Raw genomic sequence first — 61,870 nt, 5'->3', positions numbered from 1 at the left:
TCGTGCCCTCTTCACGACTGTCTTGGTGTGTTTTGACCATAATAGTTTGTTGGTGATGTGGACACCAGGGAACTACAGCCCCGTCGATGTGAATGGGGGAGATTGAGATTGCATCATCTTCGGATCTGTTGAGGTGGTATGGAAATTGGAGTGGGTCTAGGGTTTCCGGGATGATGGTGTTGATGTGAGCCATGACCAGCCTTTCAAAGAACTGCATGGCTACTGACGTAAGTGCTACGGGACAGTAGTCATTTAGGCAGGTTACCTTCGCTTTCTTGGGTACAGGGACTATGGTGGTCTGCTTGAAACATGTAGGTATTACAGACTCGGTCAGGGAGAGGTTGAAGATGTCAGTGAAGACACTTGCCAGTTGCTCCGCACATGCTCTGAGTACACACCCTGCTAATCCGTCTGGCCCTACGGCCTTGTGAATGTTGACCTGTTTAAAGGTCTTGCTCAAATCGGCTACGGAGAGAGTGATCACACAGTTGTCCGGAACAGATGGTGCTCTCATGCATACTTCAGTGTTGCTTCCCTCGAAGCGAGCATAAAAGGCATTTAGCCCGTCTGGTAGGCTAATGTCACTGGGCAGCTTGCAGCTGTGTTTCCCTTTGTAGTCTGTAATAGTTTGCAAGTCCTGCCACATCAGACGAGCGTCAGAGCCGGTGTAGTAGGATTCAATCTTAGTCCCTGTATTGACGCTTTACCTGTTTGATGGTTAGTCTGGATTAGTGTCCTGCCTGCTCCTTGAAAGTGGCAGCTCTAGCCTTTAGCTCGGTGCGGATGTTGCCTGAAATTCATGGCTTTTGGTTGGGATATGTACGTACGGTCACTGTGGGGATGATGTCATTGATGGACTTATTGATGAAGCCGGTGACTGAGGTGGTATACTCCTCAATGCCATTGGATGAATCCCAGAACATATTCCAGTCTGTGCTAACAAAACAGTCCTGTAGCGTATCTGCTGACTTCACTAGGTCTGTCTGTTTGGTCTTATTTGTGTTTGGTCTTCTGTTCATAGGCCTACCTCTTTGATTAAGGGCTGAATGATAAATTAGTTGAGTAGTTGAATCAGATGTTGTTGGGATGGACGAGGATTGAGGGTTCATGTTATAAAACTACTGATGCAGAGGAAATTATACAGGGTTGCACTGCCCCCGTGTGGCTCAACATAAACAAGACAACCATTTCACTTCCCAAACAGCAGGTGGCGATAAAACAACATACACACTTCCTATTAACCCAACTACCAACAAACGAAGAGTAAAATCACAACATCAGCTGAGAGAGACTAGACATTATCCTGCAGTATTTTATGACTTTAAAATGACCAAACTGCAGCTGTTGAATGCTTACCTGACAGAACGTTTAACGGTAGTGGTGCGGGAGATTCTGGACGTAGTCGGGGACACAGTGGCCGAGTACCGAGAAGAGACGGCTAGGACGAAGAGAGAGAATGAAAGCGCGAAGAGAGAAAATGAAAGCCTTCGGCGACAGCTCCGGGACATCTTACTCTTGGCGGAGACAGACTGGCGTAAGAACATTTTGTCGGATTTGTTGGATTATGCTAACTTAATGATCATGCAGAAATGAGTTGGCAAACTGTCAACGAACTAACTACATTGGGTGACGTCTGTCTGTTGACGATTGACAGCAACGTTACGTTGGCTCGTGAGAAGTGCCCGAATTCCGAATATCCCTCGCAGCAAACATTAACAACTAATAGTAGTACATGATTAATTACAATGTCATACATATTTACTCAATTTCTTACTTATTTAGTGACAGCACTTTGTCTTTGCACCCTCTTTCTAAGCAGGTTCCACCAGCCTTTCTCTCTCTGGGCAACAGCAGCTTTGTGAGCAAGAGTGGAGCTCCAGACAGGAACAGGACCCAGAGCCCCAGCAGCAGAGCCAGGTCAACAGACGAGGGCTACAGACACAGAGCCAGGTAGCGTTGGGTAAGGATGGGGGTCTCACAGGACCAAACCAGGGACACACTGAAACGGTCCGAGCAGAAGAGAAGTCCAGTCCAGGACAGGCAATCCCAAAGACAGAGCACAACTCAGACCCAGAAGCCAAGGGTTTTGGAAACACCTCGTCCTTGGCACCATCTCCGTTCTCCTCCAATGCCCACTGTGCCACAACAACTGGAGCAGCCAACGCTGAAGTGCCAGTCCTTAGGACAGAGAGAAAGAGGTCCTCTCCCATCGACCCAATCCAGGGACGGATCAAAATGGAACCCAAGGAATGCGACGTCACATTGAACCTCACCAACCATGAACCTCAATCCAGTTCAGGCTACACAGGTCTTCCTATAACACTACTACCCCACAACCATGAACTCTCAGGCGACGCTGGCTTCAAAGACCTTCCAGATATGGACATCTCAGAGCTCCATAACACACCCGTACATGACCAGCAAACATATGAAACAGAGCCTGGGTCCAAGGACCAGGTGTTGCCATACAACGAGAGTAACAACTTCACCCCCACCGACCACCAGGAGGGGCGCCCACACCGCTGCACCCGATGTGGGGAGAGTTTCAGCCAGGCGGCCAGCCTCCACCTCCACCTTCAGTATAAGAAGCCCTACGCCTGTGACTGGTGCTGTAAGTCCTTTGCCCAGTCGGCTGACCTGCGGCGCCACCACCGTATCCACACGGGGGAGAGGCCCCACCGCTGCTCCTGGTGCTCCAAAAGCTTTACCCAGAGAGGCAACCTGAGACGGCACCTGAGGTTGGAATACATTATTATATTGTATTATTATGCAGTGAGCTCCAAAAGTATTGGGACAGTGACATATTTTGTTATTTTTGGCTCTGTACTGCAGCACTTTGGATTTGAAGTAATACAATGACTATTACATTCAACTGCAGACTGACAGCTTAAATTTAAGTGTATTGTCATTCATATTGGGTGAACTATTTAGAAATTACTGCACTTTTTGTACATTGTCCCCATTTTAAGGGACCAAAAGTATTGGGACAAATTCACTTATGTGTATTAAAGTAGTCAAAAGTTTAGTATTTGGTCCCATATTCCTTGCACGCAATGATTACATCAAGCTTGTTGGATGCATTTGCTGTTTTCATTTTTGTTTCAGATTATTTTGTGCCCAATAGAATTGAATGGTAAATAATGCATTGTGTCATTTTGGAGTCAATACATTTTTTGGTCAACAAGAATAGAATATGTTTCTAAACAGCCATCTATCTTCACATAAAAGCGAAATACTGACTCTGTGGCTGGGGCCTGGGTATTGGGCAGGTATGGCAGTATGGGCTATATAGGTTGTTGGCCTATGACAACTTGTCCTCCATTTTTTTATTTTATTTTACCTTTATTTAACTAGGCAAGTCAGTTAAGAACAAATTCTTATTTTCAATGACGGCCTAGGGACAGTGGGTTAACTGCCTTGTTCAGGGGCAGAACGACAGATATGTACCTTGTCAGCTCGGGGATTCGATCCAACGCTCTAACCACTAGGCTACGCTACCTGGTTTACCCCTATCACCAGGGCCGGCTCCAGGCATAAGCACCGCAGTTGTGGTCTCAACTTACTAATTAAGAGTTAGAATAGTAGAATACACAAGGTGCAAGTTCAACATTTGGTTATGCATCAGCAATTTTTCTCTTGTTTTGTCATCACTGACAGTCACTCAATTAGCCATGTCAGATAACTCTTTTTAGAATGGTATGTTAGTCTGGCAAGCTATCTAAACTTGTAATCATGGCCAACTACCGACCGTGCACGCAGGGCACATCCCCAGGGGCCCTGAACTCCAGGTGGCCCCCATTGATTTTGTTAGTCACTCTCACTCAGATATCATTAACATTGCATAAGTCATGGGAAATTGTGTAGAATTGCAGGAAATTTACTTTAAAACTGAAAACGATTATGTCCATCACATGGCAAAAGGGGTAGAATTTAAGAAAATTTGCTGTAAAACTGGAAACATTTTTGTCTTTGTCCCATGGCAAAAGGAGTATAATTAATGTGGATGCTACCATGATTACGAATAGTCCTGAATGAATCGTGAATGATGATGAGTGAGAAAGTTGTTGTTGGATGCATTTGCTGTTTGTTTTGGTTGTGTTTCAGATTATTTTGTGCCGACTAGAAATGAATGGTAATGTATTGTCGTTTTGGAGTCACTTTTAATATAAATAAGAATATAATATGTTTCTAAACACTTCTACATTAATGTGGATGCTACCATGATTACAGATAGTCCTGAATGAATCTTGAATAATGAGAAAGTTAGACGCACAAATATCATACCCCCCCAAAATGCTAACCTCCCCTGTTATTGTGATGGTGAGAGGTTAGCATGTCTTGGGGGTATGATATTTGTGCGTCTAACTTTATTATTCACGATTAATTCAGGACTATCTGTAATCATGGTAACATCCACATTAATGTAGAAGTGTTTAGAAACATATTATATTCTTATTTACATTAAAATGCATCCAACAAGTTTGTAGAGTCACAAACTTGCTATAATCATTCCGTGCTAGGGCTATTGGACCAAATACTAAACTTTTGACTACTTTAACACACATATAAGTGAATTTGTCCCAATACTTTTGGTCCCCTAAAATAGGTGGACTATGTACAAAAAGTGCTGTAATTTCTTAACGGTTCACCCGATATGGATGAAAATACCCTCTAATTAAAAGCTGACAGTCACTTTAACCTCAGTCATGGTATCGTTTCAAATCCCAAGTGCTGGAGTACAGAGCCAAAACAACAAAAAATGTGTCACTGTCCTAATAGTTTTGTAGCTCACTGTATATTGTAGCGAATTTAGGCGGTAGTCCTGACCAGTGACTGTCAATCCAACACCTTCGCTGTTACGCCCAAAGATCCAAACCTCTTGACAAGGTTGCTAGGTGTTGGGTTAAAGTCTCTCCACTCCATTTATATATTATTATTATTATTATTATATACACTACCATTGAAAAGTTTGGGGTCACTTGAAAATATACATGAAATGAGTTGCAAAATGAATAGGAAATATAGTCAAGATGTTGACAAGGTTATAAATAATGATTTTTCATTGAAATAAAAATGGTGTCCTTCAAATTTCGCTTTCGTCAAAGAATCCTCCATTTGCAGCAATTACAGCCTTGCAGACCTTTGGCATTCTAAACTCAGCAAAAAAAAGAAAGATAATTCATAAAAATCCAAATAACTTAACAGATCTTCATTGTAAAGGGTTTAACCTCTATGGGCTAGGTGGGACGCTTGCGCCTACTCAACAGCCAGTGTAATCCCGTGGCGCGATATTCAAATACCTTAGAAATGCTATTACTTCAATTTCTCAAACATATGACTATTTTACACCATTTTAAAGACAAGACTCTTGTTAATCTAACCACACTGTCCGATTTCAAAAAGGCTTTACAACGAAAGCAAAACATTAGATTGTGTCAGCAGAGTACCCAGCCAGAAATAATCAGACACCCATTTTTCAAGCTAGCATATAATGTCACATAAACCCAAACCACAGCTAAATGCAGCACTAACCTTTGATGATCTTCATCAGATGACACCCCTAGGACATTATGTTATACAATACATGCATGTTTTGTTCAATCAAGTTCATATTTATATCAAAAACCAGCTTTTTACATTAGCATGTGACTAGCATTCCCACCGAACACTTCCGGTGAATTTACTAAATTACTCACGATAAACGTTCACAAAAAACATAACAATTATTTTAAGAATTATAGATACAGAACTCCTCTATGCACTCGCTATGTCCGATTTTAAAATAGCTTTTCGGTGAAAGCACTTTTTGCAATATTCTGAGTAGATGGCCTGGCATCACAGGGCTAGCTATTTAGACACCCAGCAAGTTTAGCACTAACCAAAGTCAGATTTACTATAAGAAAAATGTTATTAGCTTTGCTGTTCTTCGTCAGAATGCACTCCCAGGACTTCTACTTCAATAACAAATGTTGGTTTGGTCCCAAATAATCCATAGTTATATCCAAATAGCGGCGTTTTGTTCGTGCGTTCAAGACACTATCCGAATGGTAAAGAAGGGTGACGAGCACGACGCATTTCGTGACAAAACATTTCTAAATATTCCATTACCGTACTTCGAAGCATGTCAACCGCTGTTTAAAATCAATTTTTATGCCATTTTTCTCATAAAAAAGCGATAATATTCCGACCGGGAGTGGTGGTTTTCGTTCAAAGAGAGAGAAAATAAAAATATCTCGTGCCCTCGTGCACGAGCCCCAGTCTGATGGTCCTCTGACAGGCCATCCAAACGCGCTAATGTGTTTCAGCCAGGGGCTGCCTCGATATCATTCAGCTTTTTCCCGGGTTCTGAGAGCCTATGGGAGCCGTAGGAAGTGTCACGTTACAGCAAAGATCCTCAGTCTTCAATAAAAAGAGCCAAGATGAACAAGAACTTGTCAGACAGGCCACTTCCTGTAAGGAATCTTCTCAGGTTTTTGCCTGCCATATGAGTTCTGTTATACTCACAGACACCATTCAAACAGTTTTAGAAACTTTAGGGTGTTTTCTATCTATCCAAAGCCAATAATTATATGCATATTCTAGTTGCTGGGCAGGAGTAGTAACCAGATTAAATCGGGTACGTTTTTTATCCGGCCGTGTAAATACTGCCCCCTATCCCCAACAGGTTAAACACTGTTTCCCATGCTTGTTCAATGAACCATAAAAAAAAATTTATGAACATGCACCTGTGGAATGGTCGTTAAGACACTAACAGCTTACAGACGGTAGGCAATTAGGGTCACAGTTATGAAAACTTAGGACACTAAATAGGCCTTTCTACTGACTTTAAAAAACACCAAAAGAAAGATGCCCAGGGTCCCTGCTCATCTGTGTGAACGTGCGTTAGGCATGCTGCAAGGAGGCATGAGGACTGCAGATGTGGCCAGGGCAATAAATTGCAATGTCCATACTGTGATACTCCTAAGACAGCACTACAGGGAGACAGGACGGACAGCTGATTGTCCTCGCAGTGGCAGACCACGTGTAACAACACCTGCACAGGATCGGTACATCCGAACATCACACCTGCGGGACAGGTGCAGGATGGCAACACCAACTGCCCGAGTTACACCACGAACGAACAATCCCTTCATCAGTGCTCAGAATGTCCGCAACAGGCTGAGAGAGGCTGGACTGAGGGCTTGTAAGCCTGTTGTAAGGCAGGTCCTCATCAGACATCAGCGGCAACAACGTCACCAATGGGCACAAACCCACCGTCGCTGGACCAGACAGGACTGGCATAAAGTGCTCTTCACTGACGAGTCGCGGTTTTGTCTCAGCAGGGGTGATGGTCGGATTTGCATTTATCGTTGAAGGAATGAGTGTTACACCGAGGCCTGTTCTCTGGAGAGGGATCGATTTGGAGGTGGAGGGTCCGTCGTGGTCTGGGGCGGTGTGTCACAGCATCATCGGACTGAGCTTGTCATTGCAGGCAATCTCAACGCTGTGCGTTACAGGGAAGACATCCTCCTCCCTCATGTGGTACCCTTCCTGCAGGCTCATCCTGACATGACCCTCCAGCATGACAATGCCACCAGCCATACTGCTCATTCTGTGAGTGATTTCCTGCAAGACAGGAATGTCAGTGTTCTGCCATGGCCAGCGAAGAGCCTGGATCTCAATCCCATTGAGCACGTCTGGGACCTGTTGGATCGGAGGGTGAGGGCTAGGGCCATTTCCCCCCAGAAATGTCCGGGAACTTGGTGGAAGAGTGAAGTAACAAATCTGGTGCAGTCTGGTGCCAAATCTGGTGCAGTCCATGAGGAGGAGATGCACTGCAGTACTTAATGCAGATGGTGGCCACACCAGATACTGACTGTTACTTTTGATTTTGACCCCTCCTTTGTTTAGGGACACATTATTCCATTTCTGTTAGGCACATGTCTGTGGAACTTGTTCAGTTTGTCTGTTGTTCAATCTTATGTTCATACAAATATTTACACATGTTAAGTTTGCTGAAAATAAACACAGTTGTCAGTGAGAGGACGTTTCTTTTTTTTGCTGAGTTTAGTTGTCAATTTTGAGGTAATCTGAAGAGATTTCACCCCATGCTTCCTGAAGCACCTCCCACAAGTTGGATTGGCTTGATGGACAATTCTCAGCTCAATAGGGTTGAGATCCGGTGACTGTGCTGGCCACTCCATTATAGACAGAATACCAGCTGACTGCTTCTTCCCTAAATAGTTATTTCATAGCTTGGAGCGGTGCTTTGGATCATTGTCCTGTTGTAGGAGGAAAATGTCTCCAATCAAGCGCCGTCCACAGGGTTTTTATTTATTTTAATTTTATTTAACCTTTGTTTAACTAGGCAAGTCAGTTATGAACAAATTCTTATTTACAATGACGGTCTACCAATAGGCCTCCTGTGGGAATGGGGCCTGGGATACATAAAAAAATAAAATAATATATATATATATATATATATACACAATAATTATAGGACAAAACACACATCACAACAAGAGAGACAACACTACATAAAGAGAGACCTAAGACAACAACATAGCAAGGCAGCAACACATGGCAACACAACAAAACAACAACATGGAAGCAGCACAAAACATGGTACAAACATTATTGGGCACAGACAACAGCACAAAGGGCAAGAGGAGAGAGACAACAATACATCACACAAAGCAGCCACAACTGTCAGTAAGAGTGTCCATGATTGAGTCTTTGACTTAAGAGATTGAGATAACTGTCCAGTTTGAGTGTTTGTTGCAGCTCGTTCCAGTCGCTAGCTGCAGCGAACTGAAAAGAGGAGCGACCCAGGGATGTGTGTGCTTTGGGGACCTTTAACAGAATGTGACTGGCAGAACAGGTGTTGTATGTGGAAGATGAGGGCTGCAGTAGATATCTCAGATAGGGGCGAGTGAGGCCTAAGCGGGTTTTATAAATAAGCATCAACCAGTGGCTCTTGCGACAGGTATACAGAGATGACCAGTTTACAGGAGTATAGAGTGCAGTGATGTGTCCTATAAGGAGCATTGGTGGCAAATCTGATGGCCGAATGGTAAAGAACATCTAGCTGCTCGAGAGCACCCTTACCTGCCAATCTATAAATTATGTCTCCGTAATCTAGCATGGGTAGGTGGTCATCCGAATCAGGGTTAGTTTGGCAGCTGGGGTGAAAAGAGGATTGATTACGATAGAGGAAACCAAGTCTAGATTTAACTTTAGCCTGCAGCTTTGATATGTGCTGAGAGAAGGACAGTGCACCGTCTAGCCATACTCCCGAGTACTTGTATGAGGTGACTACCTCAAGCTCTAAACCGTTAGAGGTAGCAATAACACTTGTGGGACGAGGGACATTCTTCTTACCAAACCACATGACCTTTGTTTTGGAGGTGTTCAGAACAAGGTTAAGGGTAGAGAAAGCTTGTTGGACACTAAGAAAGCTTTGTAAAGCATTTAACATAAAATCCGGGGAGGGGCCAGCTGTATATAAGACTATCATCTGCATATAAATGGATGTGAGTGCTTTCTACTGCCTGAGCTATGTTCTTGATGTAAATTTGAGAAGAGCGTGGGGCCTAGGATCGAGCCTTGCAGTACTCCCTTGGTGACAGGCAGTGGGTGAGACAGGTTTTCTGACTTCATACACTGCACTCTCTGAGAGTGGTAGTTAGCAAACCAACCCAAAGACCCCTCAGAGACACCAATACTACTTAGTCGGTATTTGATTGCATACCTGAGAGAATACTATAGACATCAAGAAAGCCAGTCAGTTGATTATTGACAAGTTTTTCCAGCACTTTTGATGAACAGGGCAAATAGAAATAGGCCTATAACAGTTAGGATCAGCTTGATCTCCCCTTTAAATAAAGGACGAACCGTGGCTGCCTTCCAAGCAATGGGAACCTCTTCAGAAATGAGAGACAGGCTTGGCGATGATAGTGGCAGCAACCTTAAAGAAGAAATCGTCTTAACCATCTGACCCAGATATTTTTGGGGGGTCAAGTTTAAGGAGCTCCTTTAGCACCTCAGACTCAGTGACTGCCTGCAGGAAGAAACTTTGTAACAGGACAGGGGAAAAAGAGGCAGAAGCATCGGGGATAGTCGCGTTAGAAGGGGTGGGAGTTGAGGAAATGTTGGACGGGCAAGGAGGCATGGCCGAGTCAAATAGGAATCCTGACTTAATGAAGTGGTGATTAAAGAGCTCAGCCATGTGCTTCTTGTCAGTAACAACCACATCATCAACATTAAGGGACATGGGCAGCTGTGAGGAGGAGCTTTTGTTCTCCAGGTCTTTAACCATTTAAAGTAACTAACTTTGGCCTTCCGGATAGCCTGAGTGCACTTATTTCTCATTTGCCTGAACGATAGCCAGTCAGCCTGAGTATGCATGTGCTGAGCCTTTCGCTGAATGCAATTCTTGAGGTGGAGTAACTCTGCAAGATCACTGTCGAACCAGGGGCTGAACCTTTTTTAAATTCTCATTTTCTTTGGGGGCGTGTTAACAATATCACAGAAAATATCAAAAAAGAATGTCCAAGCGTCTTCGACAGAGGGGATCAAGCTGATTCTATACCATTTGACAGAGGCCAGTTCATGAAGGAAGGCTTTCTCATAAAAGTTTCTTAGCAAGGGTCTATGACAAATCAGGACAGGTCGTTTCACTGAGCAGCCATTACGAACACAGGCTGTAAAACAGCGATCACTAAGGTCATTACAGAAAACACCAGACTGATACCTATCAAGATTCTTTGTGAGGATAACATTGAGGAGAGTTTCTGGCCATTTTGAGCCTGTAATCAAACCCACAAATGCTGATGCTCCAGATACTCAACTAGTCTAAAGAAGGCCAGTTTTATTGCTTCTTTAATCAGAACAACAGTTTTCAGCTGTGCTAACATAATTGCAAAAGGGTTTTCTAATGATCAATTAGCCTTTTAAAATGATGAACTTGGATTAGCTAACACAACGTGCCATTGGAACACAGGAGTGATGGTTGCTGATAATGGGCCTCTACGCCTATGTAAATAAGCTGCTGTTTCCAGCTACAATAGTCATTTACAACATTAACAATGTCTACACTGTATTTCTAACCAATTTGATGTTAATTTAATTGACAAAAAATGTGCTTTTCTTTCAAAAACAAGGACATTTCTAAGTGATCCCAAACTTTTGAGCGGTAGTGTAGATATATTTATTTTATTTATTCTTATTATATATTATAGGATCCACACCGGTGAGAGACCCTACAGCTGCCCCTACTGCCACAGGACTTTCAGCGACGGAGACACCATGAAAAAGCACAAACGGACTCACTCTGGGGAGAAACCCTATCGCTGTGTCCAGTGTCCCAAGAGCTTCACTGTGGCCAGCGGCCTGCGGGTACACCTGAACACACACCTGACAGATGCAGGGCAGCTCATCACATGAGGTTAATGCGCTAGCTAATCAGCTACTGCTGAATCAGCTACACCTTTTCAAACACCGGAGGACATGAAGGGATTGTGAAATGTTGAAGTGTTTTAGCCGTAGGAATATTTCCTAAATATATTTATTGGGATTAATAAAAACAGTGCAGTAGAAAATGAATGGATAATGTAATTTTAGCTGATGTTTCCAGCTTGATTGAAGAGTGTGTGTTTGTGGAAATGAATTAAATTAGTACATCATTTAAATATTAAAATCACATGTCTGATTCTGTATTTATTTTGTATTGACGTTGAACCATCTTTCAGGTTGTTTATTTCCAAAAGGAAGATGCCAGATGCTTGACTCACATCACCTTCACTCAAGATATGTATTAATATACTCGGTAATAAGCGTGCAAATCTAACAGTAGATTTTAAGTACGCAATCCCTTTAAAAAGCTTGCCTCCCCTTTTTCATGAATTACGGTAGCGTTTTTATCACATGACCATGGAGAGTTAAAGAACCAGGAAGTGAATGCTTTCCCCGAGGTGTTTACAAAACAGTCTAGCTTGGGTCTTTACTAGGAGGCTTTCCTTGGATTTTAACAAATATTTGGGGAGGCTAATTTAAAAAAAAATGGCAAAACTTCAGCTTTTGAATGCTTACCTCACCGAGCGGTTAATGGTGGCTGTAGATGAGATACTGGAGGTTGTTGGGGGGACAGTGTCAGAATTCGAGGAGGAGACTGCCCGGACGAAGAGAGAGAATGAACTCCTAAAACGAAGGCTACGAGAAGTTGGACTCGACACGGGAACGGAGTGTTCAGCAGGTGATGATGCAAATGGCTCTTTGTCTATTGTCTGAAAAATCGGACCTCTCCTCATCTCCTTTATTTGCACTCATCTGAGAAAAAAAAGACCTCTGCTGCCCATACTGTTTTCACCTGTCAATTCTTTCACTGAGTGTATATAAAGGGGAGGCGATGCAGGTTTTTCTAGAAGATTATGATATGGGGCATTTGGACAGTCTCAAGCCTTGTAGATCACCACATTACACAAACAAGCTCATCCTACAGAATGCTTGAGATCTCGTGTCTGGGTCGTTGCTTCTGTAGTTGTTTAAACTTAATCAATCTGATTTGTTTCTCTTTTCTGTCTATTTGTCGGTATGTCCGTCAGTCCATCCAGTCTCGACCAGGCCTGTTTCTCTCTCTGTCTCTGGGCAGCACCAGTGGAGCGCCGACCAGGGTCCAGACGCTGAGTCTACACACACCCAGAACCACATGGAAATGAGCCAGGATGAGATGCCTGCCACACATAGCCAGCTACCCACAGACTGCACCGAGTGGAAGAGTCTGTGTAACTCTCCATGTACCCTGTCCTCACAACAAACCGATACATCGGCTACCACCCCAGTAGTAGCTCCATTGACTTCAGCGTCTGTGAAAAGGGACTTGGACGAAGAAGACGACCAGCATCTCCTTCCCTCTGCAAATCCCTTCAGCAGCACATCATGCCCCGTGGACAGAGTGGTTTTACACTATAACTCTGAGGGCATCAAAACAGAGCCTAGTGATACCAGCCCTACTGACTTGGGGTCAGTTTCTGCTCAGATGGGGTATGGTGAACTAAACACCAGTTCGGACCCTGGACCAGCCACTGTTGAAACCAATTACACTGTCTCAGACCTGAGCGCTGACCTGGAGTCAGTGGTTGCAGAGAGCAGCCGGTATGGTGCCTCCACTGCCTCGGGCGTCCCCACTGACCTGGTATCAGCTAGTGCTGCCATGATCTCAGACGGCTTTTTCCGTCAGATTGGCAGCGATGGTTGTGTAACAACAGGGCCAGAACAAGACTTTGGGGACGCCACCACCACCAGTACCGTAGGTCCCTTGACCTCCCAGTTCTACCAGGGTCAAACCAGACGTCAACAACAAACAAATAGATCAACAAATAGGTGTCATCAACAAATAAACAGGTCCACAAACAACAGGGGTCAACAACAAACAAACAACAGGGGGGATCAGAGGTCCCACCCGTGCCCTCAGTGTGGTAAGATATTCAGTCACGTGTCACGCCTCAAGATCCACCTCCGCATTCACACAGGGGAGAAGCCGTACGTTTGCGCACTGTGTGGCAAGCGATTCAACAACGATGGCACACTGAGGAACCACCGGCGTGTTCACACGGAGCTGCGTCTGTATGGCTGCCCTGTCTGCGGCATGAGCTTCAAGGACGCCTACACGTGTAGGAAGCACCAGCGTGTTCATAATGGAATGCGGCTTGCCGGAGGCTGGGCCCACACCTGCAGCTTGTGTGGCAAGGCTTTCAGTGAGGCGGCTAAGCTGACCAAACACATCAGGACTCATGTGTCAGTCATTGGATGAGGGCAGTATGACCTATAAAGGCTTTTTATAGCATACATAAAGGATTTATAAGCACTATATAAATGCTTCACATATAATCTATAAGCGTATGTTATACACTATAAAGGGTGACATAACAATTCCCACTGTTGGGTTTATTGCCAAATGTAAGTTAATAGACCATTTCTAGATTATGACTTACACTTATGATTTGTAAAGCCTTTAAGTAGTGCTATATAAAGCCTTTATTATACTTTGCAACGGAGCTCCCAAGTGGCGCGTCCTGCTCAGGCACTTCACCCGAAGTGCAGAGGGGTGTCACTACAGCCAGCCGTGACCGGGAGTTCCAAGGGCGGTGCACAATTGGCCTAGCACTGTCCGGGTTAGGGGAGGGTAGGTTTGGCAGGGAATTCCTTGTCTTAACTTGCTCCAGCGTCGTCTTATGGCGGATTGGGCACCTGCATGCTGACTAGGGTCGTCAATCGAACGGTGTCCCGTCCAACACGTTGGTCCGGCTGACTTCCGGGTGTGTATAAGAAGCAGTGTGTTTGTCCAATCCTCACTTCTCCCGACCCCTTTGGGGAGTTGCCGCAATGAAACACAATTGGATACCTCAAAAATGCTTTCATTTCTAAACGGTAAACATATGTATGATAATCTCAAATCCAAAATGCTGGAGTATAGAGACAAATGTTTTTTTTTAGCTTCACTGTCCAAATACATATGGAGGGGAGTGTATGACCATGGCTGCACCAGCTTCAACGGGACATGCCTTTGTGTGCTCTGTCTGGCAGATAGCTTGCATCCCTCATCTGATTATACGGTCATCAGCGAACCCACAAGCAGTAGTTGAAGTCATCATCAGATGGGATGGACTACCTTAAACAAGCAGCAAGTGTGCGTGTAGACTTTTTTAAATTTGTATGTTTTATTTTACTGTATGCGCGTAGTGCATGTTTTTTTGTGCACCAGCCCATCCAAAGGACAGTGGGGCTCAGTCTGTTACAGGGACGTTATTGACTTTTGCTGTGTTGTAGTATTGATCCACTTCCTGCTTGTGACTCTAGGGGTGGAGCCTGCTGACCGTAGAGACTGCAGAGGATGAACCATGGGTTGAAGACATTGGTGTCAAACACAATTCCTAGAGAGCCGCAGTCAGTCTGCTTGTTTTCTGTCTTAAAAAAAAAAAAATTGACGGTCTGATCTAGACCTGCATGAAAAGCCGGGGTCATGTTCACTTGAAACTATTTGAACTTGTCCAATAACAGTCATTGATTCATTAAGTAAAAGGAAGGAACCAAAACCCACAGACACTGCAGTGCAGAATCTAAGGACTGGAGTTTTACTCATGTGGTTTAGGAGTCCAAAAACACATTCCTTACCCCAGGTGACTATACAGGAACATTTAAGGAAAAGGAGCACCCCGTGTCTGCACTGATCTGAGAATTTTATTTTTGGAAAACACAAACCAGCTTAGGATGCCTTCATTAGAGTCTCACCATGGTCTCTGATAGCAAGTCCTCAGACTTCAAGACTTATTGTGGCGCTGATAGTTCAGAGCCTAATGTACAGTAAATGGGATTATTTTTAAATGTGTGTTGTTGTATTCATGTTTCCAGTTGCCTTTTAATTTAAAAGTTTGTCACATAGCAAACAGCAGCGTCTTATTGATTGTTGCTTGACACTTGTTCTGGGGCAGTTGAAAATGAGTTAATGCTATCCGGAATCCTTGGGACGTCCCTAACTTTACCCTTACCTAATCGTAACCATTGTAAATTTCAACTTCAATGAGTTAACATTAGAGTTGGGATATCTGAAGGATGCAGGATAGCAAGAACTGTTGAACATGGTCAGAGGGTTTGCTAAATGACTAAAATGTGAAATGGAACCACCAGGGGGTAGGAGTGAGATATTGAACTTTTCAGTAGCATTGAGTGAGTACTGGATTTCCCTCAGCCAACCCATTTCCCAAAATAGAAACCAAGTCAGACTTATACAGTAGTGCGTTCCAAATGTATTTTCATATTGTACACAGAACACCTGATGTAAATGTAAGAACAAAAATTGTTGAAAGCAAACAAGATAATCGAATACAGCCATTGAAACGTCATTAAAAACTAACATTCACACATTCAGTCGTGCATTAAGAGACAAATATAAGAAACATGACATAAAATAACAATACAGGGAAAACACCTCAATAATAAATAAGGTAATAATAATCATTTTTTTATCAAATACTTTTTGGAGGCAGGGGATAATTATATAAGGGAGGGGACAACTTTTTAAAGTCAATTCTGTGTTGCATCATGCAACAACATGGAAGAATTTCTGTATTCATAATATTATCAGGGTATGTCATGTTTGGGATGCAGTGAATGGGTTCGTCCCAAATGGCCCCCTATTCCCTATGTAGTACACTACTTTTGACCAAGGCCTATAGGGCTTTGGTCAAAAGTAGTGCATTATGTAGGGAATAGGGTTCCATTTGGGTTAAAATGCCAACAATACAAACAGGATATCTAATGTTAGATATTTGTGTGCCGGTATTCGTGTAGCATAGGCATATTATTACCAACATAGATATCAATTTGTTATTAAAATAACCATGAAAGATATGGAATTCAATCAAATCAGCTGAACAAGAGAAGTAAAAGGGCCCGTAGACTAAAACGTGCAGATGAAATCATAAAAAATTGGAAGTATAATGTTGAGTTGTGAATGTCAACATTTAGTGACAAGAGGCCGTAAGGCAACATGAACTGCATTCCCCATCCCACTGACCAACATCTCCATCCATCTCAGCGTTTCACAAACTCGGTCCTCGGGATCCCAAGGGGTAGAAGTAAATAGTCTGGTGGCCATTTGATTAATTGTTCAGCAGTCAGCAGTCTTATGGCTTGGGGGTAGAAGCTGTTAAGGAGCCTTTTGGTTCTAGACTTGGCGCTCCGGTAACGCTTGCCGTGTGGTAGCAGAGAAAACGGTCTATGTGGTGCAGCTTCTAGCCAAGGTTAGAAGGTGGTTATAGGAGGAGGATGAAGGGACACGGTTTTGATATGAGAGCTAGTCCTGGTAGCCTCGTCACGAACCAGGCTTCAGGAGGCGTGACAACGACGTGATTTTAGAGGTATGGCAACGCGAGACTAATGTCCTGGTAATAGCCTAAATGAGTACAGTAGGCTACTTGTTATGAATAGTGAGTACAGGACTTGTATGAAGGAGGACGTTAAGACTCATAGCACAACTCAACCAGACCCACAGATACCTCACACACAGTGTTAATGAATTAACCTTCATCACTATGAAAGGTCAATTACTACATACATCTGACGCATCATGAATGTAGAAAGACCCCCCCCCCCAGACAGAGAGAGGAGAGGAGAAAATCAATAGTATAAGCCTGGCTCCCTTCCCCTCGTCTCTGTCCTCTGAACAAATGCATGCCCACTCTCACCCACCCACTGTTTGGCTCACACCCCTGTCTTTATGTTCCTCTCCATCATTCTGTCTCTCTCTCGCTCACACGCTCACACACACACATACACACACACACACACACGCTCACACACACACACACACACGTCCTCATTATGATGGATTCTCCCTTGATAGCAGTCGGAACATTGAATTTACCACTAATCAGACTCTACCTCCTCTCTCTCTCTCCCCCCTCTCCCTACCCATCTAATTATCTCAATATGCTTGTTCCATCCTAATAAAATTGATGCCTTTGCGCGTCGTGTTTCTAAAGTAAAACCCCATCCTATTTTCTGTAAATCCTTGAAGCTAGCTAATGCAATGTTTAGAAAATTCTGAGGTAACCGAAATTCTATTGACAGGGAGTCAGGGACAGAGCAAGTGCAAATTCATCCACATTGCTGTGAAAACCAAGGCCCTTACCTTGTGACAAAGCCAACAAGTCTAGTCTGTTGATGGTCTTTTGTGACTAAGTTGCTAAAAGAGTGGCACTAGCATTAAGGTTGTGGGTTCAATTCCCACAGGGATCACATACAAAAACTGTATGGACTCACTATTGCTAAGTAGCATATACAGAGCATACCAAACATCCACAGGGATGCTGACCCATATCGACTCCAATGCTTCCCACAGATGTGTCAAGTTGGCTGAATGTCCTTTGGGTGGTAGACCATTCTTAAATATACATGGGAAACAATTGAGTGCGAAAAACCCAGCAGCGTTGCAGTTCTTGACACAAACCGGTGTGCCTGGCACCTACTACAATACTCCATTCAAAGGCATTTCACATGTTTTGGAACACTTCACACATGAAATTTCACATGTGAAATCATGTGAGAACATGTGTAAGTTAAATTTCACATGTAATCATTCGCAAACATGTTTTTGGAACACTTCACTTGAGATCATGATTTCACATGTGCTGACATGTCACATGTATGGTTTCATATTTGTATCCCCATGTTTCACATTTATTTCACAAGATCATGTTTTCACGTGCTCATATGTTGTCAAATACATAGTTTCATGTTATCACATGTTCCTTTACATGTTGTCACATATCACATTAACTTCACATAAGATCACGTGTGAAACACGTGATCACCTGAAATTCATGTGGTTTTTCCATTAGGGTGAGGACTACTTGTTTTACCGGTCATCAGGACGTCACATAATGGTCCCAGACCGTCCCAAACCATCCAAATGTAAAGTCATGAAATTGTGATTTTAAGTAAGTGGTACGCTAATCAGCTAAAAGACACCACCACCTGGGATCTGAACTCACAACCTTTGGATTTGGGGTACGATGATGTTTCTGCTGCGCCACAAAGTCTGTAGCAGTCCCCTACACATTCATTACCTATAATATATCTTTGCACTAAGCAAAATAATGCCACCTGCACTACTATTTTATACTGAACAAAAATATAAATGTGTTGTCCCATTTTTCATGAGCTGAAATAAAAGATCCCAGGAATGTTCCATATGCAACCCCAAATAGAAATTGTGCGCAAATTTGTTTACATCCCTGTTAGTGAGCATTTCTCCTTTGCCAAGATGATCCGTGGCATATCAAGAAGCTGATTAAACAGCATGATAATTATACAGGTGCAACTTGTGCTGTGGACAATAAAAGCCCACACTAAAATGTGCAGTTTTGTCACACAACACAATGCCACAGATGTCTCAAGTTTCAACTGGCATGCTGACTGCAGGAATGTCCGCCAGAGCTGTTGCCAGAGATTGGATGTTAATTTCTCTGCCATAAATCAACTCCAACGTCATTTTAGAGAATTTGGCAGTACGTCCAACCGGCCTCACAACCGCAGGCCACTTGTAACCCACCAGCCCAGGACCACATCGGGCTTCTTCACCTGCGGGATCGTCTGAGACCAGCCACCAGGACAGCTGATGAAGCTGAGGAGTATTTCTGTCTGTAATAAAGCCCTTTTTGGGGGAAAAACTGGCTGGGCCTGGCTCCTCAGTGGGTGGGCCTGGCTCCCAAGTGGGTGGGCCTCTGCCTTCCCAGGCCCACCCATGGCTGTGCCCCTGCCTTCCCAGGCCCACCCATGGCTGTGCCCCTGCCCAGTCATGTGAAATCCATAGATTAGGTCCTAATGAATTCCTTACATTAACTGTAACTCAGTAAAATCGTTAAAATTGTTGCATGTTGCGTTTATATTTTTCTTCAGTTTAGTTATCAGTTCATCTGACTATTTTCTCATCATTTATTTAATTTACTTATTTCAGCAATTTTAGGGTTTTCTGTATAGTTGTCTAATGTTAGTGGGGTATATTATTCTGTTTCAATGTTACTCCTGAATAACTATGATACATATAATAGTTTTTCTTGAGTGTATTTTTAACAAAGCTGAGATGTACTTTGAAGTCCAAAGCGTAGGTATACAGCTGAAAGCAGTTATTGACAGACGTAAATTCGTAGCAGAAACATCGGAATGCTGTGAACCAAGAGGTTGTGAGTTTTAATCCCATGCTGAATAATAGTTACTGTATCAATAAACATACACAACAGTGGAGGCTCCACAGAGGAGGAAGGGGAGGACCATCCTCAGTGAAATTTCATAAAAATAAAAATAGTGGAACATTAAAAAAGATAGCGCTTTTAGATAAAGCTATATTAAATATATTCATGTCACCAAATAATTGATTAAATAACATTTTTTTTTTGCAATGAAGGTCTACAGTAACTTCAACAGCACTGACTGGGGTAGCACCATGGTACAGCCGGAGGACAGCTAGCTTCCGTCCTCCTCTGGCTACATTGACTTCAATACAAAACCTAGGAGGCTCGTAGGCCTCACCCCCTTCCATAGACATACATGGTAATTATGACTACTTCCAGAGGACGTCCTCCAACCAATCAAAGTATTTGCAGTATGAAATTACATGTTGTCCATCCAATCATATAATTAGGAGCAGAGAATGAACCTATTGAGTTGTATTGGGATTGTGCCACAGAGTGTTATGAGGATTCTATGTGTTGAGAAGCTTGGTGACATTGTTGGATAGAGATTAAGAGTGAAAAGTGATAGTTAAGCATTTTTGGGATATTGTTCAATTCAAATTAGTTTTTTCAAATTACAGGAGACTGAGGTATATTATAAATTGTTTTCTTGGTTTTAGAACTTTATTTTTGTGTCCAGTTAGTTCAATTTATTAAAATTTGCCTAGCTATCTACTGTACCAGCTTTTCTGCGCCAGAATGGTAGAATAGCCAACGCTGCCGAAAATGTTGTGGACATTTTGTTGAAGAAACCCTTTCATGCCTCATACCCTCATTCAATCACTGCTGTGATCCCTTTCCAACACAGTGTAAGTAGCCCTCTCATTCCCATTTCCCATAATATGGTAATATAAATGTCTTTATTAAATGCTTTAGGTTAAAATAATTAGTCTTTGACGATTTTTTAAACACACTTTGTTGTCTCCGTCTCAAGTCTACCTCCAGAGCTGGTGAACGGAATGAGCAGCAGTACCGGGGGGATCCGTGACAGTCCCAAATGTATAATTTGTACATTTCCTTGTCAAAAATGTCGTTATTTGTTACATTTCACTGTGTAAAACCTAGCCGTACTACTTATTTCTCTGTGATTGAGGCAGATATACAGTATAGCATTTAGCAAAAAATATATATTATTTGTCTCGGAAATGAAACCATCAAGAAATAGATTTTAAACAAATACATGTCTGCCATTGAACAACCCCATTCCATGATTATATAATGGAAAAACACACCAATGTCTTTCATAATTTATTTAAACAATAAAAGCTAATTTACCAACATTCCTGGAATTGGATATATAGCGTTTTACATTTTAGTCACTTAGCAGACGCTCTTATCAAGAGCGACTTACAGTAGTGAATGCCATTCATCCACTGCCATCACCTCACATTTCAGCATGATAATGCACGGCATCATGTCGCAAGGATCTGTACACGATTGCTGGAAGCTGAACATTTTCTTTCATGTCCTGCATACTCACCATCGTGATTGGGATGCTTGTTATGCACGCCTCTCGGAAGAGGGAACGCAACACCCTGCTACAACTCAACTCTCCGTGATGTGAAAGAGGTATGGACTGTAGGTGTGAGTAAGGATGACAAAGGCAGAGATTTACCGTTTACAGGGAATTTATTTTGGGGAAAAGGGGCTGGATGGAACCAAAGCAAAGAAAGTAAATATCAAAGCCCCCTCTCCTACCTTACCTGCCTACCCACTACTTACCTAACTAGCACCACCTGGTGCACTAACCAAAATACAGGGGATGGTCCGCCCAGGTCTTTCCTAGTGTGCATAGACCGTAAACTACTATGGGTTATGTATGCCCGCGGGCCTCTTGCCTAAGCACTCCCTAGGTGCCTTCCTCTTCCCCCCTGGGAACAAATGAAACAGAATAACACAAACAATTTCAATAATCGAAACACTGCGTCCTATTGACACACAACAGACTTAACCAATCAGCTACTACACAATACTTAACAAAACTCTGAACAACACAGAATTTAACAATCAGCTCCCCAGAAACAATCAACACAGGACACTCATGTCTGTTAGCAACAACCAACATAATAACCCTCAGCCTCCTCTCTCTCAGCCCTCAGCCTCCTCTCTCTCAGCCCTCAGCCTCCTCTCTCTCAGCCCTCATCTCTTCCCTTCTCCTCTCTGAGCAACAGAACACTGGCTTATATAGCTTCAGAAGGAGTTGGTAATTGGAGACAGCTGCGTCCTGACGAGGGGGTGGAGTCAGCTCTCCAATTAGCAATAGGGGCTGACCAATCAGCTGCTTGGGGGAATTTCAGGAACCCATTTCCTGAAATACATACATGAAAATACACAAACCACAACACAGAAACTGGGGAACGTAACAATGCTCTGGATCACCGTGTACAACAGCGTGTTCCTGTTCCTGCCAATATCCAGAAACTTCGCACAGCCATTGAAGAGGAGTGGGACAAAATTCCACTGACCACAATCAACAGCTTCAACCTGTCTCTTCTCTCTGGGGAGGTTCCCATTGCTTGGAAGGCAGCCACAGTGCGTCCTTTATTTAAAGGGGGAGATCAAGCTGATCCTAACCATTATAGGCCAATTTCTCTTTTGCCCTGTTTATCAAAAGTATTGGGAAAACTTGATAATAATCAACTGACTGGCTTTCTGATGTCTATAGTATTCTCTCTGGTATGCAATCTGGTTTTCGCTCAGTTTATGGATGTGTCACTGCAAACTTAAAGGTCCTCAATGTTGTCACCATTGCCCTTGATTCTAAGCAATGTTGTGCTGTAATTTGTATTGACTTGGCCAAAGCTTTTGATATGGTAGACCATTCCATTCTTGTGGGTCAGCTAAGGAGTATTGGTGTCTCTGAGGGGTCTTTGGCCTTGTTTGCTAACTACCTCTCTCAAAGAGAGTAGTTACCTCTCAGAGTGCAGTGTATAAAGTCAGAACATCTGCCTATACACTGCTCAAAAAATCTGAGATCTGAATGAATGAAATAATCTTATTAAATACTTTTTTCTTTACATAGTTGAATGTGCTGACAACAAAATCACACAAAAATAATCAATGGAAATCCAATGTATCAACCCATGGAGGTCTGGATTTGGAGTCACACTCAAAATTAAAGTGGAAAACCACACTACAGGCTGATCGAACTTTGATGTAATGTCCTTAAAACAAGTCAAAATGAGGCTCAGTAGTGTGTGTGGCCTCCACGTGCCTGTATGACCTCCCTACAACGCCTGGGCATGCTCCTGATGAGGTGGCGGATGGTCTCCTGAGGGATCTCCTCCCAGACCTGGACTAAAGCATCCGCCAACTCCTGGACAGTCTGTGGTGCAACGTGGCGTTGGTGGATGGAGCGAGACATGATGTCCCAGATGTGCTCAATTGGATTCAGGTCTGGGGAACGGGCGGGCCAGTCCATAGCATCAATGCCTTCCTCTTGCAGGAACTGCTGACACACTCCAGCCACATGAGGTCTAGCTCCTGTGCATTAGGAGGAACCCAGGGCCAACCGCACCAGCATATGGTCTCACAAGGGATCTGAGGATCTCATCTCGGTACCTAATGGCAGTCAGGCTACCTCTAGCGAGCACATGGAGGGCTGTGCGGCCCCCCAAAGAAATGCCACCCCACACCATGACTGACCCACCGCCAAACCGGTCATGCTGGAGGATGTTGCAGGCAGCAGAACGTTCTCCACGGTGTCTCCAGACTCTGTCACGTCTGTCACATGTGCTCAGTGTGAACCTGCTTTCATCTGTGAAGAGCACAGGGCGCCAGTGGCGAATTTGCCAATCTTGGTGTTCTCTGGCAAATGCCAAACGTCCTGCACGGTGTTGGGCTGTAAGCACAACCCCCACCTGTGGACGTCGGGCCCTCATACCACCCTCATGGAGTCTGTTTCTGACCGTTTGAGCAGACACATGCACATTTGTGGCCTGCTGGAGGTCATTTTGCAGGGCTCTGGCAGTGCTCCTCCTGCTCCTCCTTGCACAAATGCGGAGGTAGCGGTCCTGCTGCTGGGTTGTTGCCCTCCTACGGCCTCCTCCACGTCTCCTGATGTACTGGCCTGTCTCCTGGTAGCGCCTCCATGCTCTGGACACTACGCTGACAGACACAGCAAACCTTCTTGCCACAGCTCGCATTGATGTGCCATCCTGGATGAGCTGCACTACCTGACCCACTTGTGTGGGTTGTAGACTTCGTCTCATGCTACCACTAGAGTGAAAGCACCGCCAGCATTCAAAAGTGACCAAAACATCAGCCAGGAAGCATAGGAACTGAGGTCTGTGGTCTCCACCTGCAGAACCACTCCTTTATTGGGGGTGTCTTGCTAATTGCCTATAATTTACACCTGTTGTCTATTCCATTTGCACAACCGCATGTGAAATGTATTGTCAATCAGTGTTGCTTCCTAAGTGGACAGTTTGATTTCACAGAAGTGTGATTGACTTGGAGTTACATTGTGTTGTTTAAGTGTTCCCTTTATTTTTTTGAGCAGTGTATATGTGTTGTTGTATGTTGTCGAACTGCTTTGCTTTATCTTGGTCAGGTCGCAATTGTAAATGAGAACTTGTTCTCAACTTGCCTACCTGGTTAAATAAAGGTTAAATAAATCAAATAAAATACATTTAAAAATATATATATTTTAATCCCAGCCCCCATCCCCGCAGGAGGCCTTTCGGTAAATTGTAAATAAGAATTTGTTCTTAACTGACTTGCCTAGTTAAATAAACGTTAAAGAAATAAAATACAATTCCACTTTCATTCCTTCATGTTAAAAGTAATTTGATAAAAGCACTGCTTGGCACATTTTATTATGTCATTAATTCAAGTATTGTCCCGGGTCGTGTTTGCCACAGTCCATGTGACGGTAGCCACACATCAGAATTTCGTTGCATGCACATGAATCAACCTCAATATTATAATAACGCAACATTCATGCCAGGATTAGCCAAAAGATAATTTGCACCCGTAGTCCCAGGGCAGCTAAGGACAATTACACAACCACTATACAAATAGTCACTAAAACAATACCAAATACAATACCAATACATTACATTCAACAATATATAATTCTAACAACAACAACAACACTATCATCAACTGTCGTCTTACACATGAGGAACCACAGATACCTCGTGTACAGGTTTGAATAGATTTGAGCCATGTTTTCAAATTTCTTTTTAAGTACAGTAATCAGTGCAGTTTCTCAAGTCCATGTGCATTGCATTCCAGTATATTGTAGCTCTAACAGAGAATACAGATTTTACTGTGTCGAAAAGGGACAACTCAATCCCCTCTAATTACTGCCCTTTCAACCATATATTAGCCACATACTACAGTATCTATCATACTGCAGACTGGCTTCCTCCTCTAGAAATGCCATTTTCATGTCATTTGCATAGCGTCCGTCTCTTGTTATTGCTCTCTACCTCCATGCCCCTTTTCTTCAACTAAACTACTTCTAACTCTCTCTGGTCGGTTGACTATGGCTTCCCTTCTCGCCGGGACCACAACCACATCTACCTCCACCCATGTTGCCTACCGCATGAATATACCACGCACCCGGGGGCCACCATGACATCATTCCCTTTCTGCCTCCACTGCCGCATATTTATTCCACCACCACCACCAACTCGGCGTCCAAGCCTCAGATCAGGCCCCCAAACCAGCTCCGGCTTCTCTCCCAGCATCCAGAGATTAGGACTTGGCATCCCTGCAGCTACAGCTCCCCCCAGCAGGCCAGACTTTCTCTTTCCCCCTCTCATTCTAATACCTAAACATAGGAGCATGTCCCTCTCCCCTGCTCTCTCTCATTACCCCTGTCTCCTCCACGCCGGGAGTTCACTCCTTGCATTCAATGTCTGCTCTGCCCCCCCCCCCCCCAGCTCCCTTGCCTCTTGCTAGTACTTTTCTCTCTGGCCCCACTGGAACCGTGACCGCTGCTTTGGCAGTGGCTCACCCACTCTCTCTGCCAGCGATGGGCTCTCTCAGCATACTGCTTCCTCTACACTGAGAGAAAGGTGAGCCACTGTTGTAGTAACGATCAAGGAGCCAGCCGGATCTGAGGTGCGGAGAGAGTTCGAGACACTGGCAGACTGGGTGTAGTGATACACCATCCAAAGTGTAATTCATAATTTCACCATGCTCAAAAGGATATTCAATGTGTCTTTTTTTGTTTACCCATCTACCAATAGGTGCTCTTCTTTTACGAGGCATTGGAAAACCACCCTGGTCTTTGTGGCCTCATTTGCATATCCTCCTGTGTTGCTGAGCTTAGGTAACAGGGAGCATCGGTTGCTGCCGGTAATCCTACCATGACTGACCGCCTTTCTGTGGGCCCACAGTCTATGTGTGCGTTCCAAATGGCACCCTATTTGCTTTATAGTGCACTACTTTTGACCAGGTTCCATAGGGCTCTGGTCAAAAGTAGTGCACTATATGGGGAATAAGGTGCCATTTGGGATGCAGACTCTATGTCATGTGATAGAATGTGTACCGTGATAAAACTGCACACCCACATAGAGGTTAATGTTGGTTCCCCTATAGTTCCTCATGGGGAACGATTCCCTTAAATGATCATTGGTGGAAGACTGTTGTTGTTGAGGAAAACCCTCAGGTAAAAAACAATGGTCCATTCTACACTGAGTGTACAAAACATCAAGAATACCTTCCTAATATTGAGTTGTGTCAAGTTGGCTGGATGTCCTTTGGGTGGTGGACCATTCTTGATACACACAGGAAACTGTTCAGTGTGAAAACAAACCGGTGCGCCTGGCACCTACTACCATGCCCCGTTCAAAGGCACTTAAATCTTTTGTCTTGCCCATTCATCCTCTGAATGGCACACATACAAAATCCATGTCTCAATTGTCTCAAGGCTTAAAAATTATTCTTTAAACTGTGTCCTTTCCTTCATCTACACTGAAATGAATTTAACAAGTGACATCAATACAGGATCATAGACTGACCAGGTGAAAGCTATGTCATGGAAAGAGCAGGTGTTCTTGATGTTTTCTACCCTCTGTCGTGTCTTTGGCATCATTAAAGTGAAGACTTATTTTATCAAATCAATTCTCTGTCATTATTATTACGTGATTAAGCTAATCATGTAAATGGAATTAACTAGGAAGTCGGGGCACCAAGAAAAATCTTCAGATTACAAAGTTATAATTTTCCTAATATAACTCTTCAGATATTTTAATATCTGATCAATTAGTCTTCTAATTAATGAATTATTCTTTACCACATGTTAGTCTCATTCCAAACGTCGTAAATTGTTGGTTATCTGCACGAACCCAGCCTTTACTATGAATCATCCATACACTAATTGTCTTAATCATTTATTTACTAACTAACTAAATAATCACAGAAATGCATAAACAAACAACAGTTATGGTTACAAGGAAATGACAGGGGAGGTTTCCTAGTGGGCTATGCCGATATGACGGCATGGTGGACAAAGGGAAGTGGGTGTGGACTGGGGACAGGCGGGAAAGAACAGAGGGATCACTACACACAGTACTACTATAATTATATTCATTGAAATGCTAAACCTTTGCACATGAACGCTCACTCATTTGGGAATAATTGCAATCAATATATATATATTTACGCCCAGTGTGTCGTTGTGATCTCTGTTGGAATCATCAGTCCTTCTGTTGGAGGACCATTCCCACCTTCTCACAAGTGGACATTTTGTATAAAATTCCCATTTTGGGGATTTAGGAGTTCGCCATGTGAAATCCTTTGTTCTCTCTATGTGTCTCTCTTTCTGCATGGAGAGAGAGTCTCAGCCAGGAGACTGAGATAACAGAACCTGGGTGTAGGAGAGAGAGAGGGGGGGGGGGTATGCCACGATCTATACCCAGAAAGGGCCACGTCATGACACCTCTGTGTATATATTGTCACTTTCTCTTATCACCATCACTATACATTTAAGATTTGTTACTGTTATTGTTGATGTTATATTTCGTTTCGCTTTAGCAATAGTGGCTTTATGAGAGAGAGAGAGAGAGAGAGAGAGAGAGAGAGAGAGAGAGAGAGAGGGAGAGAGAGAGACGTGGTGGATTCGCATTAATGAATCTTAGCCATTCCCCCTAAAAAAAGCACTATCAATTTCTATATAATGTTGATATTCCATATTAATTCATGCATGCACAGAGAGTGAGAGATGGAGGAAGAGAAAAGGAGTAAAGGAAAGAAAGAGAGAGCTGGAGAGAAGGAGAGCGGGAGGTGAGTGCTATGCTGAGGAATAAACAAAGTGCAAACCATTGTATTTAACCACAGTAAAATGAGTGGAAACATGAACAAGTACAAACAGACCCCCTATAACCTCCGCAAGACAATCAAAGAGGCAAAAAGACAGTACAGGGACAAAGTGGAGTCGCAATTCAATGACTCAGACAAAAGATGCGTGTGGCAGGGACTTATCAAGGATCATAAAGAAGAAACCAGCCACGTCGTGGACACAGATGCCTCACTGCCAGACAAGCTAAACATCTTCTTCACCAGCTTTGAGGAAAACAGCCGCCGATAGTGGGCCCCTGCTTCTCATGAGGACTGCAGGCTCCCTATCTCTGTAACCTACGTGAGTAGGACCTTCAAGCGTGTTATCCCTCGCAAGGCTGCTGGTCCAGATGGCATCCCAAGCATCCTTAGAGCATGCGCAGACCAGCTGGCTGGAGTGTTTCCGAACATTTTTAACTCTCACTATCCCAGTCTGTCGTCCCCACTTGCTTTAAGATGGCAACCATTGTTCCCAAGCAAGCCAAGGTAACTGAATTAAATGACTAGCGCCCCGTCGCACAGTTCTGTCATCATGAAGTGCTTTGAAAGGCAAATCAAGGACCATATCATCTTCACCACACCCGCCCCAACAGATCCATGGACGACGCAATCGCGGTTGCACTACACACCGCCCTATCCAACCTGGACAAGAAGAATACCTACAGTGCATATAGAAAGTCTACACCTCCCTTGGATTTCTTCACATTTTATTGTGTTACAAAGTGGATTCACTTCCTTTTCTGTCAACGATCTACACAAATTACTCTGTCAAAATGTGAGAAAAATTCCTTTTTTCTTTTAAGATTAATGAAAAATAAAACACTAATATACCTTAATTAGATAAGTATTCATCCCCCTGTGTCAATACATGTTAGAAACACCTTTGGCAGTGATTACAGCTGTGTCTTCTTGTGTAAGTCTATTAAGAGCTTTGCACACCTGGATTGTACAATATTTGCCCATTATTCTTTTCAAAATTCTTCAAGCTCTGTCAAGGTGTTGGGGATCATGGCTAGACAGCAATTTTCAAGTACTGCCATAGATTTTCAAGCAGATTTAAGTCAAAACTGTAACTTGGCTACTAAGTAACATTCACTGTCTTTTTGGGAAGCAACTCCAGTGTAGATTTGGCTTTGTGTCGTTATTGCCCTGCTGAAAGGTGAATTCCTCTCCTAGTGTCTGGTGTAAAGCAGACGGAAGCAGGTTTAACTCCAGGATTTTGCCTGTGCATAGCTCCATCCCGTTTCTTTTCACCCTGGAAAAACTTCCCAGTCTTTGCCAACGTCAAGCACACCCATACCATGATGCAGCCACCACCATGCTTGAAAATAAGGAGGCAGTTACTCAGTGTTGTGTTGTAGGATTTTCCCAAAACATAAGGCTTGCATTTAGGCCAAAAAATGTATTCCTTAGCTGTGTGTTTTTGGCAGTATTACTTTAGTGCCTTCTTGCATACATATGTATGTTTTGGAATATTTGTATTCTTCTTTTCACTGTCATTTAGGTCATTATTGTGGAGTCACTACAATGGTGTTGGTCCCGCCTCAGTTTTCTACCATCACAGCCATTGAACTCTGTAGCTGTTTTAAAATCACCAATGGCCTCATGGTGACATCCCTAAGCAGTTTCCTTCCTGTCCTGCAGCTCAGTTCAAAAGGACAACTGCATCTTTGATGTGTCTGGGTGGTTTAATACATCAACCACAGCATAATTATTAACTTGACAATGCTTAAAGATATATTCAATGTCTGATGTGTTATCTGCCAATCACTGCCTTTCTTTATGAGGCTTTTGAAAGGCTCGCCAGCATTAATCTTCAATATCAACAGTAACGAACCTTTGTGTTTAATCACAGGGCATGTATTGGATTTACTCTCTCTCTCTCTCCCTCTCTCTCTCTTCCTTTCTCGCTTGTCTCTTCTTTTTTGCTTGTCTTCTCTTCTCTTGTCTTGTCTTTCTCTCTCTCTCTCTCTCTTTTCTTCTCTTCTCCCTCTTCATCATGGGATGATTGCAGTGGTAGAACAGAGCTGAATGTGACATGCTGCCAGCTACAGCATCTGTCTCTCTGTCTCTGTCTCTGTATAAATTGTGTCTAATGATGACTAATGATACATGCATGCTACTCACTCTCACACACATGTTGAGCTACAAAAGCACATGCAAACACACACACACACACACACACACACACACACACACACACACACACACACACACACACACACACACACACACACACACACACACACCCATGGATAATAACAGAGGATCATACATCTTCCCTAGTCTTGCCTTTCCCTTCCCTGTCCTTCTCGCCATATTTCTCCTTCTGCCATCTCTCTTTCTCTCTCTCTCTCTCTCTCTCTTTCCTCTCTCTCTCTTCCTCTGGTCAGTGTGTGGACAGACGGCACAAATAGGTGTCCCTTGGGTGAAGGATCCTGACCGTTTCCCTTCGTAAAAAATCACCCCCCAAAAAAAATCAACCCTCTATACTCTACTCTTTGCATCCCTCTCGCTCTTTCTTTCTCTCTCTCTCTTTATCTCTCTCGCTTTCTCTCTCTCTCTTCCTCCCACACATGCTCCCTCCTTTCTTCCACTCCCTGCACACCAAAGGGATTGTATCAGGGTTCCTGAGGTGCTGCTTTTTGTTTTTTTGATCTTCAGCCACTCTCCTCCATTCTGTTCCCTCTTTCTCCCTCTTTATCTCTCTCTCCCTCTGATCTGGAGAGCCATGTAATACACACAGGTTCTATTAAAACCTGAGGCCATGTTGGTTTTTCTCTTATAAAACCCAAAAGTGACACATTGTTTGCTGTATTATTTTTAAGCCAACCGTAGGATTCAGTTTACTCTCCTCTCAGCTTGTCAGGTGCGTCGTAAGAATGGAACCAAAATGCAGCGAGTATATGAATACTCATTTTCTTTATTAAGAAGGGAACCAAAACAAACCACTTAAACAAAAAACAACTACGAAAAACAGTCCTGTAAGGTGCTCTGACTATACAAGGAACAACTACCCACCAAAACCCATGGAAAAAACACCCCTACTAAATAGGACCTTCAATTAGAGGCAATGAGGAACAGCTGCCTCCAATTGAAGGTCAGCCCAATAAACAAAACATAGAAATATATTAACATAGATCATAACCCAAAAAACCCCGAAACACACAAAACAAACACACCCCTGCCACGTCCTGACCAACTACAATAACAAAATGACCCTTTTCTGGTCAGGACGTGACAGTACCCTCCCCCAAAGGTGCAGACACCGAATGCACCTTAACCCTTTCACGCGTGAGTTCCAAATATCTCTAACGGTCGCCCCAGCGTGAGTTTTTTTATGCACGTGATGTTCGAACGTTCTCTCCATTCCAGGATGTGATTGTTACATAAACAACAACACTGAATGGCTCAGAGTGGGAGTGAGAGGTTACCGTGATTGACTGCCTAAACGCGCAATTTGTATCAATAAATCACTATCAGAAAATGTTTTGTGTGGTATTATTGATATATTTACTATTTTATTTACGTTTTTCAATTACCCGTGATAAATCATGCATTCCGATTTTTGCATAAATTGTAAAGGGCGCATAGTATGTGTGTAAAATAATGTTTTGAAGGTTGTACTGATTATGATGAGCTAAGCTAATTCCAGCTTTGTGTATGGAGCCATGTTTGTTGACATACAATGCATTCTGGGTTTCACTTGATCGTCTGTCGGACCAAAGATGCTATAACAAAATGAGGTGAGTAAGGGTTCACTCATTTTTTGAGAACTTCAGGAAGTGAATGTGGGATGTGAATGATGGTAGACCACACCCCTTCAACAACTCATCTTGTCTTCTCTTATTATCTTCGGTTTCTGTGAGGAAAAAATGCATGGCTGCGCGCTGAAACTAATCGTCGGATTACTTTCGATTTCTAGAAAGTGTTTTACTCAATTATTTTGATCAACGGTGAGCTCACCCGTGATGTGATTAATTGTACATAGTAATTGCTATTAGCTAATTCATAGTGTAGTTTATGTCAGCCGATAGTTAGAAAATATGACCGCTTGTGTTGCGTCAATCTTTCCTCAGCGCTAGGACAAATGTAGCCTACATTTTTCCGGTTAGGATGATTGTGTTATGCTATAGATACTTCTGTGAATATCTGAACATTGCATCCAAAAATAAACTGCTCACATTCTGGACATAACTTTGTAAGGACTGTGTTTGTGTAAATAGTTTCTGAAAAAAGTGTGGCCAGCTCAAATGTTGATTGTTGCGTCATTCGAAACTGGCCGTTCTAAATGAGTGTTCTAATCACACAGGGTGTGATCGTACGCTTCAGGGACCACTGTAGAATGATCACACCCCGTGTGATTGTACGTGTGAAAGGGTTAACCATAAGACACAAACAAAAACCCCACAACAAAACCCCAAAACTACAGGGAGGGAAGGGAGGGTGGCCACCGTCACCGACAGTTCCTGTGCAAACACCCCCCTTCCCCAATACTCCCCCCTACGGAGGTGGCTCTGGTTCTGGCCCTAGTCCCCAACCTAACCTGTCCACCCCCGCTGAAGGCTCAGGGCTAAGGCGCGTCGCTGGAGACCTCGGGCTGAGGCGCGTCGCTGGAGACCTCGGGCTGAGGCACGACTCTGGGAGCTCCGGACTGGAGGGCGACTCTGGCTGCGCCGGTTCCGGACTGGAGGGCCGTCTCTGTCGGTTCCGGACTGGAGGGCCGTCTCTATCGGCTCCGGACTGGAGGGCCGTCTCTGTCGGTTCCGGACTGGAGGGCCGTCTCTGTCGGTTCCGGACTGTAGGCCGTCTCTGTCGGTTCCGGACTGTACAGGCGCACATAAGGCCTAGTGCGTGGGGCTGGCTTTGGAGGCACCAGACTAGGGACACACACCACAGGGCTAGTGCGAGGAGCAGGAACAGGACGTACTGGACTGGGCAGGCGCACTAAAGGCCTGGTGCGTGGGGCCGGCTTTGGAGGCGCCAGACCAGGAACACGCACCACAGGGCTAGTGCGAGGAGCAGGAACAGGACATACTGGACTGGGCAGGCGCACTAAAGGCCTGGTGCGTGGGGCTGGCTTTGGAGGCACCAGACCAGGGACACCCCCCTCTTGGCTAGTGCGCTGAGCAGGAACAGGACGTACTGGACTGGGCTGACGCACTACAGGCCTGGTGCGTGGGGCTGGCTTTGGAGGCGCCAGACTGGTAACACGCACCTCAAGGCTAGTGCGAGGAGCAGGAACAGGACGTACTGGACTGGGCAGGCGCACTAAAGGCCTGGTGCGTGGGGCTGGCTTTGGAGGCGCCAGACTAGGGACACGCACCTCAAGGCTAGTGCGAGGAGCAGGAACAGGGTAAACTGGACCCTGGAGACGCACTGGAGGTCTGGAGCATACAGCCTGCACAACCCTTCCTGGCTGAGTGCTAAACTTCGCCTGGCTATACTGAGGAGCTTTAACCAATCGCACCGGCCTTTGAATGCTTCTGGGCAATATAGTGCGCATTTCCGCATAGCTCGGTGCTTTCATGATCCGTTGCTCCCCATAATAAGCACGGGGAGTTGGCTCAGGTCTACGACCTGACTTAGCCATACTACCCGTGTGCCCCCCCCCACAATTTTTTGGGGGGGCTGCCTCTCGCACTCGCCAATCCGTGCGTATAACGCCTCGTAATGGCGCCGCTCCGCCTTGGCTGCCTCCAGCTCCTCCTTAGGGCGTTGGTACTCCCCAGCCTGGTGCCATGGTCCTGCCCCGTCCAAAATTTCCTCCCATGTCCACGACTCCAAATACCTCTGCTGCTCCTTCCTCCGCTGCTTGGTCCGTTGTTGGTGGGTAGTTCTGTCAGATGCGTCGTAAGAATGGGACCAAAATGCAGCGGGTATATGAATACTCATCTTCTTTATTAAGAAGGGAACCAAAGCAAACCACTTAAACAAAAAACAACTACGAAAAACAGTCCTGTAAGGTGCTCTGACTATACAAGGAACAACTACCCACCAAAACCCATGGAAAAAACACCCCTACTAAATAGGACCTTCAATTAGAGGCAACGAGGAACAGCTGCCTCCAATTGAAGGTCAGCCCAATAAACAAAACATAGAAATATAAGAACTAGAACAAACATAGAAATATATTAACATAGATCATAACCCCCCCCCCCCCCAAAAAAAACCACACAAAACAAACACACTCCTACCACGTCCTGACCAACTACAATAACAAAATGACCCCTTTTCTGGTCAGGACGTGACGCAGCTACAGTGGCTTCAGCTAGGAACCTTTTCTCAGCTAAAGTGTGTGTGTGTTTTTGCGTGTGTGTGCATGCGTGCGTGCGTGCGTGCGAGCTTATGTCTGTGTCTGTGTTTGAATGCTGTTATTGAAGAAACAACATTCCAATTCACAAGCACAGAGGTTTCTCTTTGATTAAATCCATTGACGCTTTACACCTCCACATCATTGTGACTTATTTTGTTTTGACTTGTTGAACGCTATACCTTCCTTTTCTCATACCCACTCCAGTCTGTTATCAGGCCATGCAGTGTGGGACAACCTTTATGAAACAATAACAGATGAGAGGAAAGAAAAAAAAAGAGATAGTTGCCTGGGTATATTCATCAGACACCACATGGAAGAAAATGGACTGAAAAAGGAGGGGTTACATGAACTGTCGTTTGCAAACCATTTTGCTATGATGTGCACTAATCTCTCTATCAGCAAGACGAGCACATGCACAGATAGAGCTCTACCTGTGCAGAGCACATGCCCCTTTTCCCTTCCAGTTTCCAAAGTGCCCTTTTTGTTGTGGTATAATTTCCCCCAAAAATGTAAAAACAAATCTAGAAAAAAATGTGTCTTTGTTGTTCTGAACGCATTGCACGCAAGTGGTCGTTAAATTCTCATCTATGCTTCAGAACCAAAAACATGCATGTCTTGATTGTTGACCAATGACCAGTCATCAGCATTAGAACACAAAGTCCGGCACGCATATCCAGATTAGTGACCAGAAATAACTTATTTCCCTGGGACTAAACACCTCCCTCTGCAATTGGATCCTGGACTTCCTGACAGGCTGCCCCAGGTGGTAAGGGTAGGCAATAAAACATCTACAACGCTGATCCCCTCAGGGGTGCGTGCTTAATCCCCTCCTGGACTCCCTGTTCACCCACGACTGCATGGCCAGTCATGACTTCAACACCATCATTAAGTTTGCTGACGACACAACAGTGGTAGGCCTGATCACCGACATCGATGAGACAGTCTATAGGGAGGTCAGAGACCTGGCAGTGTGGTGCCAGGACAACAACCTCTCCCTCAACGTGATCAAGACAAAGGAGATGATCGTGGACTACAAGAAAAGGAGGGCCGAACACACCCCCATTCACATTGACTGGGCTGTAGTGGAGCGGGTCGATAGTTTCAAGTTCCTTGGTGTCCACATCACCAACAAACTATCATGGTCCAAACACACCAAGAAAGTTGTGAAGAGGACACAACAACACCTTTTCCCCCTCAGGAGACTGAAAATATTTGGCATTGGTCCCCAGATCCTCAAAAAGTTCTACAGCTGCAACATCGAGAGCATCCTGACCGGTTGCATCACTGCCTGATATGGAAACTGCTCAGCATCCGACCATAAGGCGCTACAGAGGGTAGTGCGTACAGCCCAGTACATCCCTGGGGCCAAGCTTCCTGCCATCCAGGACCTATACACTAGGCAGTGTCAGAGGAAGGCAAGTGGTGCCGGAGTCTAGGTCCAAACAGCTTCTACCCATAAGCCATAAGACTGCTGAACAATTAATCAAACTACCACCTGGACTATTTGCATCTACCACACCCCCCGCCCCCCTTTGTTTTTACACTGCGGCTACTCGCTGTTTATTATCAATGCATAGTCACTTTACCTCTACTTACACGACCGGTCCAAAGAATAATAGTGAAGACATCAAAACTATGAAATAACACATATGTAATCATGTAGTAACCAAAAAAGTGTTTAACAAATCAAAATATATTTTATATTTGAGATTCTTCAAATAGCCACCCTTTGCCTTGATGACAGCTTTGCACAATCTTGGCAATCTCTCGACCAGCTTCACCTGGAATGCTTTTCCAACAGTCTTGAAGATGTTCCCACATATGCTGAGCACTTGTTGGCTGCTTTTCCTTCACTCCGCAGTCCAACTCATCCCAGACCATCTCAATTGTGTTGAGGTCAGGGTATTGTGGAGGCCAGGTCATCTGATGCAGCACTCCATCACTCTCCTTGGTCAAATAGCCCTTACACAGCCTGGAGGTGTGTTGGGTCATTGTCCTGTTGAAAAACAAATGATATTCCCACTAAGCTCAAACCAGATGGGATGGCGTATCGCTGCAGAATGCTGTGGCAGCCATGCTGGTTAAGTGTGCCTTGAATTCTAAATAAATCACAGACAGTGTCACAAGCAAAGCACCCCGACACCATCACACCACCTCCTCCATGCTTCATGGTGGGAACCACACATGTGGAGATCATTCGTTCATCTACAATGCATCTCACAAAGACACAGCAGTTGGAACCAAAAATCTCAATTTGGCATCATCAGACAAAAGGACAGATTTCCACCTGTCTCATGTCCATTGCTCGTGTTTCTTGGCCCAAGCAAGTCTCTTCTTATTATTGGTGTCCTTTAGTAGTGGTTTCTTTGCAGCAATTTGACCATGAAGGCCTGATTCACGCAGTCTCCTCTGAACAGTTGATGTTGAGATGTGTCTGTTTCTCGAACTCTAATGAACTTATCCTCTGCAGCAGAGGTAACTCTGGGTCTTCCTTTCCTTTGGTGGTCCTCATGAAAGCCAGTTTTATCATAACGCTTGTTGGTTCAAATATAAAATATATTTTGATTTGTTTAACACTTTGTGGGTTAATATATGATTCCATATGTGTTATTTCATAGTTTAGATGTCTTCACTGTTATTCCACAATGTAGAAAATAGTTTAAAAAAATGTTTTAACTCGAATGAGTCGTCATGTCCAAACTTTTGACTGGTTCTATATACAGTGCCTTGCAAAGGTATTCATCCCCCTTGGTGTATTTCCTATTTTGTTGCATTACAACCTGCATTTTAAATAGATTTTTATGTGGATTTCATGAAATTGGTGAAGTGAAATGAAAAAATAAAAAATAAAAAAAACGGAAAAGTGGTGCATGCATATGTACATTACATTTTAGTCATTTAGCAGATGCTCTTATCAAGAGCGACTTACAGTAGTGAATGCATACATTTCATAATTTTTTCCCCCCGTACTGGTCCCCCGTGGGAATTGAACCCACAACCCTGGCGTTGCAAACACCATGCTCTACCAACTGAGCCACACGGGACTATGTATTCGTCCCTTTTGCTATGAAGCCCCTAAAAAAGATCTGCCACAACCAATTTCCTTCAGAAGTCACATAATTAGTTAAATAAAGTCCACCTGTGTGCAATCTAAGTGTCACATGATCTCAGTATATATACACCTGATCTGAATGGCCCCAGAGTCTGCAACACCACCAAGCTGCACCATGAAGACCAAGGAGCTCTCCATACAGGTCAGGGACAACATTCTGGAGAAGTACAGATCAGGGTTGAGTTATCCGAAACTTTGAACATCCCATGGATCACCATTAAATCCATTATTAAATTTTTTTAAGAATATGGCACCACAACAAACCTGCCAAGAGAGGGCCGCCCACCAAAACTCACGAACCAGGCAAGAAGGGCATTAATCAGAGAGGCAACAAAGAGATTAAAGATAACCCTGAAGGAGCTGCAAAGCTCCACAGCAGAGATTGGAGTATCTGTCCATAGGACCACTTTAAGCCGTACACGCCATAGAGCTGGCCTTTACGGAAGAGTGGCCAGAAAAAAGCCATGCTTAAAGAAAAAATAAGCAAACACATTTGGTGTTTGCCAAAAGGCATGTGGGAGACTCCCCAAACATATGGAAGAAGGTATTCTGGTCAGATGAGACTAAAATGTTGCTATTTGGCCATCAAGGAAAATGTAATGTCTGGTGCAAACCCAACACCTCGCATCACCCCGAGAACACCATCCCCACAGTGAAGCATGGTGGTGGCAGCATCATTCTGTGAGGATGTTTTTCATCGGCAGGGAATGGATAACTGAGCCGAATTGAAAGAATGATGGAGGGTGCTAAATACAGGGAAATTCTTGAGGGAAACCTGTTTCAGTCTTCCAGTGATTTGAGACTAGGACAGAGGTTCACCTTCCAGCAGGACAATGACCCTGCTAAAGCAACAATCAAGTGGTTTAAGGGAAAACATTAAATGTCTTGGAATGGCCTAGTCAAAGACCAGACCTCAATCCGATTGAGAATCTGTGGGATGACTTAAAAATTGCAGTACACCAGGAGAACCCATCCAACTTGAAGGAGCTGGAGCAGTTTTGCCTTGAAGAAAGGTCAAAAATCCCAGTGGCTCGATGTGCCAAGCTTATAGAGACATACCCCAAGAGACTTGCAGCTGTAATTTCAGCAAAAGGTGGCTCTACAAAGTATTGACTTTGGGGGGTGAATAGTTATGCACGCTCAAGTTTTCAGTTTTTTTGTCTTATTTCTTGTTTGTTTATCAATAAAAAATATATTGCATCTTCAAAGTGGTAGGCATGTTGTGTAAATCAAATGATACAAACCCCCAAACAATCCATTTTAATTCCAGGTTGTAAGGCAACAAAATAGGAAAAATGCCAATATATATATATATATATATATATATATATATATATATATATATATATATATATATATATATAAACACATATATATATATAAACACATATACAGTGCATTCGGAAAGTATTCAGACCCCTTCTCTTTTTCCACATTTTGTGATGTTACAGCCTTATTCTAAAATGGATTGAATTGGAAAAAAAGTATATTTAATCCATTAAGAATAAGGCTGTAACGTAACAAAAGGAGGAAAAAGTCAAGGGGTCTTAATACTTTCCGAAGGCACTGTACATACAAAAGTATGTGGACACCCCTTTAAATAAGTGGATTCAGCTATTTCAGCCACACCAGTTGCTGACAGGTGTATAAAATCAAGCACACAACTATGCAATCTCCCTAGACAAACATTGGCAGTAGAATGGACTTATGAAAGAGCTCAGTGACTTTCAACGTAGCACCGTCATAGGATGCCACCTTTCGTACAAGTCAATTCATCAAATTTCTGCCCTGCTAGAGCTGCCCCGGTCAACTGTAACGGCTGTTATTGTGAAGTGGAAACGTCTAGGAGCAACAACGGCTCAGCCGTGAAGTGGTAGGCCACACAAACTCACAGAACTGGACCACCGAGTGCTGAAGGGTGTAAAAATCGCCTGTCCTCGATTGCAACACACACTACCGAGTTCCAAACTGCCTCTGGAAGCAACGTCAGTACAATAATTGTTCGTTGGGAGCTTCATAGAATGGGTTTCCATGGCTGAGCAGCTGCACACAAGCCTAAGCACACTATGCTCAAACCCAAGCGTCGGCTGGAGTGGTGTAAAGCTCGCAGCCGCCATTGGACTCTGGAGCAGTGGAAAGCGTTCTCTGGAGTGATGAATCACGCTTCACTATCTGGCTTGGAAGTCCAACGGACGAATCTGGATTTGGCGGATGACAGGAGAACGCTTCTGCCTCAATGCATAGTGCCAACTGTAAAGTTGGTGGAGGAGGAATAATTGTCTGGGGATGTTTTTCATGGTTCGGGCTAGGCCCCTTAGTTCGAGTGAAGGGAAATCTTAATGCTATAGCATACAATTACATTCTAGACGATTCTGTGCTTCCAACTTTGTGGCAACAGTTTAGGTAAGGCCCTTTCCTGTTTCAGAATGAAAATGCCCGCTTGCACAAAGCGAGGTCAATACAGAAATGGTTTTTCGAGATTGGTGTGGAGGAACTTGACTGGCCTGCACAGAGCCTTGACCTCAACCCCATCGAACACCTTTGGGATGAATTGGAACGCCGACTGCAAGCCAGGCCTAATCGCCAACATCAGTACCAGACCTCACTAATGCTGTTGTGGCTGAATGGAAGCAAGTCCCCGCAGCAATATTCCAACATCTAGTGGAAAGCCTTCCCAGAAGAGTGGTGGCTGTTATGGCAGCAAGGGGGGACCAACTCTGTATTAATGCCCATGATTTTGGAATGAGATGTTCACCGAGCAGGTGTCCACATACTTTTGGTCATGTAGTGAAACTTATGCCTGAGGCAGTATTAACAAACACTTTTTATGTCATTTACATTTTACATTTTAGTCATTTAGCAGACGCTCTTATCCAGAGCGACTTACAGTAGTGAATGTATACATTTCATACATATCATACTTTTTTTTCTTCTTCTCCGTACTGTCAAACGATTGAACTCTTTAAACTCCAACCTCTCACGCAGGTGCAGGAATGTGGCTAATTCGTTTGCTAACGAGCAAAGCTTACTGAACATCAGAGTGAGGAATGGCGTTGTGCAGAAAGGCATACTAACTTTGAGATCTGTGTTAGTTACTCGAATTCAATACTTGACTCTTCTTTGAATAACAGGATGTTGACAAAAAACATCCAGCCCATTTCATTTTCTCCCAGAGACTAAAGTGATTGGCCAGAGAATGAGTCCTCATAAAACCAGGTTTCTCAAGTTTAACTCAGTCATTCATTAACTGAAAGGCGAAGATGTTACATTGTTTAAAATATCAGGATATGGAAATAGAGAGGGAGAAAAAGAAAGAAAAGGAGAGCGAGTAAGCGATAGAGAGAGACCGAGACAGACAGACAGACAGAGAGATCAAGAGAGACAGAGCGAGAGTGAGAGAGAGAAAGGGCATGAATTTCACTGGACAGAAAATGAGTGACAGTGACCCAGACTGATCTGCCGAAACCAGAAATGGTGGACAGTTGGGAAAGGGGCTAGCAACCCCATCCAGTAAAACCTTTGTGCTACAAAAACAGCAACAAATAACAATCCTACAACTGGATGCAAAGATCTCCCAGAGTCCCAGGCTTGTCTGACCGCCATCAGTGAAAACCTACGGGAAGCTGGTGACGTGAAGGTGGGAGCACTGATCACCAAAAACAAACTGCATGTTGGCTTATGGAATGTTTGAACAGTGTTTGAGTCCGGAAAGCTTGCACAGGTTACCAAAGAAATTAGGAGATACAAGCTAGAGATCCTGGGTGTGAGTGAAGCCAGGTGGACTAGCTCTGGTTCCACGAGAACCAGCACTGGAGAAACAGTACTACATTTTGGACGGGAGGACGGACAACATCGTGAAGGTGTCGCCATCATCCTACAGAAAAGGGTAGAGAAAGCTGGAATGGAAACCAATCAGCAGCAGAATGATAAAAGCCAGACTCAATAGACAACATAGCAAACTAACACTAATCCACAGGGTTCCCACGGGTCCTTGAAATCCTTGAAAGTTTGTGAATTTGAGAAAAGAAAAATCAGGGCCTTGAAAGTTTTTGAAACTAGACATGGGTCATTGAAAGTGAATTTATATATTTTGTGCAAGAATAGAAATTGTGTAACGACCGTCCAAAGGAGTAGACCAAGGTGCAGCGTGGTGAGTTTTCATCTTATTATTTATTATAAATCAGAACACTTAAACATAAACAAATGACAGACGACCGTCACGCCTTGCAGGCAAGCAGTACAAACAAGCAGTACAAAAATAAGATCCCACAACTACAGGTGGGGAAAGGCTGCCTAAGTATGCCTCCCCCCGTGTCACTCACTCACAGTACAGCCCCTCCCAGCTTGGTAGAGCAGCACCTCTCTCCTTCCTGTTGCGCTTTATCAGCTCTGGTTAGTAAAATTGCTTAAAAAATACATTTTCTGCTGCTTACCTCACTCGGATCAGATCGGGTCTGAATCCGACCAGATCTATATACGAAACGGGTGTAGTTGCCTCGGGTCCGTTTGGAACAGGTCTCTATATTAAAAAAAAAAACATTTACAAGTCCGGGTGGGAAAGCCCCAGGTCCATTTCGGAACCCGCGAAGACCTCTACCACCATCCTTTAACAGTAGAGTAGAACGCCCCCTATTGGCATTAAACAGCAGTACATAATCCCCTCTTTGACTCTTTCACTTAGCTAATGGTTTCTTTTGTAATACCATTGTACATATAACATCTTCTAACACCTCCTTATTGGATCATACTTGTTGTAGGCCTACCATCAGCAGATTTAAGTGACCCTACTTTAATTTGCTAGTAACTAAGTATGAGTGTCTTAATATTACACTGGTTAAGAATTATATAAGTATGTGAATTTTTTGGGTAATTTTAGTTAAAAATCTTTAATGGAGGGTTTCATTGTCTTACTTCAGATAGCGCAATGACTCAGCTTAACATAAGTCATGACATTACATAGTAACATGAAATATAAGTATGCTGACCCTTCCTCCTTTTGTCTCTTCCTCCCGCTCAGGTAAAATCCCAAGAGGCTTCTGTGAGCTCACCCATTCTGCTGGTTCACGTGTTGTGAAGCAACAGATAAAGGCTCTGTCACCCAGAACTCCTACCGTGGCCCAGTAATACCCAGGGTCTGACCCAGGGGGTTAACAGACTGCATCCCCTACAGCCAGCCTCTTTGTGATGCACCAGCTTCAGCGTCCTCCTAATACTGAGAGACAGGACAGGACTCTTCCTGTTTAAAAGGAAACAAAGTACATACCAGGTCTCTGGTTAAGTAGGGGGGGACACTACAGTTGAGGGGAGACTGGCTGATAGTCAGTAGAGGTTTAACCAGGTGCTCTCTGTGATGTTTATGAATGTTGACGACTGTCTATCTCAGGTGTTATTTATAGCTTTTGTAGGTACTACGAAGGTTTATCATTTTTATTTGGTGTTCCCCTGATGGAAAATACCCCAGTTTGGGAATACCTGCTCTAAGTACACATGTGGAACTGCATGCAAATCTTTTTATTTTTGTTTCAAACCATTTTGAAATGTTGATGCCATTGGCTAAATTATTTATAGAAATACCCTTATAATCTGTCATGTCAAAGTGGAAGAAAAATTCTAACATTTGTATAAAAAAACATGAAAAACAAAACACTAATACACTACATGACCAAAAGTATGTGGACAAGTGCTCGTCGAACATCTCATTCCAAAATCATGGGGATTAATATGGAGTTGATCCCCCCTTTGCTGCCTATACTCTTCTGGGAAGACTTTCTACTAGATGTTAGAACATTGCTGCGGGCACTGATGTTGGGCGATTAGACCTGGCTCGCAGTCGGTGTTTCAATTCATCCCAAAGGTGTTGAGGTCAAGGCTCTGTGCAAGCCAGTCAAGTTTTTCCACACCGATCTCGACAAACCATTTCTGTGTAGACCTCGCTTTGTGCACAGGTGCATTGTTATGCTGAAACAGGAAAAGGCCTATCCCAAACTGTTGCCACAAAGTAGGAAGCACAGAATTGTCTAGAATGTCATTGTATGCTGTAGTGTTAAGATTTCCCTTCAGGCCTCCCGAGTGGCGCAGCGGTCTAAGGCACTGCAGTGCTTGAGGCGTCACTACAGATCCAGGTTCGATCCCGGGCTGTGTCGCAGCTGGCCGCGACCGGAGACCCATGAGACTGTGCACAATTGGCCCAGCGTTGGTTAGGGGAGGATTTGGCCAGCCGGGATGTCCTTGTCCCATCACGTTCTAGCGACTCCTGAGGCGGGCCGGGCGCATGCATGCTGACGCGGTCGCAAGTTGTACTATGTTTCCTCCGACACATTGGTGCGGCTGGCTTCCCTGTTAAGCGAGCAATGTGTCAAGAAGCAGTGCGGTTTGGCAAGGTCTTGTTTTGGAGGACGCATGGCTCTCGATCTTCACCTCTCCCGAGTCCGTACGGGAGTTGCAACGATAGGACAAGACTGTAATTACCAATTGGATATCATGAAAAAGCTGTAAAAAGTTGTTGTTTTTAACAAAAAATATGAATATTTCACTTCCCTTCAATGGAACTAAGGGGCCTAGCCCAAACCATGAAAAACAGCCCCAGACCATTATTCCTCCTCCACCAAACTTTACAGTTGGCACTATGCATTGGGGCAGGTAGCGTTCTCCTGGCATCCGCCAAATCCAGATTCGTCCGTCCGACTGCCAGAGAGAGAGAATGTGTTTCCACTGCTCCACAGTCCAATCGGGGCGAGCTTTACATCACTCCAGTCAACGCTTGGAATTGCGCATGGTGATCATAAGCTTGTGTGCGGCTGCTCGGCCATGGAAACCCATTTCATGAAGCTCCTGATGAACAGTTATTGTGCTGATGTTGCTTCCAGAGGCAGAGTGTTGCAACCGAGGACAGACTGTTTTTACACGCTTCAGCACTCGGCGGTCCTGTTCTGTGAGCTTGTGTGGCCTACCACTTTGCAGCTGAGCCATTGTTGCTCCTAGACCTTTCCACTTCACAATAACAGAACTTACAGTTGACTAGGACTGCTCTAGCAGGGCAGAAATTTGATAAACTGACTTGTTAGAAAGGTGGCATCCTATGAAGGTGCCACGTTGAAAGTTACTGAGCTCTTCAGTAAGGCCATTCTACTGTCAATGTTTGTCTATGGAAACTGCATGATTGTGTTCGATTTTATACACCTGTTAGCATAAGGTGTGGCTGAAATAGCCGAATCCAGATAAGATAAGTATTCAATCCCCTGAGTCAATACATGTTATAATCACCTTTGGCAGTGATAATAGCTTTCTGGGTAAATCTCTAAGCTTTGCACACCGGGTCTTACAATATTTGCACATTATTCTTTTAAAAATCCTTCAAATTATGTCAAGTTGGTTGTTGATCATTGCTAGACAGCCATTTTCAAGTCTTGCCATTGATTTTCAAGCCGATTTAGGTCAATACTGTAACTAGGCCACTCAGGAACCTTCAATGGTTGTCTTGGTAAGCAACTCCATTGTATATTTGGCCTTCTGTATTAGGTTATTGTCCTGCTGAAAGGTGAATTTGCCTGTTGGAAAGCAGACTGAACCAGCTTTCCCTCTAGAATTTTGCTTGTGCTTAGCTCTATTCCATTTAGTTTTATAATAAAAAAAACTCCCTAGTCTTTGTCAATGACAAGCATACCAATAACATGCAGCCACCACCGTGCTTGAAAATATGAAGAGCAGTCATGTGTTGTGTTCGATTTTCCCCAAACATAATGCTTTGTATTCAGGACATGAAGTACATTTCTTTGCCACATTTGTTGCAGTTTTACTTTAGTGACTTATTGCAAACAGGATGCGTGTTTTGGAATATTTTTATTCTGTACAGGCTTGCCTCTTTTCACTCTGTCATTTAGGTTAGTATTGTGGAGTAACTACAATGTTGTTGATCCATCACAGCCAGTAAACTTTGTAACTGTTTTAATGTCACCATTGGCCTCATGGCAACTGATTTAGGAAGGATGCCTGCGTCTTTGTAGTGACTGGGTGTTATGTTCCCACAAGACAAACTCAATATGTCGCTCACAACAAAGAAAATCTCTTTGATAACCAAAACAAAACCGAAAGGGGTTCTGAAAGGCACCTAGTGCATACGGAAAGTATTCAGACCCCTTCACATTTTCCACATTTTGTTACGTTACAGCCTTTTTCATCATCTAGCCAATACCATCCCTACGGTGAGGCATGGTGGTGGCAGCATCATGCCATGGGGATGTTTTTCAGTGGCAGGGACTGGGAGACTAGTCAGGATCGAGGGAAAGATGAACGGAGCAAAGTAGAGAGAGATCCTTAATGAAAACCTGCTCCAGAGCGCTCAGGACCTCAGACAGGTGGCAAATGTTCACCTTTCAACAGGACAAGTCTCTGAATGTCCTTTAGTGGCCCAGCCAGAGCCAGGAATTGACCCCGATCGAACAGCTCTGGAGAGACCTAAAAGTAGCAGTGCAGCGACACTCCCCATCCAACCTGACAAAGCTTAAGAGGATCTGCAGGATAAGAATGGGAGAAACTCCCCAAATCACGGTGTGCCATGCTTGTAGCATCATATCCAAGAAGACTTGAGGCTGTAATCGCTGTCAAAGGAGCTTCAACAAAATACTGAGTAAAGGGTCTGAATACTTATGTAAATGTGATATTTCATGTTTGTTTTTGCAAACATTTCTAAAACCCTGTTTTTGCTTTATGGGGTATTGTGTTTAGATTGATGAGGGGAAAAAAACTATTTAATCTATTTAGGAATAAATCTGTAACGTAAAAAAGTGTGGAAAAAGTCTAGGGGTTTGAATACTTTCCGAATGCACTGTAAGTTAGTGATTGATTACCAGTGGACGCTCCTCAGAGGAGGAAGGGGAGGACCATCCTCCTCAGTGAGTTTCATAAAAATCAAAATGTTCTAAGATTTAAAAAGTTATCATTTTTAGATAAAACTAAACAAAATATATTCACATCACCAAATAATTGATTAGACTTACTTACACAGTAATTATGACAGCTTACGGTGGACATCCTCCAACCTATCAGAGCTCTTGAAGCATGACTCTTGAAGCATGGCTCTTGAAACTGACATGTTGTCCAACCAATCAAAGGATCAGAGAATGTATCTAGTACTGAAAGCATTGTAGCACTGCAGTGCATACAATGTGGTGAGAAGTTAACTAAAAGAGAACGAAAGACAATAGTTGAACAGTTTTTAACAAATTAATTTCTTCCAAAACAAGGAGAAACAAGAGAGAGATAGAGATTTAGTCTTTTTTTCAGTTTCACTTACTTAGCTAGCGAATGCAGCTAGCTAGTTTAGCCTACTCAAACACACGCGGCTCAAATCGATATCAAAAAGAATATCCAACACTGGAAGTCAAGGTAAGTTTTTGGTGTTACTAATTTATTGCCACCGTGGCCCGGCGGTACTGAAAGATCGTAGCGGGGTTACTAACTAGCTATGTTGCCTATGAAGTTAGCTAATATGGTGACAACGATGTGTGTAGCGGTTAGCGGTTATGATATGAAGGTTTGGCTTGGAAAGGTTTCTTAGCCTGGTCACAGACAGCTGATATGTTGTGCACTGAAGTCAACAAGCGAAGGGAAAAGGTGAGAGGAGTGCGCGTAGACGCGAGAAGGACTTTACAATGAGCAAAGTGATCATGCTGTTTGTATGTGGCTGCTATGAAAGTGAACTCTGTTTGCGTGTTATCATGAGGGTATTCATTCTGCCGATTCTGTTGAAAAAGTTTCTTAAACAGAAGCAAACGGAACGGAGATAAACATATCTGAAATTGTCCAATAGAAACTCTTGTTTGTAACTGTTGGACTAATGATTACACCCTAGATCAGCTAGATGCACGCAAGTGTGCAAGGCGGCATTGAATGTGTCACTGTCTGTCACCTTGATTACTCAAATGTTTCTCTCGGCCTGTGCACCTACGTTGTAAACTTTCATTCATAGGCTAGGTTGTAACAACCTCATGATGGTTATCGGGAAAATTTGAGTATCATGTAGTAACCTAAACCTATTGATGTTACATTGAGCTGGGTGAATGGAATATGAATGACAGTCATCCAACATGCTGTAATAGAAATAAGGCTCATTAAAAAAAATGGTCATCCCTCATCTTAAACGTCACTGACCACCACTGGTATCAAGATAAGGTGACTCAGTTAGAAGCATTTGATTTTGCAATCACATTTATTATTTTGGATTTGTGTGCCCATGATAACTGTTTTCAACCCATAACATAAGGAGACATGAAATGTTACGCAGGCATATTTCTGAGATCTCTATACAAAAACACTGTCTAACAGCTAGATCCAAGAATTTTTACAGAGTTCAAGTTCAATGTCTAATTTAACTGATTAATACTTAACTACAACTTACTCTTCCATAAATGCAAGGACAGAAAAGTAATGTTTTATGTCACATGATTCTGGACAAATCCATCAAAGCACAAACCATAATAAAGGGTTAAACATAGGTTTCAAATCAACTTGTGAATTTTATTGAATATAGTTGTGATCCCCTTTGATATCTTAATGTAATGACATGAACAAAAAAATGTAGATTATCAATGAATCAACAGCTGTAACAGTTGTCCAGCATAGTTTATAGAACGGCCTTATGTACATGTTATGGAAATTGGTGTCCAACTTTTTTCATGATGGGAATAACATAACATGCTCCACCAAAGGCTTTTGAAAAAAAATGGGTGTTGGATGATACTGGCAGTCTGCCAAAAAGCAAGCCTTTTTATATCAGTTTCCGTTGTAGAAGACCATGGAGCTCAAGGACACACACTTGAGTACATTTGACAGCAATTGTTTTTTTATTTTGAAATAGGGAATTACTATTGAAAAAAGACAATCTAACTGTCATGTAGGCTATGCCTCCTTGAAAGATATCTGTGAAACTAAACTAATATAAAAACCCTGCCTAACATCAACTAATTTCAGCTCAAGGGTAGCCTACATTTTCAGACGAAGAGATGCAAAGCACCAGACTTATTTTATTATTTTCTCATTATTCATTTAGTTTAAGCAGTTGAATGAGCAGTCACACAAATTGCTATTCTTTTACATTTTCTGTTCTTTGTCAGGGGCTTTTCAAATAGTCAATTTCTTGACAATAATCCTTAATTCTTTGGCACAAATGTGTTTTCTAAACTAGAGCATTCCCAAAGAAAGGACTGTAAACTTGACACAAATCGGTTACTGCCACCTATTGGCTTGTTTGAAGATTGCAGCCTTCCATGAAGACATTCATAATTAAAGATTTCCACCATCACTGGAGGACAAGTAATATCCCAAGTATAAAGACAGTAAAGTACACACACCAAAAGCTAAAAATAGGTTTTAAGCAAAATAGTGTTTAGACAATTGCAAACTTCAAGGAATAGGGCATTCAAGGAGTTGGTTGGATGGGAAGTTGTGATGTCAGCCTCCCCCTTGCTTGGGGAACACTAGAGGAAAGCCCACCCCGTGCCATGTCATGACTTACCTGGACAACCTATTGAGATGAACCTTTTGTTAAGAAATTCAGGTGTTAAATGAGGTGAAAAGGAGACTGGAGTACCACTTTAAACCTAGACTTAATACATTTTATGAAAGCATTTATTTTTAATACACTTTCTAAAATAAATACATTTTAAGAACCTCTTTGCTTTATAAAAACATTAAGTGACAAGTATCATCAATTAAGACTTAAAAACAAAACCACATTGATACTGAAACACGATGCAGCCTGCAACCACCCCCATTACTCCCACTTGTGTGGGAAGGTCGTCCAGAATACCGCTTGCACAGGTGGTCTACATCACCTTCAGTGGAGGTCTACCCATGACTGAGGTGAACAACCAATATGGGGGCCACTCCCATCGACCATACCACCATCTCTATGAAGGAGAGGACTGAAATCCCCCTTCACTGACACCACAGTCAAACTCATTGGCAGCATGTGACCCGTCCTCATATTCACCCCTCTCTACATTGGAGTTCACCGTTTGTTTGCCCATCTTGTTTTGTCACCAAGGCGGCCATGGTCGGTTGCCAGTGTTAGCCGTCCGATTTGCCCTAAAAGGAAAGACAAATGCACTTTGGTTACGGTTCTGCCTAGTTGACCGTTTGCTACATGAGGGCACTTGAGGGTGGCAGGAACAGAGTACCAAGATAGAAACAAAACAATGCCTTAAAAATAGTATTTAGTAGGCCAATAAGCCTACAAAAAATGAATAATTCACTGTAGAGCAAATGTTGACCTTCTTTGACCTCCCCTTGCGGCTAGCGCCACCTGGAAACAGTGCGAGTTCACAGTTCAGATTGTGAGACTTTGAAAACAATAACACACCCACTTGCCCCCAATGCAACATTGTAGCAGTCAACATGTGCCACTTGCGACAAGTTGAGGAGTTTGGAAACTTGAGCGTTCCTCATAGATTGAACGTCACCGACCCATAGAAATTGAATGAATCTTCGAATTATTTTCAGCTATCATTATTTGGTGGTCATAACTTGATAATTCATTGCACAAACAAACATAAGAATTACTGATTCTTACTTGTGTATTTTTCTGAAAGGTTGTAGTATTCATATTCGTCGTAGTGTTGTTCTTCAAAGTGGGTTGGCTCAACATTCTTCACGTCTACGAAACTTGCCATAGCGACACTTCTATTGAACAAATAAAAAGTAACTGAAAAATTACTTTTCGCTGGACAGCAACAAAACAACTTTAGAAAGCAGTTATTTTTCCACGGGTGTTTCTCTTTCTTTCAACTCTGAAAATGAGTGGCTTTCTGAGCTTGCCCATGTGCTTAATAAAGCATGGTCGCTCCTCCCTTTCTCCTTGTTATGAGTCCTTGGCCTTTGCCTGAGTCAGTGAAAGTTGCATGAGTTTTTGGTAAATATTTGATGCCAACTAACTTCCAAGGTCACCCATGTTTTCTTTTATCAGGCGCCCTTTATTGATTTAATTTGCTATTCATCTTGTGGTACATGTTTTCTTTCTCTCTCTCTCTATTAGTAGCCTGTTTGTATTTCTGTAATCTATTCCATTGCACAATTATGCTTAATTTCTTTCTATTGGTCTTCTTCCAATAGTAATTTATTTTACATGGTCAATTAACACATTTCTTCATTCTAAATGCACCTAGTTTACTTCAGCGACATGGTTTATCTGCCCAATCAACCACTCCCTCATCGGAGACAAAGATTAGATGAATAATGTTTTTCCTTCAGTCTTATCAACATCTGTGGTTCAAAACTCACACTTCTCACGTTTTCTAACAGCCCCCTTTTCTTTGTTTGTCCTCCATTTGTCTGTCAGGGCTTCATCCAAAGGGTGCTTGAAGGTGAGTTGTGTGAATGTGAGCATGGGGAACCAACTTTTGGTGACAATGCAAAGCTGTTGACAGATTCTGGTTGTTCAGTAGCCATTGAACCCATTTTGATGTTAGTAGAGAGGAAATTAAATGTATGTGGTTCCTGACATTTAACCCTAGTAAACATTCCCCGTCTTAGGTCAGTTAGGATCACCACTTTCTTTTAAGAATGTGACATGTCAGAATAAGAGTAGGAAGAATGATTTAGTTAAGCTTTAATTTCTTTCATCACATTCCCAGTGGGTCAGAAGTTTACATACACTCAATTAGTATTTGGTAGCATTGCCTTTAAATTGTTTAACTTGGGCCAAATGTTTTGGATAGCCTTCCACAAGCTTCCCACAATAAGTTGAGTGAATTTTGGTCCATTCCTCCTGACAGAGCTGGTGTAACTGAATCAGGTTTGTAGGCCTCCTTGCTCGCACATGCTTTTTCAGTTCTGCCCACCAATTTTCTATGGGATTGAGCTCAGTGCTTTGTGATGGCCAAACCAATACCTTGACTTTGTTGTCCTTAAGCCATTTTGCCACAACTTTGGAAGTATGCTTGGGGCCATTGTCCATTTGGAAGACCCATTTGCAACCAAGCTTTAACTTCCTGACTGATGTCTTGAGATATTGCTTCAATATATCCACATAATTTTCCTCCTCACGATGCCATCTATTTTGTTGAAGTGCACCAGTCCATCCTGCAGCAAAGCAACCCCACACCATGATGCTGCCATTCCCATGCTTCACGGTTGGGATTGTGTTCTTCGGCTTGCAAGCATCCCCCTTTTCCTACAAACATAACGATGGTCATTATGGCCAAACAGTTCTATTTTTGTTTCATCAGACCAGAGGACATTTCTCCAAAAAGTACGATCTTATTCCCCATGTGCAGTTGCAAACCGTAGTCTGGCTTTTTTATGGCAGTTTCGGAGCAGTGGCTTCTTCCTTGCTGAGCGGCCTTTCAGGTTATGTCGATACAGGACTCGTTTTAATGTGGATATAGATACTTTTGTACCTGTTTCCTACAGCATCTTCACAAGGTCCTTTGCTGTTGTTCTGGGATTGATTTGCACTTTTCGCACCAAAGTACGTTCATCTCTAGGAGACAGAACGCGTCTCCTTCTTGAGCAATATGACGGCTGCGTGGTCCCATGGTGTTTATACTTGCAAACCTTTGTTTGTACAGATGAACATGGTACCTTCAGGTGTTTGGAAATTGCTCCCAAGGATGAACCAGACTTGTGGTCTAGAATGTTTTTTCTGAGGTCTTGGCTGATTTCTTTTGATTTTGCCATGATGTCAAGCAAAGAGGCACTGAGTTTGAAGGTAGGCCTTGAAATACATTCACAGGTACACCTTCAATTGACTTAAATGATGTCAATTAACCTATCAGAAGCTTCTAAAGCCATGACATCATTTTCTGGAATTCTCCAAGCTGTTTAAAGGCACAGTCAATTTAGTGTATGTAAACTTCTGACCCACTGGAATATTATATGTGAAATAATCTGTCTGTAACAATTGTTGGACAAATGACTTGTGTCATGCACAAAGTAGATGTCCTAACCATATTCCAAAACTATAGTTTGTTTTTAAGACATTTGTGGAGTGGTTAAAAAACAAGTTTTAAATGGCTCCATCCTAAGTGTATGTAAACTTCCAACTTCAACTGTATATACCGTAGATTGAATGATTCAGACTGTAGTCATGACAAAGAAACACATGACTGTCTGTATCTGTGAGAACGATGAGGAAGGACCCTTCACTCACATAAATCTACACATGTTCAGACGCTGTCGTATAAATTACAGTCCTTGAACCAGGAGATATGAGTAAAACTTCTCAAAGTAGCCTCTTCTCCTAAAGCCTGCATTGAATATTCCACAAACCATTCCTTTTGGATATGACCTAATTGTTTTTGAGCAAGGAAGGTTTTGACACAGGCGTACTGTAGCAGGGAGAGAGTTCTAGGCATATTTTACTTCCCTCGCTGCCTCCATAAACAGTCATAAACAGTACTGTACTGGCCATAAACCGGGGTGACATGTTTAAGCGTCACTCTCTCTTTGTCCCATTCTCTCTTCTTTATCTATCTCTCTTTCACTCCCACTATTCATATTTCTTACATGTGCTTATTTCCTTTCAAAGGCAGTCTCTCAGTTGTCTAACAACAGTCCTGTTTTTTTCTTTCACTGTTTTTCTCCTTCTTCCCTTACTCTTTCTGTGACTCCTCCTTCCATGCTTTCTTGGCATCTCTCAGTCATGTGGGCACTCTGTTCAATAAATATTTGCTGATATATGAGCTTACCATATGAGCTGTGACTAAGCCTGCTCTCAACAAACACACAAAGACTCACACACACAATTATAAACAGCACGGTGCGCCCCAGACAGATTTGAAGCATGGCAGATAAGCCAACACTTATCTGTGTCTGTCTATGGTCCATTTTACGACCTTATTTTCTCCATGTCAGGGTTGAATATTAACTTTTTAGTATCTCCACCTCACCATCCTTTGTGCCTCCCAACTAGTAATATCAAATAGGTATAATATATTGCTTTACATTAGGGCACGGTCTACCTAGCTTTACATTCATATTCGTTCTCTATTGAGTTTTGTTCTTAGTGATTGTTTTGCTGTTTATGTGGCTGTTTTCTTCACCATAGTGTTTACAGATGGTGTTTGTTTCCAGAGGTCAAACCTCCCTCCGATCCCTCGCAGAATACTGCTGACGGAACATTTTACACAAACATTACAGTGCAATTTAATCAAGATAATGATTGAAAAGAATTGTCTGTATGTTTCAATATGTAAACATTGAGGAGAGATGTTTGGAAGATGTCATTTACTTCACCACTTACATTCCATGGGTTGTAAACATTAGCTAAACGAATTCAAACAACAATTATATTTACATGTGATTATTACATATATATATTTTATTATTCTTTTTTTAAATTCATTTTTTTACATTAGAACACCCATATGGTAGAGAGAGGCCTTATTTCTTATACAGTCTATGGCCGAGATGCAATATTGAAAGACCCGTAAGACAAACGTTTGGGGTAGTACTGTTTGTCCTCGCTGCCAGTCCGTAGTAGGCCTTGAAACGAATGAAAGCTCACAAACTACCAAAGGTAGGGAGATAGTATGAATGCATAGTTCTAAACATTTTGTATAGCAATTTACGACTACTTACCAAAATGTAACTTTACTCCACAAAATAAACTGCGTTTGGTGGTTGATAAAAAGGAAAGATCACGTTTAAGGCGTCATAGAAGCTAGCTAGCTATTTAGCCAGCTTATCTAGCTAGCTTTGCGAACGTGAGTTCGCTTGCTAAATTTTCTAAATTTAGCTGGCTAGTTTCCTACAATATGTTTGTTCTGACCACGATAGCTAACTCTTGCAGACAACTTGCCAGTACAAAGTAAATGTGACATAAGTTGTGAACAATACAGCTAACCTTACTGTTAGCCAGAAGATTCTAACGTTGCGCTTGTTTACATTGAGCTGCACTGGGGTCAGAACGCAATCATGGTTAGATTAAAGGCCCATTGCAGTCAACGTTATTTTCCTGAGTTTTGTGTTATATATATATATATATATCCACACTATGTAGTTGGAATAATATTGTGAAAAGGATAATGCCTTTGGTGTAAGAGCTCTTTGAAAAGATCTAGGCTGTATCACAACCAGCAGTGATTGGGAGTCCCATAGGCCGGCACACAATTAGCCCAGCGTAGTCCGGGTTTGGCCGGTGTAGACCGTAATTGTAAATAAGAATTTGTTCTCAACTGACTTGCTGAGTTAAAGGTTAAATTTGAAAAAGTCCAACTGAAATTTGTTGTATTAGTCAGATGTGCCAAATTACAACAGGTGCAGACCTTACAGTGAAATGCTTATATACGAGGCCCTAACCAACAGTGCAGTTTCCCCCAAAAATATGGATGAGAAAAAGAGATAATTACAGAACAGCAGTAAAAAATAACAATATATACAGGGGGGGTGCCGGTTAGTTGAGGTAGTACGTACATGTAGGTAGAGTTATTAAAGTGACTATGCATACATGACAACAGAGAGTGGCAGTGCTGTGGAGGGGGGCAATGCAAATAGTCTGGGTAGCCATTTGATTAGATGTTCAGGAGTCTTATGGCTTGGGGTAGAAGCTGTTTAGAAGCCTCTTGGACCTAGACTTAGCGCTCCGGTACCGCTTGCTGTGCGGTAGCAGAGAGAAGAGTCTATGACTAGGGTGGCTGCAGTCTTTGACAATTTTTAGGGCCTTCCTCTGACACTGCCTGGTATAGAGGTCCTGAATGGCAGGAAGCTTGGCCCCAGTGATGTACTAGGCCGTTTGCGCTACCCACTGTAGTGCCTTGCGGTCGGAGGCTGAGCAGCCATACCAGGCAGTGATGCAACCAGTCAGGATGCTCTCGTTGGTACAGCTGTAGAACCTTTTGAGGATCTGAGGACCCATGCCAAATCTTTTCAGTCTCCTGAGGGGGAATAGGTTTTTGTCGTGCCCGCTTCATGACTGGCTTGGTGTGCTTGGACCATGTTAGTTTGTTGGTGATGTGGACACCAAGGAACTTGAAGCTCTCAACCTGCTCCACTGCAGCCCCGTCAATGAAAATGGGGGCGTGCTCGGTCCTCTTTTTCCTATAGTCCACAATCATCTCCTTTGTCTTGATCACGTTGAAGGAGAGGTTGTTGTCCTGGCACCACACGGCCAAGTCTCAGCCTACAAGGAGTAGGTCAGTCTCGTTGTTGTCGGTGATCAGGCCTACCACTGTTGTGTCATCTACAAATGTAATGATGATGTTGGAGTCGTGCCTGGCCATACAGTCATGAGTGAACAGGGAGTACAGGAGGGGCTGAGCACGCACCCCTGAGGGGCCCCTGTGTTGAGGATCAGCGTGGTGGATGTGTTGTTAGCTACCCGACAGGAAGTTCAGGATCCAGTTGCAGAGGGAGGTGTTTAGTCCCAGGGTCCTTAGCTTATTGATGAGCTTTGATGGCACTATGGTGTTGAATGTGCTGATGTGAGCCATGACCAGCCTTTCAAAGCACTTCATGGCTACCGACGTGAGTGCTACAAGTCGGTAGTCATTTAGGCAGGTTACCTTAATGTTCTTGGGCACAGGCGCTATGGTGGTCTGCTTGAAACATGTTGGTATTACAGACTTGGACAGGGAGAGGTTGAAAATGTCAGTGAAGACACTTGCTAGTAGGTCAGAGCATGCTTGCAGTACACGTCCTGGTAATCCGTCTGGCCCTGCGGCCTTGTGAATGTTGACCTGTCTAAATGTCTTACTCACATCGGCTGCGGAGAGCGTTATCACACAGTCTTCCAGTACAGCTGGTGCTCTCATGCATGTTTCAGTGTTATTTTCCTCAAAGCGAGCATAGAAGTAGTTTAGCTCGTCTGGTAGGCTAGTGTCACTGGGCAGCTCTCGGTTGTGCTTCCCTTTGTAGTCGGTAATGGTTTGCAAGCCCTACCACATCCGACGAGCATCAAAGCTGGTGTAGTATGACTCGATCTTTGTCCTGTATTGAAGCTTTGTCTGTTTGATGATTCATCGGAGGGCATAGCGGGATGTCTTATAAGTCTCCGGGTTAGAGTCCCGCTCCTTGAAAGTGGCAGCTCTAGCTTTTAGCTCAGTGCAGAGACTGCTTGTAATCCATGGCTTCTGGTTGGGGTATGTAAGTAAGGTCACTGTGGGGACGACGTCATCGATGCACTTATTGATGAAGCCAATGACAGATGTGGTGTACTCCTCAATGCCATTGGAGGAATCCTGGAACATATTCCAGTCAGTGCTAGCAAAACAGTCCTGTAGCTTAGCATCTGCTTCATCTGACCACTTTTTTTATTGATCTAGTCACTGGTGCTTCCTGCTTAAAGTTTTGCTTGCAAGCAGGAATCAGTAGGATGGAATTATGATCAGATTTGCCAAATGGAGGGAGAGCTTTGTATACATCTCTGTGTGTGGAGTATAGGTGGTCCCGAGTTCTTTTCCCTCTGGTTGCACGTTTAACATGCTGATAGAAATGTGGTAAAACTGATTTAAGTTTCCCTGCATTAAAGTACCCGGCTACTAGGAGCGCCGCATCAGTGTGAGAGTTTTCTTGTTTGCTTATGGAGGAATACAGCTCATTCTATGCTATCTTAGTGCCAACCTCTGACTGTGGTGGTATGTAAACAGCTACAAAGAATACAGATGAGAACTCTCTCGGTAGTGTGGTCTACAGCTTATCATGATATACTCAACCTCAGGCGAGCAATAGCTCGAGACTTCCTTCGATATAGTGCACCAGCTGTTATTTACAAAAATACATAGTCCGCCGGCCCTTGTCTTACCAGACGCCGCTGTTCTGTCCTGCTGGTACATCGTATAACCAGCCAGCTGTATGTTGATTTTGTCGTCGTTCAGCCACGACTCTGTGAAGCATAAGATGTTACAGTTTTTAATGTCCCGTTGGTAGTTTAATCTTCCCCGTAACGCGTTGATTTTATTGTCCAAAGATTGCATGTTTGCTAGCAGAATTGAGGGAAGTGGGGGTTTATTCGATCGCCTCCGACTTCTCTGAAGGCAGCCCGCTCTCCGGCCTCTCTTTCTCCGCCTCCTCTTCATGCAGATCACGGGGGTCGGGGCCTGTTCCCGACGGACCCATATATCCTCCGTCTCGGGCTCGTCAGAGTCGTGAAAGAAGAAACAGGATTCTGCTAGTCCGTGGTGAGTAATCACAGTCCTGATGTCTAGAAGTTATTTTCGGTCGTATGAGACGGTAGTGGCAACATTATGTACAAAATTAGTTTAAAAAAACGTTACGAACAACGCCGATAAATAAACAAAAAAACACAATCGGTTGGGGGCACGTAAAACGTCTGCCTTCTGCTCCTTCTTACATTCACCAGGTGGTAAATTAGTTAATAGACCAATGGGCGGTGTTAGATTATGCTGAGCTGTGGGGCACTGGTCTATGGCCCGTGATGTGAATGGGAAAAGCGGTGAGGGAGGAGCACCTTTCTCAAATTGAAAAGTAATCTACGCCACGCGGTCATGTTGTCAACAAGGCAGCATGGTACATCATCCAGTAACAAGCAATCACTTTTAAATGTGAACACAGAATCCTACTCATTACTCCACGTGGTTTAAATACGTCACTTTTGTTTTGAGCCAACTTCCCAGTGGGCTTTGAATGGGGCACATGGCTCACGCCCAGGAGGCAGCCCGGTTCCAAAATGAATGCAATCAACTTTCCCCCGTTGCAAAACACGCCTATCTGGGCGCCCAGGCCAGATTAAACGATTCCCTTCAGGAAGTGAGTGAGTTCCAAACCTCTCTGCCAATAACAGAAAGTTTTCAATTTTCCCCGCCCCACATAGACCACTCCCAGACAGTCCTAACAAAATTCTTGCTTGAGAAATTGCTATTTGCTAAGAAGCTATTTTTGTTTCATGTTGACCATTTTAATTGAAAACAGTCACAGTAAGGTACTTAATGGTTACCCAGAAGTTATTTGATATTGAGAGAAAAATGGCAGCATTGGACCTTTAAGACACCGTGGAGCCAACGCAAGATATGGATCGGAAAACCTACTTCAATGCAGGGATGGGATGTTACACTGTACTCTAAATTTGACCTACAGTTGAAGTTGTAAGTTTACATACACTCAGGTTGGAGTCATTAAAACTTGTTTTTCAACCTCTCCACAAATTAACAAACTATAGTTTTGGCAAGACGGTTAGGACATCTACTTTGTGCATGACACAAGTAATTTTTTTCAACAATTGTTACAGACAGATTATTTCACTGTATCACAATTCCAGTGGGTCAGAAGTCTACATGCACTAAGTTGACTGTGCCTTTAAACAGCTTGGAAAATTCCAGAAAATTATGTCATGGCTTTAGAAGCTTCTGACATCATTTGAGTCAATTTAAGGTATATCTGTGGATGTATTTCAAGGCCTACCTTCAAATTCAGTGCCTCTTTGCTTGACATCATGGGAAAATCAAAAGAAATGAGCCAAGACCTCAGAAAAAAATTGTCTGGTTCATCCTTGGGAGCAACTTCCAAACGCCTGAAGGTACCACGTTCATCTGTACAAACAATAGTACGCAAGTATAAACACCATGGGACCACGCAGCCGTCATACCGCTCAGGAAGGGGACGCATTCTGTCTCCTAGAGATGAACGTACTTTGGTGCGAAAAGTGCAAATAAATCCCAGAACAGCAGCAAAGGACCTTGTGAAGATGCTGGAGGAAACAGGTACAAAAGTATCTATAGCCACAGTAAAACGAGTCCTATATTGACATAACCTGAAAGGCCGCTCAGCAAGGAAGAAGCCACTGCTCCAAAACTGCCATAAAAAAAGCCAGACTACGGTTTGCAACTGCACATGGGGAATAAGATCGTACTTTTTGGAAAAATATCCTCTGGTCTGATGAAACAAAAATAGAACTGTTTGGCCATAATGACCATCGTTATGTTTGGAGGAAAAAGGGGGATGCTTGCAAGCCGAAGAACACCATCCCAACCGTGAAGCATGGGGGTGGAAGCATCATGTTGTGAGGGTGCTTTGCTGCAGGAGGGACTGGTGCGCTTCACAAAATAGATGGCACATGAGGATGGAAAATTACGTGGATATATTGACGCAACATCTCAAGACATCAGTCAGGAAGTTAAAGCTTGGTCGCAAATGGGTCTTCCAAATGGACAATGACCCCAAGCATACTTCCAAAGTTGTGACAAAATGGCTTAAGGACAACAAAGTCAAGGTATTGGAGTGGCCATCAGAAAGCCCTGACCTCAATCTCAGAAAATCTAGGGGCAGAACTGAAAAAGCGTGTGTGAGCAAGGAGGCCTACAAACCTGACTCAGTTACACCAGCTCTGTCAGGAGGAATGGGACAAAATTCAGCCAACTTATTGTGGGAAGCTTGTGGAAGGCTACCTGAAACGTTTGACCTAAGTTAAACAATTTAAAGGCAATGCTACCAAATATGAATTGAGTGTATGTAAACTTCTGACCCACTGGGAATGTGATGAAAGAAATAAAAGCTTATCGAAATCATTCTCTCTACTCTTATTCTGACATGTCACATTCTTAAAAGAAAGTGGTGATCCTAACTGACCTAAGACAGGGATTTTTTACTATGATTTAAATGTCAGAAATTGTGAAAAACTGAGTTTAAATGTATTTGGCTAAGATGTATGTAAACTTCCGACTTCAACTGTATATCTAAACTGATACATCGAGAAGATTGAAATACTGCTAGTTTTCTGGAAAACTACCCTTTTTGTCCTCATGCTAGCTAGCAGTAGCCACCGCCACCGCCACCGTTTTGGAATAGCAGTGGCAGCCAATCAGCTCATTTGTTGTTTTACTCAACATGTCATTCTATAATGGCAGCTGTGTCTCCTGCTGGATAGCATGAGGACGAAAAGGGCAGCTTTGAAAATAAGCAGCCGTTCAATCTTCCCGGTTTAACAGTTGGGATAATGGGACAATTTGGAGGATAACACAATTTCTCATCCCCAGAGTCTTAATCTAACCTTGATGACATTCCGACCCCAGTGCAACTCATTGTAAACAAGCATAACGGTAGGGTCGGAATCTGCTGGCTAGCTATCATGTGTGCAAGGCATGTCTATCATGTTGCTGCTTTAAACTCAAGTGAAACTATTTTGATGAATGCATTTTGGACATCTTGTTACCACAGGCAACATCATGTCGGCGGACACCAAAATCGCAGAGCTTTTAACAGAGCTCCATCAACTCATCAAGCAGACGCAGGTAAGTCTCAACCAATGGTTTCTACACCCAAGTGCTGTTGTCATCAGGAGCACTGACCAGTGATACAGGTACCACAGTGGAGGACGGTCATTTGATGAATAAATAGCTACCTACATTTACATTTTACATTTACGTCATTTAGCAGACGCTCTTATCCAGAGCGACTTACAAATTGGGGCATTCACCTTATGATATCCAGTGGAACAACCACTTTACAATAGTACATCTATATCTTTTTTTGGGGGGGGGTTAGAAGGATTACTTTATCCTATCCCAGGTATTCCTTAAAGAGGTGGGGTTTCAGGTGTCTCCGGAAGGTGGTGATTGACTCCGCTGTCCTGGCGTCGTGAGGGAGCTTGTTCCACCATTGGGGTGCCAGAGCAGCGAACAGTTTTGACTGGGCTGAGCGGGAACTGTGCTTCCTCAGAGGTAGGGGGGCCAGCAGGCCAGAGGTGGATGAACGCAGTGCCCTTGTTTGGGTGTAGGGCCTGATCAGAGCCTGAAGGTACGGAGGTGCCGTTCCCCTCACAGCTCCGTAGGCAAGCACCATGGTCTTGTAGCAGATGCGAGCTTCAACTGGAAGCCAGTGGAGTGTGCGGAGGAGCGGGGTGACGTGAGAGAACTTGGGAAGGTTGAACACCAGACGGGCTGCGGCGTTCTGGATGAGTTGTAGGGGTTTAATGGCACAGGCAGGGAGCCCCGCCAACAGGGAGTTGCAGTAATCCAGACGGGAGATGACAAGTGCCTGGATTAGGACCTGCGCCGCTTCCTGTGTAAGGCAGGGTCGTACTCTGCGAATGTTGTATAGTATGAACCTACAGGATCGGGTCACCGCCTTGATGTTAGCGGAGAACAACAGGGTGTTGTCCAGGGTCACGCCGAGCTTCTTAGCACTCTGGGAGGAGGACACAATGGAATTGTCCACCGTGATGGCGAGATCATGGAAAGGGCAGTCCTTCCCCGGGAGGAAGAGCAGCTGTGTCTTGCCGAGGTTCAGCTTGAGGTGGTGATCCGTCATCCACACTGATATGTCTGCCAGACATGCAGAGATGCGATTCGCCACCTGGTTATCAGAAGGGGGAAAGGAGAAGATTAATTGTGTGTCGTCTGCTAGTTATATTCAAATGTGACTCCAATGACTCATATTTTTACATCATGCCATCATAGGGAGTAATGTAATACCTAGCAATACAGAATAGGAATG

The 61,870-nt window shown here is 43.4% G+C and overlaps 3 protein-coding genes and 1 non-coding gene across 8 annotated transcripts in view; 3 read left to right on the top strand and 1 right to left on the bottom strand.

Annotated features, from left to right (window-relative positions):
- Positions 1–1,249: 1,249 nt before the first annotated feature.
- On the top strand, positions 1,250–11,680 carry LOC106583941 (zinc finger protein 572-like). The gene is made up of 3 exons (XM_014168637.2): positions 1,250–1,534; positions 1,820–2,738; positions 11,220–11,680. The coding sequence occupies exons 1-3, from the start codon at positions 1,327–1,329 to the stop codon at positions 11,422–11,424; spliced, it is 1,332 nt and encodes a 443-aa protein (XP_014024112.1). The 5' UTR covers positions 1,250–1,326; the 3' UTR covers positions 11,425–11,680.
- Positions 11,681–11,917: 237 nt separating this feature from the next.
- Positions 11,918–15,360, top strand: LOC106583940 (zinc finger protein 358-like). Its single transcript, XM_014168636.2, has 2 exons — positions 11,918–12,232; positions 12,582–15,360. The coding sequence occupies exons 1-2, from the start codon at positions 12,040–12,042 to the stop codon at positions 13,787–13,789; spliced, it is 1,401 nt and encodes a 466-aa protein (XP_014024111.1). The 5' UTR covers positions 11,918–12,039; the 3' UTR covers positions 13,790–15,360.
- A 33,736-nt stretch (positions 15,361–49,096) lies between these two features.
- LOC106583939 (uncharacterized) lies at positions 49,097–51,033 on the bottom strand. The gene is made up of 2 exons (XR_006761516.1): positions 50,058–51,033; positions 49,097–49,573 (listed from the first exon to the last, which is right to left on the bottom strand). It is a non-coding gene; the product is annotated as an uncharacterized protein (transcript).
- A 2,849-nt stretch (positions 51,034–53,882) lies between these two features.
- Positions 53,883–61,870, top strand: part of LOC106583938 (SAGA-associated factor 29) — an 11,322-nt gene continuing 3,334 nt past the window's right edge. The window contains exons 1-4 of one of the 5 annotated variants that reach the window (XM_014168630.2): positions 53,906–54,002; positions 57,503–57,600; positions 60,412–60,474; positions 60,593–60,666. In XM_014168630.2, coding sequence (XP_014024105.1) covers positions 60,601–60,666 — 66 coding nt within the window. In that variant the 5' untranslated portion in view covers positions 53,906–54,002; positions 57,503–57,600; positions 60,412–60,474; positions 60,593–60,600. Of the gene's footprint in view, positions 54,003–57,389; positions 57,601–60,411; positions 60,475–60,592; positions 60,667–61,870 lie in introns of all 5 variants that reach the window. The other 4 variants (XM_045706335.1, XM_045706334.1, XM_014168629.2 and 1 more) reach the window with 4 other exon arrangements.

This window comes from Salmo salar, chromosome ssa23 (assembly GCF_905237065.1).
Source record: "Salmo salar chromosome ssa23, Ssal_v3.1, whole genome shotgun sequence".
In the NCBI taxonomy this organism is placed as follows: Eukaryota; Metazoa; Chordata; class Actinopteri; order Salmoniformes; family Salmonidae; genus Salmo; species Salmo salar.
Note: the sequence above shows the minus strand (reverse complement) of the source record. Positions and strands in the feature narration are given on the sequence as shown.

Excerpts from the sequence above, each read along its gene's own strand:
- LOC106583941 (XM_014168637.2), top strand. The coding sequence starts at position 1,327 with ATGACCAAACTGCAGCTGTTGAATGCTTACCTGACAGAACGTTTAACG. Across the intron at positions 1,535-1,819 it reads CTTGGCGGAGACAGACTGGC|GTTCCACCAGCCTTTCTCTC; the intron begins GTAAGAACATTT and ends CTTTCTAAGCAG. Across the intron at positions 2,739-11,219 it reads AACCTGAGACGGCACCTGAG|GATCCACACCGGTGAGAGAC; the intron begins GTTGGAATACAT and ends TATATATTATAG.
- LOC106583940 (XM_014168636.2), top strand. The coding sequence starts at position 12,040 with ATGGCAAAACTTCAGCTTTTGAATGCTTACCTCACCGAGCGGTTAATG. Across the intron at positions 12,233-12,581 it reads GGGAACGGAGTGTTCAGCAG|TCCATCCAGTCTCGACCAGG; the intron begins GTGATGATGCAA and ends TATGTCCGTCAG.